Source organism: Natator depressus, chromosome 19 (genome assembly GCF_965152275.1).
Source record: "Natator depressus isolate rNatDep1 chromosome 19, rNatDep2.hap1, whole genome shotgun sequence".
In the NCBI taxonomy this organism is placed as follows: Eukaryota; Metazoa; Chordata; order Testudines; family Cheloniidae; genus Natator; species Natator depressus.
The window spans coordinates 2768155-2835684 of NC_134252.1; the positions used below are offsets into that span (position 1 = coordinate 2768155).

Sequence of the window (67530 nt, forward strand, 5' to 3'; positions counted from 1 at the left end):
GCCAGGGCCAGGCATGCTGACCTTGGTATGCTGAGGGGGTCTGAAAATAGACCCCCAGGGTGTCATCGACATATTAGAAGGGAACAACAGCTGAGCAGCCAGCTAGAGGGAGGAGGGGAGTTCTGGGGGCGGGGTTAGGAAGTAGATTTAATGCTTTGAGGAATCTGTTCCTCCAAGGGAGCAGCGAGATCCTGGGTCCCCAGGGCTGGAGCCAGGCTGGCTGTCTTCACAGGCCGGGGTGGAAAGTATCCAGCAGCCCATCACAGAAACCTTCCCCAGCAGTGCAACCCTCCACTCCTGTGATGGGGGATGAGCAGGCTCCCAGCCCAGGAGTCAACATTGGGCACTAATGACTGCTCCTCGGCATCTCAGCGATTAACACAACCCTCAGAAATCCTTTTCCCTGCTTGCATGTTACAGGCCTGGCAGCTAGCGACACAGGGCAGAGGCCAAAGGGGAGACCTTACCACAAATGGCTAAGAAAGGATCTGCCTTGCACTACTGTTATTAACTCATAACTGTGCTGTGGTAGCTTCTGGCCACTGGGCACTGCCTGGCCAGACCCCAAAGAGACCGTCCTTGCCCTTACACTGACAGCATTGCAGCAGGCAGCATAGGCATCTGGCTAGCCCAATGCCGACTGCTCTGCCAGTCCCAATCCCCCAAAGCACACCAAGCCAGGAGCGAGAGCAGGATGTCTACAATACATCCCCAACCATTGGGCTCACTGTGCTAGGACCAGCTTTCCCGATAATCAGAGACCTTCCATATAACAAACAGACCTTGCAGGTAAGAGGAAGTTCTGGATAGCAGAGGGATCCTAAGCCCGGCTGGGCTTTGCACACAGACACACTACGCTGTGGGTGGGCCCATAGCTACAGGGTATTTGTAATAAACTCTCAGTCATAAAGAACTAACAAACTCCAATCTCTCCCCACGTGGGCTGCAGGGGTAGAGGCAGGCGGTTGCTTATGGCATGGGGAGAAGTGCAAGCAACTTGTTCTTTATGGAAGGTTTGGGTTTTGTGAAAAATTCAATATCAAAAACCCACTCACCTCCCTTCTCCTCGATTTAAATCCTATGTTTACATTTTAAAGGGAAATTTGAAATATTAAATGCAGGTTTAGAGGCTTTCAGGTGGATGGAAAATTTCGGGAACATTTTTCAATAAAAATGTTACAATTTAAAAAAAAAAAGTTCACAAAACCAAACAATTTGGTGAGTTGCGAATTCTGCAAATGGAAGCAGCTGCACAGTTCCCACAGGGGCTGGAAAATGGGCTCCGGGTGTGTGTCTCAGCTCCTGCTGGATGGAGCTCCAGGGTCCTGCTCTGCTCCTTTCTGGCACCTCCTGCGCTCAGTGGAGCTGCACCAGGGCTAGGGCTGTCTCCGGTAGCTAATCCTGGGGCCCCTGTCAGTGCTCCGGAGTGGAGCTGCACCAGGGAGCGCATTTTGGCAGCTGACTAGGAGAGAAGACAGGGCCTGCTGGGATCTCACGCCCCATCAGCGAGAATAAAGAGCACAAAGGTTGCTGCCATCTCCTGGACGGCAGCGGTGATGTAGCAGGAGAGCTCAGACCCTGCAGCACCATCTCTCACAGCTAGAAGATGAAAGAGCAAGGGGTGACAGGCTGGGAAAGGCCAGGCTGACCCTTGGTTCCCTGCACTGGGCTCAGCGTGGCAGGGGGAGGCTGTGTGCATTTGGCTCCAGCTTCGGGTCCGAGGCGCTGGCGTCACTGGCTGGAGATGGTAAGAGAATCCCGAGCCCTCCCTTCTGCCCACGCTGTCGCCTCCCAGCCCAGAGCAGGAGGCAGAGACAGCGAGGGGCCGGGGCCGACCGGCGGGCTCCGAGCGCACACAGAGACGCGGAGGCGGGGCGGCTCTTCCGTTTTATTGTTCAGATGCATAACACTGTCACAATGGCACCGAGCGAGGCGGGCGCGGCCCCGGCGGCCCCCTCCCACACACACAGCACCGACACCCGCGCCCGTGGCGGCCCAGGAGAATAGCACATCGTACGGGGGTAGTGGTCAGAGTGGCACCAAGCAGCTGGCTGGGCCCGGCTACGGGAGGTTAAATGAGCTCAAACCCTAGACCCCTGAACACAGCCGGCCAGTGCCAGCCTCCTGCGCCCTCCAAGCTTGCGGGATGGGCCCTGCCTTCTGCACAGAGAGAGCTGGGCCTGGCGCTCATCCCTGATGTCACACGGAGCTTTATTTACATTATTCACATACACTGTCCCCAGCAAGTTAAATAACTACATTATTACACCACACGTCGGGGGGGGGGCGGGGGGGGCGGCACGGTGGGAACCGCTAGGAGGGGCAGGGGTGTCAGTCTGATAAGGTGCATGTTAAAAACGAACAAAAAGAGAAATCAAGAGTCCCTGGGGCTGGCGGGAGGAGGGCACGTCCCGGCCCCCTGCCCTGCCCGGTTCATCCTCTTCATGGGGCGGTAGGTGGGAGTGACGTGGTTTTTCGTCTGATAACAGCTATAGTTCTGTGAGAAAGTCCGGAATTGGCACTTCTCCTTGCCCCCGCTCCGAGGCAGCCACGGCGCAGGCCACCAGGGGGCGCTCTGCCCAGGGAGACACATCTGCCCCTCACAGCACTTCTGCGGGGAGAGGGCGAGAGAAAGGGGGAGGCAGATTAGGCCAGCGTGGCTCACGGACACTGCCTGCCAGCCCGGCCAGCGGGCAGAGCCGTGCCTGCCCCGGGGCTCCGCGCACAGCATCCGGCGGCCGTGGCCGCACTGGCAGGGGGTGACCCCGCAGGACGGCCCAGGACACAAGGGGCCACGGTGGCAGGAGGAGGGGACGGCCCCTGTACTGCCCAGGTTTTCTACAGGCTGATGCTGTCGCTCTGCCAGGATCTGCTCCAGGGCCAAGCTGAGCCTCTTCCCCCAAACCCTGCTTGGGCCACCCCCAACCCCACCCTGCTGGGGCTCTATCCCTCCCCACTGAGCCCCACACCCCCCTCCCCCGCTGGGCCCAGGCAGAGGATCCATGAAGGGTGGGCATGAGCTCCGGCAAGAGCGGGCTGGCTGGGGCCGGGTGGGTGAGCAGGGGAAGCTCCTACCTGTGACCTGGGGGGGCTTGACGACGGCCGCCTTGAGGAAGGGCTCCTTGTCCCCGAAGGGGATGATGGGGTCGACACTGCCGCTGTGCGGAGAGAGCTCCAGCACGCCCTGGCCCACCTCCTTGCTGGGAAAGCCGTTCTCGTGCTTGCCAGGCTGCACACCGTTCACCAGGGGCGCTGCGTCCTTGCTGGGGGGGCTGTGAGGGGAAATGGGGGGGCTGCAGTGAGCCCAGAAGGAGGGTGCACAGAGCCCAGCCCCCAAGCCCCTCACTCCAACCCTCACAGGCTGCAGAGCTGCAGCCCCCCCTGGCCCCAGGGCTGGGGGTTCCTAGCAGCCCCCTGCATGGTCCCAGTTCCCCCCGGCCCCGGAGCAGGGCGCTCCCAGCCGCCCCCGGCGTGATCCCAGCTCCCCCTGCCCTCCCCGGTGCCTCCCCCCAGGGCAGATACCTTTGCTGCGGCCCCTCAGGGACAGGGTCCATCCGCACACCCTGGCTCTCTGTGCTGGGTGTCTCTGACTCAGGGAGCTCCTCTTCCTTCGCCAGTGGCCCTGTTCGCTTCCCACAGCCTGGGGACCGGAGCAGAGATGGGTCAGTCCCACCCGGACTGGACCCCAGGAGGGGTGGGATGCTCAGGCCCGGCAGGGTAGGGTTGTGGGAGAGTGTGGGGTGGGCATCCCACACAGACCTGGCCAGGGAGACCTGGTGTGTGTCATTTGTGGGTCTGGGCTGCGTGTCTCACAGGGCCAGTGGGGCGGGCTGGGCCATGGGAGGGCCCTGTATGATTGGCCTCGTGTGTACGGGTCTGGGGCGTGGAGGGGTGGGATGCCTGGGCTCAGAGGGGTGGTGTAGTGGGGTGTGCTGCCCAGGCCCGGACGAGGGAGGTGGGACTCGGGGCCCAGAGGGGCGGGGTGGGATGGAGGGGGGTGTGCCCCAGAGGGGCAGGGGTATGCGGCCCGGAGGGGCAGGGACGGAGCAAAGGGGGGTGTGGCCTGGAAGGGCAGGGTGGGGGGTGGGCTGGGGCAGGGGCTCTCCCATGCAAGCCTGGCGGGGGAGCAGCTTTGCAGGGCCCCAGGCTCGGCGTTTACCTGGGCTGGTGTCAGCCTCCCGTTTGGCTTCTTTCCCATTCACCATTTTCTTCTCTTCCTTCTTCTGCAGAGGGAGAGGAGCGCGCTGAGCTGTGTCCCAAGGCCCAGCGGAGGGGCCGGGAGAGGCCTGGGCTGGCAGCCACTGGGACCCCTGCCGCCGGGACCCCATGATGAGGGGGAGCGGGCATAGCCAGGGGAGAGACCCCAACTCCTCCAGGCCCATCCCAGAGGCTGCTGGGATGTGGGGCAGCCTGCTAGCCCCCATGGGGGCAGTGACCTCCACAGCCCTGGCACCTGCCCACTCACCACTTCCTGCACCCACCCGAGGCAGCCCTAGCCCAGGAGGGTTGGGCACAGAGGTCAGGCATGCGGCATCCCAGGGTCTCACCAAAGAACCAGGAGGGGCTGGGCCCAGAACCTCCCCCCCGGCCCATCACCGCGTGGCATGGCCACCACCAGGGCCTCCAGATGGGCAGCCCCACGTGCAGCAGGGCGCTTGCTGGCACGCTGCACCCACAGGTACCCACCTTGGCATCGGCCGCGTCTGACTTGCGCGTCCTCTTCATGATTTCTTCCAGCCGCTGCGGAGAGAGAAGGTGGGTCAGTCCCAGAGCCCTCACCTGGCACCCCCCACTCTGCCCAGCTGGGCTCGGGGCTCCGCAGGACAATGGGTCCAACCTTGCTTGGCTGACCCAATGTGGGCTTCAGGGGCAGCTGCCCCCACTGCACCAGACACCCCTGGGGAAAGCGCTGGCAGCTGCCCCCCTCACACCTGGTCTCTGGGGCACAGGGGCTCTGACCCGGCAGCTCACCGAGCGCTTCCCCAGAGTCCCAGCTGCCATCGGTGCAGCACCCGGGCACCACCCTCTGCACTGTGCTGCTCCCCGTCCCCAGGGCTCTGCCTTGCCCTACCACCCCTGCACCACTGCTCCCCTTTCCCCCTCCCCAACTCCGCCTGGACCAGGTCAGCCTCCTGGGCTCCACCCCTGCACCCTGACACTGCCCCACCCCGCCCCACTTCCTCACCCCACCCCCACCTTCCCCTGCTCTCCGCCCCGACCCTGCCCCACTCTCCCCGCCCCACTTCCCCACCGCACCCCCACCTTCCCCTGCTCTCTGCCCCCACCCTGCCCCACTTCCCCTGCTCTCTGCCCCACCCGGCCCCACTTCCCCTGCAATGCACCCCGCCACCCTCCTGTGCACCCCACCCCACCCCACCCCACCGCTCCTCCCCGCTCACCTTCTTCCTTTCCAGCCGCTCCTGCTCCTCCCTCTGGAAATGCTTCTCCCGTTCCAGCCGCTGCCTCTCAGCCTCCTCACGAGCCCGCGCCTCCGCCTCCTCTCTCTGCAGGACAGGGGGGAGCCAGCCCCCAGGGTCAGCACACAGGCAAGGGCTCTGCCCCGCCAGGAGGGGCCGTTTCCCACCGCTGGGCCTCGCCAGCCATCACCCCGGGGAGGCGGAGCAAGTGTCCAGCAGGGGTCCCCTGCACCCCACCCTGTGTGCATAGCCCAGGCACAGCTCTGGCCCTGCCGGGGACGGCACAGGGTAACACAGCCGGGAGCCAGGCCCAGGCTGGGACAGCGAGGGGTGCGGGTTGGGAGTGAGGGGCACCGGCAGTGCTGTGGGGGGAGTGCAGGCAGGAACGGCGGGGAGGCCAGGGCTGGAGGCTTGTGGGGGCAGCTGGGGCACAGCCCCCCGCCGGGGAAGGGCCAGGTGTCGCCAGCTGCCGCGTGGGAATTCCAGGCCACTGGTGCTTCTCTCCACCACTAGGTGGCAGGGCAGGTACGTGGCTCCCTCCCACATGGGGGGGGGGTCTGTGCCCAGGGCCCGGACCTTGTGTCACCCCCGCCCTGCCCACCCCATGGTGCCGCCCTGTGCCCATCCTGCCCCTCCCCGTCCCTCCCCTCGCCCCCCATCCTCCTCCGCGCCCCACGTGCCCACCCCCCACCCCACTCTGCCACCTGCACCTGCTTCTGCAGCCGCTCCATCTCCTCCTGCTCGGCTCGGGCCCGCTCCTCGGCCTGGCGCTCCTCCTGGCGGCGCCGCTCCTCCTGCTGCTGCCTCTGCGCCTCCTCCAGCCGGCGGGCCTCGGCCTCCCGCCGGGCCTGCTCCTCGGCCTCCCGCCGGGCCTGCTCCTCCCTCTGGCGCCTACGGCACACGGCACCTCAGTCCCCCTGCCCCCCGACCGCCGCGAGCTGCCCGGCCTGCAAGACGGCGGAGGCTTCCCAAGGCAGCTGGATGGGGCACAGGGCAGGGCTGCTCCAGGGTCTGCCCCTGCGGACAGTCAGCGCCCCCAAGTGCCAAGCTCCAAAGGCCCCTCTTAGGCCCACTGCGGGGTATCGGGGCCCCTGGCAGTGGGGTGAGCACTGCCTCCCCATCCCTGGGCACGGCGGGGGATCCCAGCAGGCACAGAGGAGCCCCCCACCCTGCGAAGCTGAGCCACTGACCTCTCCCGCTCCTCCTGCTCCCGGCGCTCCTGCTCCTCACGCTCACGCTGCTCGCGGGCTTGCCGGCGTTTCTCTGTCAGGAGCCGGGCTGCCTCTTCCCGGTCTGTGGTGCCCGCCATGGGTTTGCCCGAAGGCGTGGCAGGAGCTGGCGTGGGGCTGGGGGTGCCGGAGGGGGCAGCAGTACCTGCAGAACGCACAGTGTCACAAACAAATTCATCACACCCACTTCCTCCCCAGGGACAGAACCCAGGAGTCCTGCGCCCACGCCCCCTGCTCTACACCACTAGACCCCACGCCCCTCACAGAGCGGGAATAGAACCCAGGAGTCCTGGCTCTCACTCCCTCCCTCCCCAGGGCCAGCGATAGAACCCAGGAGTCCTAGCTCCCAGCACCCTCCTCCAACCCACTACTCCCGCCATTCCCAAGCAGGGAGGTGTGAAGCTGTTTGATGCAGGAAGAACCGCGCTCACACCCGAGCGCTGCAAGCAGATGCCCGCTGGCTCGGGGCCCCGGGCTCTGGTGGGGGTGGTGCTGCCATTTCCCACCTGACCCTGCGAGGGGCCGGCGGGGGTTCTGGGAGATGTGGCTGGATCAGGGTGCGTGTTCTCAGACCTGGGGGCTGCTCCGCGGGCCCAGGAGTCTTGGGGGTGTCAGGCGGGGCTGGGGAGGCCTCTCCCCTCTCCTCTTCCTCCTCCTTCCTCTCACGCGCCTTCAGCTGGCTCTCGCGCTCCTTGCGCTCCTCCTTGGCCCTGGGCCGCCCCTTGCGGGAGGAGTGGGCGCTGCGGGGCAGTGGTGGCTTGTGGGGAGAGCCGAGGCCTGGGCTGGGGGAAGCCGGCCGGTGGCTGGGGGTGGCAGGCGATGAGGGCCGGTTCTTTGGCCCCGGGCTGTAAACGAAGAGGAACAAAGCATGAAGGTGAACCGCGGATGCCCCCACCCTGAGCCTGCCCACTGCGCTGTGGCCCTGCAGTTGGCACCACCACAGCTCGAAGCAGTGGCCCAGGGCCCTGCAGAGCCCCCCCAGTCTGGGCCCAGGCAGGCCGCATCCCAGCATCGCTGGCAGGGCCCCGTGGCTCTCGGCTAGTCGGCTGTGGAGTGCCTAACAGTGCCCAGGCCGAGGCAGCTCCTGACCTGCTGTCCACGGCGGGCCGGGGGAATCTGGGCTGGCTGCTGGGCAGGGGCTGGTGCTTCTTGAGGCCCCGCTCACGAGACAGGGCGCTCCGCTCCTTGGCGTTCTCCCGCTCCTTGTCCTTCTTCTCCTTCTTCTTCTGTGCGGGGGAGGAGAGAAATCAGAGCCCAGGAGCAGGGAGAATGATAACGAGGGGCTGGCGACCTGCCAGCTCCTTGCGAGGTGGGGCCGAGGCTGGGGGCACACGAATCTCTCACAGTCCCCTGGCTGTCACCCCCTGGCACAGAAGGGAAACCGAGGCACAGAGATCTGCCCAGGGTCTGGGAGAGCTCAGGACTGGGCTGTCTCTATGGGGCACAGCCCGAATGCCAGCTCTGAGACCCCCAAGGGCAAGGCCTGCTCTGCAGGGGACACTAAGGGCTGGCCAGTCCCTCGAGGGCTGGTCGGGTCTGGCTGGTGGGTGGCAGGCAGCAGCAGCGATGTGATCTGTTCCTGCTGGGTTTGCTGTCTGGCCAGCGCCCGTCATGGGCTGGCTGCAGCGGGGTCCTGCCCGACAAACCACCCCGTCCCCCAGACACCAGGGGGCAGAGCCCGGGGCCCAGGCGCTGGAGAGGTGCCTGGTTCCCGCGCTTAGGGAGAGCTGTGTTCGGGGACAGGGCAGCACTCACGGGCGAGGACTCGGCTCTCCGGCGCGGCGTCACGTCCGGGCTGCTGGCCACCGCCCTGCGGCACTCCCAGCAGCGGCGCTGCACGCGGTGGTTGTTGCAGGGGCTGAGGGGGCTGGTGGAGGCGGAGCGGGGGCACACCGGCACCGCTGGGGGCAGAGAGCACACACGATCAGGCTGGCCGCCCTGGCAGGGGCAGGGATCATCAGCCAACAGGCTGCAGGGCTGTTCCTCCAGAGGAGTGGGGGGACCCCGGCACGTGGAGGTCTCCAGAGGAACAGAGGCCTGGGGACAGACCGGGCTGAGACCACTAGCCCCCTGCCACACAGCGTTAGCGCCCAGGGCACCCTGGTGTGGTGACTGGGGGCGGGGAGCCGGACCCCTGGGGGGTAATCCCCAGCCATGCAAAGCCGAGAGGCACAAACCCAACAGAGCAGAGACCCTGCCAGGCCCAGCCCCAGGGGCCAGCGAGTGAGCGACCGGCCCCGGCCCATGGTCTCCAGAGTGGATTTCAAGGGCTGGGTCACCAGAAAGGGGCTGTCGGGTGCAGACGTGCCCAGGACAGTGCAAGGTGGGGTGGGAGGGGGGCAGTAGGAGAGAAGAGGCAGGTTACCATAAGGCCACACTGTCCCCCCAGCAGGGAACCAGGGCACAGGCGCCCAGAGACCCAGCATCCTCCAGAGACACCCAGCTGCCCTCCGCTGTCAGTGTGCCCTTCCCCGGGGTCCAGGTACTGCTCTTCAGGGCCCAGGATCCCAGCAGAAGCCACTTCCCGCCCCCAAAATGCGCTGTCTGCTCCCCCATCCCACCCCCAAGCTTGGAGAACCGAGGCCGGCCGGCTGCATCTCTGACCGCAGCTTGTCACGGACTGAGTCACCAGGTGCCTCCTTGGACGAGGTCTCGTGCTGACCAGCCCCTGCCCAGCCCTATGGCTTTGGCTTTTCCTTGCTCCACGCGCCCCCGGCTGCCCCGCGGGGCGCAGCTTACCCTGCTCCTTGCCAGTGCCGGCCAGCGTCACGGCGCTTCTGCTGCGGGCCAGGAAGGAGAGGGTGGGCGTCATGAGCCGGTCCACGATGCTGCTCTCCCAGGGGCTCAGCTGCAAGCTCCGGTCTGGCAAAGGAATAAGAGTTTCGGGGAGGGGGACCTTAGCACCTCTCCGGGCCCAGGTGCGCCCCCACCCTCAGGCCCTGGGTCCATGCTGGCACCAGCTGGCTAAACACCCACCCCTCCCCCACCATCTCCATTCCCAGGCCTCCTTGCTGCCAGCCCGTTCAACGCCTCAGTGACACCCCAAGCCCTCCGCCTACCCAAGCCCACGGAGAGCGTCCCGAGTGACGGCGGGCCTGGGTTAGGGCCCCGGTGCCCCCGGACGCCTGCCAGCGCCTCCCTCCTCCCGCCCCCGGTAGCAGTCCCACCTGCAAGACCTTTGGAGAGGCTCAGCTGGCCAGAGCCCTTCCCAGCAGCCCCCTCCCTAGGGCTGCTCTCCCCCACCCCAGCCTGTGGGCCCTGCTTGAGCCACTCTCCCGGTGGGCATCCCACAGAGCCCACACGGCACGGGAAGGGACGGGAGCCCGGCAGGCCTGCAGTTCCTGATCCACCGGAGTGCAGGGGGAATCGCCCTGCAGGGGCCAGGGCAACGTGCCGCCAGCTTGGGCAAGGAGCCTCCAGGCCCTGCCTGTCCGCTGCAGAGCCGCCCTCTCGTGCAGCCCGGTCTCAGCAGAGGGCCAAGACCTGAGCCAAGCATGAAGCTCTCTCTCCTGCTGCTCTGGGGCCCCTCCAGGGCAGGACTGGGATAGCTCACTCTGCTGCTGCCCAGGTTGCCCCCAGCCAGCACCTTCCCCAGGCTGGCACTCGCCTCAGGGAAGCCCCAGTGAAATCGGGGCCAGATGGGCAGACCGATGTACACAGTAAGAGGAGACCAGCCGGCAACGGTGCAGCAGGATGACAACAGGATAGGCACTGCCCATGCCAGCTCCCCAGAGCTGGGCAGGGCACTCATCCCCAAGGCCTCTGCACACCATGGTGGCCGGCTCTGGGCCTAGACCCGTGGTTTGCATCACTCCGGCTGTGGGGGAAGGGGGCACTGGCTTTGGCATCTCCATGGACCCTGGGCCCAGCTCAGCCCCCGGACGGCGAACACCTGCTCAGCCATGCGGGCCGACGCTCCGAGTGCGACAACTCCACAGGGCTGGCACCGCAGCTCCAGGACCATGTGCTGCCCTTGGCAGTCTCCCCCCACCCATCCCCATTTTGGGCCCTGCTGGGATCCATCTGTCCCTTCACTGCAACCCCCACCCCGAAAACAGCCTCAGCCACGAGCCAGCACCCCTCCTGGGAATCCCTCTCATGGGGGGGGGAGCAAAGACCCTCCAGGCCAGGGCGGGTGAACTGGGGACACGAGTGACAAAGGGGGGCACCAGAGAAGGACCGCCAACACCGAGTTCTCCGCCCCTTCCCCTGGCACCACGCCTGGCTAACACAGCCCCATGGCTCCTGGGGGTCAGGCCCTGGGCTCAGACCATCACACTCCTGGAGACAGCAAGTCCTGAACTCAGGGGTCAGCTGTACCTCTGTCCCACTGAGCCCCGAGACCCAGACCCCTGCCCCCATGTGCCCTGGGGTTTAGCAGGCTGCCGCACCTGCTGCTTGGGCCCTGACCCACAGGCCTGGAGGGCAGCTCAGCCCCTGGCACAGAGCTCTGCAGCCTGCCCGCTCACAGCTGACCCCCTGGCAGAGCCAGCTCCCCTCAGCCCCCGTGGGGCAGCTGAGCCAGGTTCAGACAGCCCTGCCCCTGCCAGTCACCACCCCATCAGCTGCTCGGGTTATTTATACCTCCGCGGCACGGGAGGGCTGCAAACTCCCATCACTAGGCAACTGGCAAACAGAACAGCAGCTCGGGGGTTATAAATAGTCCTCTGGCTCGGGGAGCCGCGGTGCGGGGCTGGGAACAGGGCTCCGGCTCCTCGGGCAAGCTCCTTGCAGAGCCAGGCAGCCCGTGCAGGCAGCAGCCATGGGCCTGGCACTGCCAGCCTTCTTCGCGGCGAGCCGCCCTGCCTAGGAGCCCGTCTGGAGGGGCACGGCGCATACAGACTCCTGCTCCGCCCGCCAGGCCCCCATGGCCCATGCTGCCAGGGCGGGGCGGAGCCGGACCAAGAGCTAGCCCCTCCCCCCCCGAGCACTGCGGTGGGGACGGGCCAGCCGTAGGCCAGCAGTCCGGAGGGCGCCATCCCTCAGCAACCCCCCCACCCTGCCCCATAGCCGATGGAGCCCAAGCTGCTGGCAGCCCAACCGTGACCCCATGCTCTGAGCACAGCAGAGCCATCCCCACCCCCTCCCCCCGGATCACACATGCAACCCCAGGTGCCCCACATGCCGGTCACACTAACAGAGCATCACAAGCACCCGGCCTGCTCACCCCCCCCACACGAGGGGCAGCAAGGACCCCAGTGCGTCTGGCACCAGCCCCTCTGGTGCTGAATTCACCGGCCCTGTGCAGCTTTCCCCCGGCTCCCTTGAGTGAGAGCTGCCGAGGGTGGGGGGCGATGCCCGAACATGGCCTCAGCTCCCACTGAACATGGGGGGTTCCCCAGAGAACTGGCTGGTTCCCCACTGGAGACCTGGGTCACAGAGCCCTCAGTCACAGGCAGAGTGCCACGCTGACAGGCCTGGGAGGATGCTTCGCCCAGCAAGCGAGGAGACGCCTGCGTGCTCCTGGCTCTTCCTGCAAGAAAAAACAGCAAACGGCTTCTCCCCTCTCCACGGGCGGCACATTGCGAGGGCAGGGATTGGGGGGGATGGGCACTGCCTGGCACTCAAAGGGGCATCTCCCTAGTGCTGGGCTGGAGCTGGGGTCAGCTCCCTCAGCTGCTTCTCCCCACTGGCCCCATGCACTGGTGGGAAAGGCAAAGGTCTCTTACTTCTACTGGGAGAGTTCCAGAGAGTGGCGGAGGATTTGGAGAGCCGCTTGTTGATTATAGAGTCCACGTGTTTGGGGAGGTTAACAGCGGACACTGAGCACCGGCTCGCACCTAAAGGAGGGAAAAGACACAAGGGCATTAAGGTCACGGCGGCTGGAAGCCGGGGGAACCTTGCATGCAGGCATGCAGCATCATGCGCCCCTCGAGTGGCAGGACGGAGCTCCCCTCGGCGGGGATGTGGGCATTGGGGCGGAGGCCGGGGCTCCGGGAGGAGGTCTGCTCCCAGCACAGGACTGCAGGGGTGGAGGGGCAGCGTCAGAGCAGCCCAGCGCAGGCAGGAGACAGAGCCCTGGGAGCAGCACGCAGGAGGCACAAGGACAGCTGCTGGGATCCACTGAGAGCTGGCACCTGTTGGAACATCCACCGGAGGTGCTGGACCCTCTGCCCAGGGGAAGCACCGGCTGGAGGGAGCGCTGAACAGCATCAGTGCCCCGTGGCACTCTGGCTTGGCCCAGCCCGTGAGTGGTTCTGCTCATCAGACAGGGATCTCCTCCGCCAGGACCTGGCTGGGTGCTTTGGGACGACGCACCTGGGCCCCGTACAGCTGGGCCTCTTGAGAAGCCGGGTCTGTGTCTGGCCCTGGAGGCTGCCAGAAGCAGGGGCGGTGCCAGGGTGGGCTCAGAAGTTGCTGGTTGGGGACTCCAGCTTGGGGTCAAAGGGCAGTTCGCCTCTACTGAATCCCAGCCCCATTGCACAGCGTAGCTGGCGCCAGCAGAGTTTGGTTGGAGAGGAGGCTGGGGGGCGTGCGAGAGGGGGTGGGCCACAGGCACTAGACAGGCTCCCCCCAAACATACACACTGAACCCAGCCCTCCAACTCCACCAGTGGCCACTCGATCCTGTCCTGCTCCAGTCCCGGCCCTCTCTGAGCACGGCTCATTGCATTGCATGGCGCGGTGGGAGTTTGCATCAGAGTGCCAGAGGCTGGGGACTAACCTCCATCTCAGACATGGGCCAGGGCAGGCTCAGCCCACCCGAGGCGCTGCCCCAGTGTGGAACTGCCCCCTCCCATATAATTCATTGCAGCTTTCCCTGGTTGGGGTCAGCCCTCCCGGGGCGGTGCAGGGGAGGGGGAGCAGCTCGGCTACTGCCAGGAGTCCCAGCCAGGGACCGGCCATGGGACGGCTGGGAGGAGAGTCCCTGGGAAGGTTTCGTCCCACAGTGCTCCAGGCAGCCCCACGCCTTGGAGGTGGGAGCTGGGGCTTCCTCTGCACTGAGCCAGCAGCTGCTGAGCGGCACAGGCTGGCAGCCAGAGCGGAGACCTGAGGCAGGGACGTGGCACTCAGGCCGGGGCTCCAGGGCTGTCTGTGGGGCAGGTCTGGGCGCCCTTGGCCCAGATGCCAGGCGAGGCCGACAGAGCAGACCTCCTGCGCATCCCGACGCCCCACTGAGAGCAGGGAGCCTGGCAGCATGTGAGAGACCCCTGCAGCAGGATGGGGTGTCAGACAGGGCCTGGGGGAGCGGGGGAATCTCCTGGTCAGTTCATTGCTTGGGAAAGAACCATTAAAAAAAATAATAAAAAATTAAGAGCAAAAAGGGGCTTTCCCCCCAGACTGCCTAGGGTTGGAATCTGCAAAAGCAGCTGCTGATGGGCGGAGCTGGCCCGAGACGCCAAGGGGGCTGCCCCATTGCGAGCTGCACAGCCTCTTGGACAATCAGATCCGGGGCATCCCATGCTGGGCTCCCCGGAACCAGAGGGCAGCGAGTCGGAGCGACAGGCGTCCCCAGCTGGCTGGGTTGCTCCAGACTGTTCAAGCACCAGTCAGAATTTGGGGCAGGGCCGGAGCTGGGCCCAGCTCTCCCAGGTCGGGACCCTGCCTGTGAACCCAGCTCCATCGACGGCTCCCAGTAGAAACAAACTAAACTCAGCCATTCCCTCCAAGTTCCCCCACAAACGGGACTTGGACTCAGCCAGCAGGCACCCCCACCTCTCTCATGCCACTGCCTCTCCAGTGCCTCGGCCTGCGCCCCTTACAGCCAGCCTCTAGCTGCTCTGGCTGCAAAGAGAACCCCAGAAACGTGGCCCGCGTGTAAATGAGGCAGAGACATTTACTTGAGTCTGCAGAGAGCCTGCACCCACAGCTCGGCAAGGAGAACCGCCCCATTCGCTCAGCGGCCCAGCCGGGATCACTTCAATGCCAGCACTGTTCACTATTTCACACCTCACGTGTGGAAGAGCAGAGAGGGTTGTGGGGGCGCGTCCCTGATCTGCACAACTCACGGGGAGCAACGCTGCATTTTGGTGCCACGGGTGGGCAGCTTGGGGAGCTGCCTCCATAGGTTTCTTTCCCCTCAGTCAAAGTGGAGCTGAGCCCAGCAGAGCCCTGGGCGTGGTGAAGCCGCACGCAGAGGCGGCTGAGCCAAGGAGCTGTTCCCACCGACCCGGAGAGGGGACCTCACAGGGCGGAGCTTGTTTGTGGGCAGAGCTTCCCCCATTCGGGCCCTGCTCAGACCTGTTCGTTGGGGGGGGGGGGGCGGCGCGAACCCTGGGCAGTGCCAGTCCCAGCTGAGTGCCCAGGAACAGGGGGAGTGGCAGTAAAGGGGACAAATGACTCCGAGTCCTGTCCCACCTGCCCGCGAGGGGCTCCCCGGAAGGCGGAGCGAACGCGATGCATGGCATTCTGTGCAGCGCCGAGCCGGCTGCAGCCCCAGCTCAGCACATGCAGACCAGCCGTCGACTGGACCGCGCCACGGGGACGGGGTAACGGCGGCACGGGCCCCCAGAACGTCGTGCCATTCCCACACATGCTCACATTCCCAGCGAGACAGAGGGCGACACGGCACCAACACAGATCTGTAGTCACAACAACCGGCCGACGTCACTCCCCTTCCTGCAGGCTGCCCAGGAACGACCAGGCGAGGGCACGGCTTTGGAGACGGGGAGCGAGCAGGCACCAACACCCCTGCCCGCGGATAGGACACCAGCCACTGAACTCCGCTGGGCAATGCGAACACGGAGAGCCCACACACAGGGCGAGGGCACCGAGAGCGACAACCCGGCGCAGAGGGAGGGGCCCTGACGGGCGCAGGGTACCATGCTGGTGCCGCTTAGCAGAAGGCAGCTGCTCAGGGGCAAGGAGGTTCTGATGGATCCCCCCGGCCCTGCCCCTACCTGGACACTGCAAACCTGCCCAGCCCCTCCCTCGGCCATTCCCAGCAGCAGCCTGGAGGCAGGCTGCGGTGGGTGAACCCTGGCACAGCCGACTGAAGAGCCTGGCCCGCTGCAGAGAGCCCGGTGCCCCACGTGGCCTAGGATTCCACATCCCCCCCTTTCATCTTCGCACGCCAGCGGGGAGCCCAGGCAGCTTGTGCCCAGCCGGGCGTGTGCCTGAGCCCCCGACTCACCATCCTTGTGCCGGGAGGAGCTCTGGTGCAGCACGCCAGCCCATGACCACCTCTGCTGCCGGATCTCGGCCCAGGTCTTCTTGGCTGACCTCTGGATGGCGGCTTCGTAGCGCTCCTGCGACAAGGAGAGGAGGGGGTGAGAGGCTGGGGGAGCAGGCGCAGAGCAGCCTGCAGCTGCATCCCAGCATCGGGGTCCCGCCTGAGGGGTCAGGGTTAGGGGCTGGGGTCAGGGGCTGGCTCTGAAACAAGTACCGGGGAAGGAGAAGGAGCCGTGACGTGGGCTCCACAGTGAGCCAGGACAAGCACCTGCTGCCAGCCGCCCCCAGCACTGCCAGGGCCTGTGGAGGGAGGTGCAGGACACGGGTCTGTGGGTGCAGGGAGAGCTGGGGGGCAATTGCATGCTGGGGGTGTGCAGGGGCACAGGGGAGGCGGGGTGGGGCATGCAGTGGGGGTTACAGATGCACAGGGGACTCTTCTAAGGGCTGGAGAGTTTGGGGTGGTTTTTCCATCCTGTTTTGTGCCTGGAGATCTCGTACCCAGGGGTGTTTTATGCCAACCAGAGGCTGCCCCTGCCCTGCCCATCCCCGTGCCCACCTTGTTCTTCTCCAGCTTCTGCCTCTGGCGCTCCTCCAGGATGGCCCGACGCTTCTCTGCCTTCAGCCTCTGCTCCTCCAGCCGCTTCCTGCGCTCTTCCAGCTGCCTCTCCCGCAGCACCTTGGCCTTCTCCTCCTTCTCCAGCCACAGCGCTCGCTTGCTAGCTGCCAAGAGAGAGCGTGGCTGTGAGGGGACGGAGCCCGCAACACCCAGCCCCTGGCGCCACAGGGCCAGGCGGGCCGGGTTCCTGCCCAGGGCCATGGCTTGGGTGGCTGGGCTCAGGCTGCAGCACCCCACCCCGGCCCTTCCAGTTAAAAGTCATGACAGTGCAGGGCCTCTAGAAACGGCCCTTTCCGTCTTGGGCCTCTCTGCTCCTGGGGCCAGGCAGTGCCAAGCATGATGGGGACCCCATCTCAGCTGGCCCCCTTTCACTGCCCCAGGCAGATACAGCGAAGGAGGGCAGGGGAGGGCACCCGGGCCCAGCTCCCATGCCCAGGAGGCAGCCCCCAGCACAGTGTTGCTGGCCACAGGCATGATGGGCTTTTCCCCCTTCCTCCGGACACCGGCCAGGCAGCAGCGGGTGGAGCAGTGGCCACTCTGGCTCGGCAGGGGATGGGGCACTGCCTGAGGAAGGATGGGAAGGCCTGGGACAGCACCTCTGACCGTCCGCTCGCTTAGATCCCTCCCAGGGAGTGCTGGAGCAGAAGCTCTGGAGGGGCCCAGAGCTGGGCAGGGTGGGGCTGTGCAGCTGCTGGGGTCAGGTGGCCGGAGGAGCTGGGCTCTGCCAAGCTCCCTGCAGGCGGAAGCCCACGGCAGGAGTCAGAGCCACAGGTGTCGGGGGAGGATTTGGGGCAGAGGCACCCGCAGCAACGGCTGGGCGTGGAGGGGAGGAGCCTGGGGCCAGGACAAAAGGGAGTGGAGAAGCCGGCCTGAAAAGCACATTCAGGGAAACAATGGGGGAATGAGGGTGGAAATAGTTGGAAGACAAGGAGGCTGCTGTGTGGGGACGCAGAGGGGGCCCTGCAGCGCGACTGCTGGGAGCTGCGAGAGCACGAGGCCCCAGCTCGCTCAGGGCTCCTGGGGCAGCAGGGGCGCCATGTTTCGCCGGGATCCCACCGCCCGGGGCTAATCCTGCGACTCCCGGTTAATCAGACTCCCAATGAACGCGCAAAGCTCCTCTAACTGGGCTTGTCTTTATCCCGCTTTCCCCTTTGAGAACCAAATCCCAGGCCACGTCCCTGGTGCCCACGGCGCCCTCTCCATGCTGCCGTGTGCCCATCACCCACCGGAGACAAACGGGTCCCCAGAGCCCAGGGCACTCGCACACACGGCCCTCTCCCCCAGCTCCCTTCTGCAAGGGGCCTGGCCTGGGGCTCACGCCAGCCTCACTGGCTCCTCACCCAGGTACTTGGCCCGCTCTTCCCTCCGCTCCTTCGCCTGCCTCTGCCTTGCTTCAGCTTTCTGGGCACCTGGGAGGAGAAGAGAGAAAATCTGCTCAGCACAGGGCTCTGAAGCCCCACCCTGGCCCCAGCCAGCCGGCCAGGGGAGGCTCGGGACATCTGCTGGGCAGAGGGGAAGGCGCCTGACGTGTGATCCATGAGGGTTGTGCCTGCTGCCTCTTTGCCCTGGACACATGGCCTCAGCCAAGAGCTGCCCAGGGAACCGGACCGTGGCCTGAGAGCACGGGCAGGTGCTCCGTGCCGTGACCGGCGCAGCCCCCACGCTGGCCAGGATGCTCCCGCTAATCCCTGCAGAGGGGCGCTCTGGGGCCGCACACCCGCCCCGGGCCCCAGCTGCCCTGGGCAGTCCCTGCAAAGCCTGGTTCAGCCCCCAGAGCCGGCTGCAGGGATCAATGCACCAGCTCCTGTGAGTGACCCCCATGATGGGGAGATCCCAGGCGCCATGTGGGCCGGCCACGGGCACTCGGGTCATCCCAGCCCCGCTGTTCTGGGCCTGTCCGCCAAGCGGGAATCATCCCCTCGGGCCAGGGCTATGGGGGCAGAAGAGGAGGTACCCAAGGCCCTGTGCAGCACTGCCCCAGAGACGCACGCACCTTGCTTGGGTCTGGGGCTGGTGGCCGCTGCGGCAGGTGACGGAGAAGCGGCGGTGGCAGGGGACGGCCCATCGCTCTTGGGGGGTAGCGTTTCTCCTGTGGGGGCGGCTGCAGCTGGGGAAAGCCGGGCATTTCCTGGAGGGCTCTTTGCTCCTGAAGGGGTCTCTTCCACAGGGGCTGGAGCAACTACTGGGGCTGGCTGGTCTCCGGGGCTGGCTGGCTGGCTGGCTGGGGCTGGCTTTGGGGGTAGAGCTTCTCCTGGAGGTCGGGGGGCAGCAGCAGGGGCAGGCTGGTCTCGCTGGAGGGGCAAGGCTTCTCCTAGAGGTGCGGGGGCAGGGGCTGGCTGGTCTCCCCAGGGCGGCAAGGCTTCTCCTGGAGGTGGGGGGGCAGCGGCAGGGGCTGGCTGGTCTCCCGGGGGGGGCGGGGCTTCTCCCAGAGGGGTCACTGCAACAGGGGTGGGTGTGGCAGGGGGGGAGGGCTGGTCGCTCTGGGGTGGGATGCACTCTCCCATAGGGGTCGCTGCGGGAGGGGCAGGCCAGTCACTCCTGGGGGGCAGTGTTTCTCCTGTAGACGGGGAGGGGGCTGCAGCAGGAGCTGGCTGGTCACTCTTGGGGGGGACGCTCTGCCCTGGAGGGGTTGCTGCTTTAGCTGAAACACAGAAGCAGAAGAGAACAAGGTCAATCCTTCCCCAGAGCCCAGGCCAGCCCCACGCATGGGCCCCAGGGAAGATCTCCACCATGTTGGGGCAGGAATTGGGGGAGGTCGGCGTGCCAGAGCCCCGCTCTGCCACCCCACCCCACCCCACCCCAGCGCCCTGGCCCATGGCCTCACTCAGCAGCAACCCCTGCCAGCCGCGTTCCAGGGCCAGGGGCGATCAATGGCCGGGCAGGGCCGTCCTGGCATCGTCCTGGCTCCCCGGGGCCGCCAGCGGTGCCCATCTGCACTGGGCCATAGCGGCACAGGGGAGCCAGTTGGCGCCGCCCTCCCCAATGGGCGCAGACTCTTCTAGCCTCGAAACAGGAACCAAGGACGGGATGTGAGAAGTGACACTGAACACTGCTCACTCCAGCCCCAGGGCCTGTGACTCACGGCCTGGCGCCCGCTCCCAGCTCCCCGAGTACCCCTCTCCCCCCAGTCCCTCAGCAGCCCCCTCCAGCTCTGCCAGGCATGGGGCAGCCCCTGGGGACCCCCATGCGTCTCATACAAGGGCTACCCAATGCTGCTCTCTCAGGCCTGGGCAGTGGGGTCAGCCCCAGAGGAGGAGGCTGGGCTTGGAACCGCCCTGGCGGGCAGCTTGGCCAGGGCACATTTCAGGGCACTGCTGGGCCCAGATCCCACAGGCCCTGCCTTGCCCCCTTCCGAACACAGCCGTGCCTCCCATGGAGGGCAGGGCCCCACGGCAGTTAGCAGTTGCCCACGCGCCCCACAACCCCCACAGTCACACAGCCCCATGCTACAAGTGCCAGGCACAGCGCGTCCCTCCGGCCAGCTCACACAATGCACAGAGCGCCCATCGGCCAGGGCCTGGCACTGCCCGGCACCGGCCATCAGCCAGCAGGGCACAAAGCCACCCTGTTTCCTGTGGGAGCAGCTGCCTGCCCTACTCCCAGGTGGGGGCCGAGGGTCCTGGATCCTTGGCTCAGAGCTAAGCCTGCCCCAAAACAGGACCACTCACAAGGGAAGGGTTCCCGGGGTGGGGAAGGGGAGGGCCTGGGGCTGGACAGACTGCACGGCAGGAGCCAGGACCCCCCCCCCCGGCTGGCTGTGGGTACAGCACCCCATCCCTTCCCAGCGCTGGAGTGGGAGCTGCCTTTCCCAGCCCAGGACAGTGTCCTCCCAGCTCCCACCACGTCATCGCTCCAGCCCAGCTCTGGTCCCAGCAGCCGAGACAGAGCCTGCGGCAAGTGCTCTGCACACAACAATTGACTAATGCTGCAAGAATGTCCATGTGAGGCCGAGGCATCTCCAGCAACCAAAGGCAGCCTCCCCCGTGCGGGGCCACCCAGCGCCTCCCGCACCCCACCCGCTCCCACAGGAAGTGACAGACTGGGCCTGACCGGACGGACGGGTAGGACTCTCCCAGCCCAGCAGGAGCGAGACAAAGCAGGGGAACACCCCCCGTCCCCGCCCTCCCGTCCCCACACACACACACACACAGCTGGGTTGGAGGGAGTCAGCAGAGAGCGGGGCAGGCTCCTGCCCATGGCTACAGGAGGGCGCGTTGGGAGGGCACCCCACATCATAAAGCCGTGCAGGCCGTCCGGCAGAGCTGGCAAGCTCAGCGCCAGTTCAGATACAGGCTAGCGGGGGCGGCAGTTCAGGATCGAGGGGCACCAACGTTCCTTTGGGAGCGTGGTACCAAAAGGTCACCCGGAGTGAAGGTGCCACGACTTGTTTGCCACCTGGGGCTCAGGACACTTGCCCCTTCGCTGGCGGCGCCCAGGTCCCTGCCCGCTGACGAGAGGCGCCGGCCCCCTCCGGCCTGCGTGCGGGTTGGAGAGCGCGTCCCCTTGGGAGCGGTTTATCCCAGCCCTGGCGTCGGGTCTGCCCGTGTCCATCACAGGAGCCAGGCAGAGATTCGCAATGCCAGCAAGTGGGGACGGAGCAGGGCCTGGATCCAGGGCTGTTGCATTAGTAAAAAGAAAAGGAGGACTTGTGGCACCTTAGAGACTAACCAATTTATTTGAGCATGAGCTTTCGTGAGCTACAGCTCACTTCATCGGATGCATACTGTGGAAAGTACAGAAGACGTTTTTATACACACAAACCATGAAAAAATGGGTGATTATCACTACAAAAGGTTTTCTCTCTCCCCACCCCACTCTCCTGCTGGTAACAGCTTATGTAAAGTGATCACTCTCCTCGCAATGTGTATGATAATCAAGGTGGGCCATTTCCAGCACAAATCCAGGTTTTCTCCCCACCCCCCCCCAACACACACACAAACCCACCCTCCTGTTGGTAATAGCTTATCTAAAGTGATGACTCTCCTTACAATGTGTTGCATTACTGTGTCACTATGGAGCGTCCACAGAGGAGTCCGACGGACGGACACACACATAGGAAGGGCACGGGCAGCTAAGCCAATGCCTGTCCCCACAGACAAGCCGTCGCCTCAGCCTGCCCACTGGGCCCAGGCTGCCCCCATTACGCCAAGGGGTCACAGACGCATCATAAGGCGGCACGGCCAATGGGAAAAGTGCCCCCAGCCATAGGGCCCTGGGGGAGCAGGCCCACCAGATGCCAATCACGGGGCTGGACCACGTGGGCGCTCTCCCCACACCGGTGCCATGGCGGCATGGCAGCAACATGGCCGGTGGCTGCACCAAGGCCCCATCAGCGCTAGCCCAGGAGAGGGCAGCCCCTGGGCAGTTTGGGAGGGGCCAGGATCCCACAGCAGATGCAGGGGGGCCTGCAGTGCCGTGGGGTCCCTGGTGGGACACCGCCACGGTCCAGGCTGGGGAGAGTGTGATGGCACTTCCCTCCCAGAGCCCTGGCCACTCCTGGGATGGCGAAGGGCCCAGAACCCTCCAGGGAACCCTCCATGGCTGGTCCCTTCCCCACACTCCCACCCCTAACGAGGACCAAGAGCTAACCCGTCCATGCTCTGCTCTGTGGCTAGGGTGGCTCGTGCCTGCTCCATGCACCTGGGCACCAGTCGATCCCCGTGACCCCCTCTCCCAAGCGCCGTGGCCTCGCTTCCCCAAGCGGGATCTCACCTCTGAGCGCCTCAATTCAGAACTCAGCTGGGGCAAAACTGCCAGCACTGGCCACCCCCGCAGCGGGGAGGAGACAGACAGACGGACGGACGGACATGGAGGGGCACTGGCTGCACCAGCACAGGAAACGATCGAACCCACAAAGGGCCTTCACTGTGGTCAAAAAGTCAGCGTGCAGCTGGGCATGAACAGCTGCCTCTGTGTGCCAGGCAGAGGGGCACTGGCAGAGCCATGGGCCGGGGGCAGCCTAGGGCTGGGACAGCAGCAGGGGCTGTGGGTCGGGACTGAGGGGCACCGGCAGAGGTGGGGCGGAAGGGAAGTAGGGAGTTGGCCCTAACCCTGATTTGCTCTGTCTCGCTGGCATTGCCTCCAACACACCCAAAGAGCCCTCCCCAAACAGGTAAGTCCCTGACACACAGAAACCCATTTCCCCAGTGGCAGGAGCTGGCCCTGGTCCCTGCGCCCACAGACACAGCGTCCCCCGCCTCTGCGAGGAATTGCTCACGCACGCACCTCTGCTGCCAGGCTGCTCCCACCCATCAGTCTGCTGCGGCGCAGGCACGTTACATGCCAGATCAAAGGGGCGTTTTGTTTACAAGGCAGCGGGTGTCAGCGCTGGCATCACCGGGGCCGCACAGGCAGCGTGAGCCGGGCAGCTCGGCCCCAGGACTCACGGCCCCTGTGCAGCTGCACCAGGACAGCTTTGGCCCAGTTGGGCCAGATTCTCACAGAGCTCAGCACCCGTCCTCGGGGCTGGGTTCCTGGAGAGCTCTGCTCACAGTCAGGCTTGGAAACAAGGGCTGAATTCTCGTGCCCAGCAGCTCCCAACTGGGACACCAACAGCCAGAACTTCCAGAGAACCCAGCACCGAGTGTGAGCTCAACAGGGCATCCAGCCCCATGGACCCAGCTCCCAAACTGTGATGCCAAGGCCGGGGGTCAGTAACACCCCCCCTCCCGCCGCCTTCTGCTGCACTGTGTTCGCCAGCCGCTGCTCAGAGCCATAATCACCGCTCTCCATCCGTTAGGTTTAAATGTGACACGTTCTAACCCCAATGTCCCGGTCGGGGGCTGCCCGCACCGATAGCTCCTCTACCTCTAACTGCGAGGGCCCTGCCTGGGCAGCCTGGCTCGGCTATGGAGGGGTTTGGGAGCCGGGCTGGCTGCGCTGGCAGTTGGATCCCAGCCCACGCTTTCACAGCTCACGAGATTTACTGCACTGATTCCCTCCATGCCCCTGCTCAGAGAACCGAGCGCTCAGCTGCGCCTGCCCGTTCACGGAGCAGCACGAGAGAAAAGCCAGAGCATGCTGCAAGGGCAACACGCGCCGGGCACGCACCAGAGGGACGAATGCCACTTCCAGCCCATTCGCCAGCCCCAGGAGCAGGGCCGAGGTTGGGTCAGAACCAGGAGAGGGTGGGAACTGTAACACAGCGTGTTTGGAGATGTCTTGGGAAGGGCGTGTGCCCGATGGGGGAGAAGCGGGCGCACGGACGTGTGTCAGTCCATCCATAGGAGTTTGCCTTCGTAACACCACGGACAGAAAACTCCCCATTCAGACACAGGCCTGCCAGGTTTGAGGGACTCATGCTCACACAGAGACTGACCAGGAGAACCCGCGTGCCCGTCAGTGCAGCCCTAGCTCAGCAGCAGTGACTCAGCTGGCCTGGGCCTCCGAAAGCAGCCGATTCCCTGGCCAGGCTGTTGCAAAGCCACTGAATAATCGCCTGGACTAAAACAAGCAGGGAGCAGCCTGGGAAGCACTGGGCCAGCTAAGTAACCGCTGCAGCAGCCACCAGGGAGGGGCAGGAGAGACGCCCAGCTCCCTGGCAGGGAGAGGTCACTCCTGGGCAGTCCAATCTCATCCTTGGCACATTTCCTCTTTTCCTGACCTCGCCCGCCTGCATCCAAAGGCCCAGCCAGCGCCAAGCCCTTCTTTGCCCCCCTGCGGAGATCCCCTGGCCACTGGGCGCAGCGGGAGGGGCACATGTGCAATGCAGTGTGGGCACACTGGACGTGCAGTGCAGCTGTGCCATCCTTGCACACTCACAGAGCACCAGCAGGGTACATGGAGACGCCGCTGCCCCATGGCGTCTCCTGGCCTCAGCCTGGGCTACGGGGCCAGTATGGATGAGTGGCCGCGGACGTTGGAAGCTTGCATGGGAATAGTTCAAAGCCCCTCAGCAGGAAGTGCCAGTTATAAGCAAGCAGTTGACAACTGATTAGCATCTATTAACGCTTTATAAATGTGACCTTAATACACAGCGTGACCCAGACCCCTGCCTCTGGCCAGACCCTGCTACCAGCATCCCTGGTGGGAAGGGCTGCTGGAGCCCTGTCTACACGAGGGCACCTGCCCGGGGAGAGTCTTTCCTAAGCTTGTGGGTCACCCAGTCAGCTGTGGCTCCGTGTTCCCAGCACGGCCATGGAGACCCAGCCCCTGAACACACCGCATCTGAGCTGGGATTCCATGAATTCCGCTGACCGTGCTCCAGATGGGAAGGGGATCAGGCCAGCAGAAACCAGGCACTGGGGGCTCAAAGGCCTGAGAGCAGCTCTGCCTGCAGCCCAACACTGTCCCCACCCCGAGCCCGCCCCAGGAACAGGCTGTCATGGAGTCCCCAGGCGATGCTCTGGAACTGCTCCCTACGAAGCCAGGCAGGACTCTGGGGAAGTCTCCTTTCTGGGAGCAGACTGTCTTCAGGACACACAGCTCACACAGCTTCCACCTTCCTGGGTCTGACCTCGGAGCATTCAGCATCCTCTGCCCCTCCATGTGCTTCCCACAGCCAGTCTGCCCAGGCGGGGTCCTGGGGAAGCCAGAGGGTCCTGCCCCCCGACTTTGCAGTCAGACGTGACTCTCAGCCAGCCAGTAAAACAGAAGGTTTATTAGACGACAGGAACATGGTCTAACACAGAGCTTGTAGGTGCAGAGAACAGGACCCCTCAGCTGGGTCCATTTTGGGGGGGCAGTGAGCCAGACAACCATGTCTGCCCTTCACTCCATGTCCCCAGCCAGCCCCAAACTGAAACTCCCTCCAGCCCCTCCTCCTCTGGGCTTTGTCCCTTTCCTGGGCCAGGAGGGCACCTGATCCCTTTGTTCTCCAACCCTTTAGCTCTCACCTTGAGGGGGGAAGGGCCCAGGCCATCAGTTGCCAGGAAACAGGGTGTCGGCCATCCTCTGTGTCCAGACCCCTGCACACACCTGCCCTCTAGGGCTCTGCAACGATCATACACCCTTATCCCACCACCTAGAGACTTAAGAACTGCCTAGGGGAAACTGAGGCACCCCCACAATATTCAGAGGAAACATTAAGAACAGTCCCACTTCGTTACACAGGCTCCAAGCCCCAAGGAGCATGCCAGGGGCTGGCACAGTCTGGCTGTGGGAGCCAACTGGGGGCATCATTCGGCTGCTGCATGTGGAGCTGGCGCCCTGCTCCGTTTGGGGGAGAGGGGCTGCGTTCGGCTCCCTTGGCGCTGGCTGTGTCTCTTCAGGGAGCCATCAGCCCCAATCTCCTCCAAGAGACCGTGGGAGCAGCAGCTCCGGCCAGGAGACCCCAACGGGTCCCTGGTGCCTGGGTCCCACAAGCCGCTGGTGGCAGGGAAGGGCGACGCTGCCATGATTGCTGAGTGTTCGCGTGGGGAACGCCTGCCAGAGCTGCAGGGTGCAGCCAGCCCATTCAGACACACACATGCACAGGGCACGCGCATGGGGAGTCGTCGCTTTGCCCGGGGAAGTGAGGGCCTCTTGGGGGGTTCAGACCTTGCACTCCAGACTGAACAGACCCTGATATCATGGTTTGTAAATAACAGTCTGATCCAGCACTATCTAGCGCTTAGAGCAGGGCCCTGGGAGCCAGGACTCCTGGGTTCTGTGTTCCCAGCTCTGGGAGGAGAGTGGTGTTTGGTGAAGGAGGTGGGGGGGTGAGAGAGTCAGGACTCCTGAGTTCTATTCCAGACTCTGCATGCCTCAGTTTCCCTATCTATAGAACACACGGGACTATTAGGAGGCCCAGCCACTGCTCTCAGATCAGTCTATGTATGGAAACCTCCCGGCTGGGACGTGCCCCCTGCACCAGCAGTGGGGAGGCTGAAGTGCAGCCAGCCCTAGGGCAGTCAGTGCGTGCCAAGCTGCACGGGAGGTGAGATGTGGCTGCAGAGCTGGCCCCTCCCCAGCAGGGTGACGTAATGCACCCCGAGAGCCGAGGGTTGGGTAATGTTTGCGAAGCACTCTGCAACCTGGGGCTGGACAGGGCCACCGAGACAGAGACATGAGCTGCATAAAGGGCCCTGGCACCACTCCTGCCACAGCCAGGACAGGGGAGAAAAACAAACGCACAAGGACCAGCCCTGGCTGGCTCCTGATGGCACCACGGAGCAGCCACAGGGCCAGGGGCTGGCAGGCCAGGACATCCCCGCTGCCGTCTCGGCACTTTGGCCACAAAGGCAGCAAGCTGCCGGTCGGTATTTCTAAGCACAGACCCAGCATGCGGCTGGCAAGGGGCCATTTGCTCTAGCGCAGGGGCTGCCTAGGGAGAGTGACCCCGGGGATCCCAGAGACACCCCGTGCCACCGGCAGAGGCATGCTCACCCAGGGCCTTCAAGAGCAGCACTGGCACTGGGAGGCGATGGCATCACTTTCCAGTAGCAACCCAGCCCACAGCTGGAAGGGCTTATTCCAGGGGAGAACGTGGAAAAACCACCAGTGATGGGCACCCCACCCCCAGTGTCCCCTACCACATCATGCAGGCCCCCCCCAGCACATTCTGCACCCTGCCTTGCAGCTCCTGCAGGGAGGCATCCTGGCAGGCGAGCCCAGCTCCCGGTCACTGCCAGGGCTGGGGAGACAACGGGAGGAGGGAGAGCTGCAGCCCAGAAGCTGGAGGTGGCAGCCTCATGGGTTCTTGGCTGTCTGGGCTGGACCAGCTCCGCCCTGCTGTGTGGTAAGAACCGCCCCGGCCCTCTGCCCACAGCACTGGGTGCGTCTGCACAGGACTCTGCCCAGTGCAACCCTGCAATCAACGGAACCAGCTCTGCCCGCAGCCCCCGTGCCCCCTGTCACTGCACAGCAATGCCCCCGGTACTGGGGGGCAGGCAGGAGGGGGACCAGCGGGGTCCCCCATCCTGGGGCTGGCAATGCCCTGCACAGGAGGGGTCAGCGAGCTGCTATGTTGCAACGCCGGCGGGTCCTGCACATGGCACAGACCAGCTTGGCTGCTCCAACGGGTTAGACATGCGTGCGCATTTCCACCGGCAGCGGCAGCTCCGGTCTTCCCTGTCTTAATGCCCCAAGCCCTCCCTGGGTGCCATCTCCAGGGATCCGGCCTCCGCTCTGCCCGCCTCGGACCTAGCACTGAACCAGCCACCCCAGCACTGGCCTAGTGCACACAGGCCGGGGAGGGAGCCCAAGGGGGCTTGGCATGAGCCAGAGACAGCCCCTTCGCAAACCTGTCCTGTCCCATTCCCCCCCACACACACTGCACCCCTTCTCTGCCGCCCCAGGGCAGAGCTGCTGGCAGGTTTGGCTGCACATGGAGCCAGATCCGGCGAGGAGACTCTGGCCATCTACGGTATCACTCCCACCCCCCAGGGTCACAGCTCCCCGGGCACCCACACCCAGACGGCCCTCCATGGCCAAGCCAGACAAAGACTCTCTGAGAGGCAGCCGTGTCCCGCCCCACCCGGGGCCTGCAGCCACCAGATGAGCAAAAGCTTCAAGCCCAGGATGACGCCTCAGAACAGATGGCAATACTTTCCCAGATCCCCAAACGTGCCCACGGCCAGGCCGGGGGATGGGCGACCCTGCCCAACGCCAAGAGCAATCAGGGTCCCGCTGCGGGCCCTGACCCCCGTCTGGATCGCCCTGCACACGATTTCCCTTCAGGCCTCTCGGACCTGCAGCCGAACCGCTGTGGGCTGCAGAATTAGTGGGCTCGGCAGGGTCAGGCTTGGCCAGTGGGCAGATGGGAACCCTCCTAGGAAAGCCCAGCCGGTGCTTCGGGAAGCAGGCTGGGGGACGCAGTCAGGGCGCTCTCCCCTCGCAGCCAGCGCTGATCCCAATGCACCAGGGCTGCATGAGGCCATGTCATGCTGCAGTATCAGCAGTGTGTGAGATAAGAGGTAGGATGGGGACCAGGCTGCTGGCAGCCATTAGGGACCCCCGGTTCCCGCACTTGCAGCTCAGCCTCTTGGAAGAGCCCACCGAGAACATGATGCCAGAGAAACGGGCCTGGAGGCGGGTTCCTGGCCCCCAACGGCTGCAGGCTGCAGGTCTGGGCCCTTGACGCTGCAGAGAGCTCCCCTCCCTGGGCATGGAGTCAGCAAGGCTAACGCACATCCAGTTAGCACCAGGCAGGCAGGGAACACCACCCCCTTACTGGGGCAGTACGACGGAGCTGGGGCCGCCGGCCCGAGCCTCCAGGGCCCATCTAGGCCAGTTTACCAGCCAGGCCAAGATCCTTCCTGCAGCCTGTGGCTAGGTGACCAGAGAAGCCAGAATTTCTTCGGCTGGGGCAGCGCCTGTGTCGGCCCCTGCGCTGACCCAGCTGAGGTGCAGCCTCACCCTGCCCTGCCCCGGCCTGTCGCCAGCTGTCGCTGTCTCGTCCCAGCAGCTGCCCCGAAATCCGATGCTGTTTGTCTGCCAGGACAGCGGTCAGGGTGGGTGTCCTGCAAGCGGGGAGGGAATTCCAGAGGGGATGAACTCCCCCCACGCATGCGCAGAGCCAGGCTCCCCCCCTCCGAATCCCCAGACACAGGTGTTTCCCATTCGCCTGGTGCAGACTGGCGATTCCAGGGCACGCCAGGCAACTCAACGCTTGCTGTGGTGAGCCCTTGGGCCCAGAGTGCCCCAGCTCCCATGGCTGGCATGCAGGGGGGTGATGTCGCTGAATGGCAGGGCCTGCTCACTCCCATCTCGGTGGTGTTGGGGGTGGGGGGGGCAGCAGGAGGGATGCTCAGTACAGGAAAAGTGTCAAAGCCATTGCAGCCAGGCAGGACACACACACCCCTGCAGCCAGCTCACAATCCTGCCATCACCACGGCACACAAGCACTGGGGGCATCTCTGCTGGCAAGGCCCTGTCTACACTAGGCGAGAAACCATTGCAACAAGCCAACCGGAGGGACACTTTGCTCTCTCCGGGCATGTGCCACAGGTCTGCGTGCTCGCGTTGCCCCAGGCGTCTGATGGGCGCTGGCCGGGGTGCCCTCCTGCAGGGCCTCCGCCAGAGAGATGGAGCTGGGCACAGGCCCCAGGGCTAAGCAATATTCAGGCCCTCCTTGGCTGCCGGTGCTCTCCATGCCGCCTCGCTCTGGGCCCCATGGCAGGCACGAACATGCGTAGCTGCGCAGGGCACTGGGGCTTAGCCTGGTAACATGGGGCAGCTGCTCCGAGAGGCTGGGAAGCACAGCGCTAACAGACTGGATGCTCACTGGGACCCCTCAGGGCCGGGCTGTCCTGGGGCTCAAGGAGGGGCCTTGGATCCCTCCTGAGGACGGAGGGGCGAGGCACCCCTGGCCTGGCTGCTGGGATAAGTGCTCTGCCCCAGCAGGGCCTCTGCTGGAGGGGACAGAGGCGCTTGGCTCTGTAGGAAGAGGCACTTTCCCAGGGCCCTGCTGGGAGCTGCCAGACACACAGAGGATCAGAGCATCCCCCATCATCACAGTCCTGGGGCCCTGCCCCTTCCCAGGCCTTTGGGCTGACGTCACTAGCAGGCTGCAGCATGCCAGGCTGGGGTCCCTGTGCCCTCACCCAGCCCCGCTTTGCGCCAGCGTCCCTTCTAGCGTCAGCAGCTTATGCAGGGGAAGATCCAGGCTTCACACACGCCTGGGCCCAGCAAAAGCTCTGAGCTAACGCCCTTACCTAGCCCAGGAAGGGCGGGGCACAGCGGTGACGCCAGGCCTGGCAATGAGCCAGGAGCTGCATCTCACCGGCCTGCTTCCCTTCATCCCCGAGCAAGGCTGATCCCGAAGAGAGGGCAGCCGAGTCGCAGCCCCTGCCTCCCTCTGCGCTTGGGAGGGGGAGAGACACCAGGACACCAGCTTCGGCCTTGACTCCCTCCAGAGCCACAGCACAGAGCCCAGCCCACACCCCACTGCCCATGCCACTGAGCCCACTGCCTCTCACGTGGGCCAACGCTGCCTCCCTGGTTCCTGGTGCTCCCAGCTCTGCCGGTGCCCACCTCTGAGACTGGAGGCACCTTGGGGCTTTGTTGTCTCTGTATCACACCGAGTGCAGCGAGCTCCTGCTCCATGGGTGCTGCTCCTGGGTGCTGCCGGAGTGCAGATGAAGAGCTATCTCCGGTCTTGGCACTGCCTGGCCAACCCCAGCAGCCAGTCACGAGCCTGTGGAAAGCCCGGCCTATGGCACGGCCAGAGCAGGGAAGAGGAAGAGCCAGAAGTCTCCGCTGGATGCTGCGGCAGCCCAGAGTCAGGCGGGGCAGAGGCTGAGCAAAACCGAAGTGGAGCTAACTCCCAAGCATTCGTGGGTCCCCAGTCTCCGTCTCAAAGGGCTGCTCTCAGCTCTGTGAGCCCCCTTGGCTGCTTGTGCAGCGCTGACACAGCGGCGCCCTGGGGACACGAGTGCAAAAGCAGGCACCGTGCGGGTACCTGCGGTCTCCCAAGCAACAACACAGGACAGGCGACATCCCCTGGGCTGCGCACACACACACGGGCATGGGCTGATGGCACTGGCACAGCTTTCCTGGGAGGGTCTTTCTTGTGCAATCTGGTGCTGACTCAGCTCTCCGCACTGCAACCCCTAACCGTGCTCAGCTCATCAACAGCTCACGGGGAGCCTCTCACAGCCAGCGGGGCGGGGTGTCAAGTCTCTGCATGTGCACGGCTGGGATGGGACGGCGCCAGCAGGTTCCCAGTTACAGGGCAGCAGGTGAGCAGCCCAGCATTGAGCCAAGCAAAGGAAGTTAAAACGCGGCTTTCCAGAGCCCATCTGGGCAGCGTGCAGTCCACAGCCAGCCGGACGTGGGCTTTGGCAGCTCCCCACCCAGGGCCAGACAGCGGCACAGAGGGATCCCCATCCCAGAGCAGGCTGCCATGGGGGGGTAGATAGAGAGGTCTCCCATCGGCTGTCAACGCTTATTTCCAGCTGAATCCTGCCATGCTGGATACTGCTGCCAAGGGCCTGGGAGTGTGGCACGAAGAGGAGCCAATAGGGAATTCAGCTGAATGCTCGGGTCAGTGCAGCTGGTCACTGGAAGATGCGCAAGCGGCTGGGGCTGGCTCATCACTGCAGGGTTCTTGTTGCTCGCGGACAACAGGCTGCAGGGTTTGGCTGTTTGAGATAGAATTTGTTTGGGGGGATAAAACAAAGAAGCCCAACGCCAAGATCCCGGGGCCCGAAGCAGTCACCACGCTGGGTGCCGCAGAGCCGCTGTCCCTTGAACAGAGGGATTCTGCTGCACTGGGCGGAGGCCAAGTAACTGGGCCGCCTCGGGCATGAGGCCATCGGTGTGTCGCTCACTCCCGGGTGAGCACGGTAGCTTCTGCCCAGACCACTCACACAGCTCGCAGAGGGCCAACTCCTACCCCAGCTCAGCACACCAGGGCATGGCAAGTGCCTCTGAATCCAGCCGCTGCCCCTCTGCCCCATAGCCCAGGCCCTGGCAGACAGACCTGGGCTCTTCCATCATTGGGGAGCACGCGGGGCTCGAGAAGGGCACCCCGCTGCCTGCCCTGGGAGGGGGTCCCCTCCCCATCCGGGGGCCACCTCCTCTACCCCCACTCAGGCCAATGTGCCTCAATGACTCAAAGAAAGCCCTCTAGCAGGTAAGGGATGGTGCAATCTCCATGGCTCATTCAGTCCTTGGCCTCCTCACTGCAACGACCAACTAGGGTCCATTGCCCGAGGGCGCCCACAGAAACCTGGATCACGTTACACAGGCCGAACCCTCATCAGGTGAGAACGTCATCAGGTGGGAACAACTGCTGGTCACTACTAACCCGACACCAGATTGGAACCAGCACCCTAGAGGGGAAAAGCCCCCATCCCATTCCCTGCCTCTGAGTCAGCCAGCCCCTGCCCTGGGGCAGGATCAGAGCCAGCACCCCTAGAGGGGGAAGCCCCCGGTCCCCATTCTGCAGCTTCCTGCCCTCCCACGGGATGATCAGGAGCAGTGGAGCGTGTCTCAGACATGCTGCAAAGCCACACGCCCAATTGCTCACACACACGCAGCTTCCGGGGGATTAGCATGAACAACTGTATCCGTCACACCTGGATGACAGCATCTGAGAGTGTAACTAAGCAGCCCGCGCCTGGCACAGCTCCTGGCCGGTACATCTGCTCCTCTGCTCACAGTGTCGCTCGCACGCCCACCCCACAACAGCGCAGAGCCGCAGGCCTGCTTGCCCTACAGCAGGATGCCATGGCCGACCCAGAGAGCACCCACGACAAGTCTGAGGGCAAAGAGCTGAATGGAACCTCTGCCCTTCCGTGCCAGCCCAGCACAGACAGATGCCACACAAAGGAGCACTCGTGACACAGAGACTGCGACCCTCCCCCTTCATTGGCGTGGGCTGGCAGCCAGGTCCCACAGCACCTGGGCTCGGTGCCCAGGGGAAGCCAACGCTCCCCAGGACTGTCTTCCAGAACTCCGAAATGAAACCGGGCTGCTCCCGTTTGGGTCTGGCTCCCAGCTGCCCTGGGGTCCGAAGGGGGGTGTAGCAGGCTCAGGCCCAGAGGCCAGCAGGGGAGCTGCCGCTGGGTTTATGAATATTCACAGACTGCGCCACCAGTACCTTCCCCAGCATTCATTCATCCTCCCCGTGAAACCAGAGCTGGGGCCGGGGGGTTAACCCTTCCCCTGCACTGGCTGCACCAGAGTCATCAGGGCCCACAGCCCGTAGCCCACGGGTCAGAGCGGGAGAACCCAAAAGCAAAACAGACTGGAACCAAAGCCTGAAGCTTCCCAACTCTCCCCAGACTCTGGCAGGGGGTTGTCCAGATGTCCTCTCCAGGTCAGCCTGCATTTTAAGGGGCTCTCTGCTTCCCATGGTGCCCATCACATTTCCGCTTGCTCCTTATTTGGGGGATCTGGGAGGGCTGTTCTACCCAGCTCACAGAGGCCTGCTGAGCTGTCACCAAGCTTAGAGGAGAGACTGACACTGCCCCAAAGACCTTCCTAACCCTAATCTGATCCGTGATGCGGCCTCCCTTGTCCCCCACATGGATAACCTGCTGCATCCCCATAGCTTGTGGAGTGCCGGAGCAATCCTCCAGGAGCAAGGGAGGCCTGCTCGTGGTGCAGGAGCTGATAATACTTCACTGCAGTAGTGACCCCGGCCCCCAGCGTCCTCTGCCCCAAAGCACTGCGCAGGGGCAAGGCAGAGCAGCCATGCGGCAGGGCAGCGTCCAGGATGTGGAGTGAGGAGTGACAGGGGAACTCAGGGAGGCAGGATCTCAGGGCGGTGCTGGGATGGAGCCTCGGGTTGTTTACAGTTCATTTAAAATAAACAAAGGAAAACCGGCCAGAGAACCTGAGCTGCTTTCAAGCCCCATGCCTCCCAATCATGAATTTCCCATGCAGCTATATCTGCACTGGACCGGCCCTGAGTCAGCGCTAGACCCCCAGGGCACGCTCTGCGACCAGACACCCATCGGGCCAGCTCGATAGGAAGTGCCCGAGGACGACCTGAGCAGTAGCAGCTTACAGCATGGGCCGAATTGCTAGCAGACCTTGGTGAGTCAGGTGCTCAGCTCTTGAGAAAACCTGCCCATCAGTGCCACCTGGCTGCTGCTGGGCACTTCTGAAAGCCTGGCCCTTGTCCCAGTGCCTAAGTAGGAGCTCAGCTCCTTCCAGAAATCAGGCCTATCAACCTAATTTGCAGAGGTGCTGAGCATCTGCCACTTGCATTGACTCTAACTGGAGCAGGGGTGCACAGCACCTCTGCGAATGAGACCACTGGCATTAACCCTGAAGCATGAGCCCTAGATCGCTAGCAGGACCCAGCCCACAGAGCCTGCTGTTCTCCCAGCGATGAGGCTGGCCATTTCCCTAGCGCTGGGCTCTGGTGCAGGGCAGCTCCACCCCAAGTCGGCACCGCTCAGAGTGCTCTCTGGAGTGAAAGCTGCACTAAGTCTTTTGGACAATGCACTCCAGGGCTGTCACACTGCAGTTCTGCATGTTGCATTGCTCAGAAAAGCAATCAGGGTGGCCTCGGCCACCCCACCCCACCTTCCATCCTCTCCCTGAGCTGGCTTCCTCCAGAATCCCTGCTTTGGCTGGTGACCCAAGTTCTCTGTATTTGGGGTCTCCAGCGCCAGTGGGAAGAGGAAAGAGACCATCGGGCACAGGCCTGTGCCCGCTCTGCCCTTATCCTTGTCTGGCCACACCCACCTGCTTGCATTTAGCTATCATCTCCCTGCTGATGGCTCCACAGAGCCGCCCTTCCTCGCCCAGTCCTAGATCTGTGCCACCAGCACCCTGGTTGGCTTGCTAGGGGACGCATTGCACCCATTGTTCCTCTGCAAAGCCCTGTCCAGGTCTCTGCCAAGCCCTGTCCAGGTCAATTGGAAGATGCCTGGTCCTCCCCTGCACGACAGCCAGCTCAAGACCACCCAAAGGAGTGTAAACACCTCGGGCAGGTGAAATCCCAGTCCCATTGAAGCCAGTGGCAAAATGAGTTGAGCTGGGGACAGATTTCATCCCGTATTTCCTCGTCCCCCTGGGCTCATGGCCGTTTCATGCAGCCGGAGCAATGGGCAGAGACAGGGCGATTCCACTCTCCAAGCAGTTTGGACTGACCAAAATTAATAGAAAGGGGGAAATGTTTAAACCAACCCCTTTCCACCAGAAATACAAACTCGTTGCTATTCGTGCCAGGCTTCAGAGAGACCCCTTCTGCAAAGTCGGGCCAAACGCAACTTGATAATATCCTTTTGAAAAGCTAAAGAGATAACCTGTCCCCAGGACTGTGGCATGCCGCATGCTGTAAAGCTGTTATCACATCTTCCAGAGGGTTAGCACCTGGCTCTCCCTCCCACCCCCTATTCCCATTGTCTTCCTGCTAGGAGACTAACAACAAACTAGCTTCAGAACATATTGGTGGGACACACTAAAATCCCTGGGGTGTCTGGCGGCAGGGCACTATTCCCAGCCAACTTGCCACCACTGCCCGGCCAGAGCAGCCTGGATATTTTAGGCACATGCACACGCCGCCAGGCACAGGACATCACCACCACGAGGGACAGAACTGTTCTGCTCAGCTATAAACAACGGAAAGCCAGGCCTATCGGAGGAGCCGAGAGCCAGGCACAGACAATACGTCTGCAGTTTTCTCATTAAACACAGTTTTTATCAAAGGCTGCAGGGCCCCAGGACTGCAGCTCGGCATTTAGGGCCGGTTCGCCTGCCTGCGACCAGCAGCCGCGAGCTCTGAAGGGCCCTGGTTCCTCTGTTTCCGCTGCCAACACTGTCCTCCCCTCCCCCAAACAGCCACCACAGGCCCATGCAGACTCAGGCCTCCATGAATCACAGCAGCTGTCCCTCCCACTCCTGCAACAGGGCATCGGGGACGGAGGGGGGAGGGGGCAGCCGGGCCTTCCCTCTTCCTCCATCAGTGGAAAGACAGGCCTGCCACAAAGCCATGCTTAGTCACAGGGCTGCCCTGCCTCCGCCCAGAGATACCAACACAGACAGGGCCAAAGAGCATTTGGCTGGGTCCCTTGGAGAGACTCGGAGCCAAAACAAATCCTGGCTCCAGCAGACTCAGCTCCAGCCAGCCGCTGCCCTCCCTCCGGCTGCCCAGGAGCAAGAGAATTCAGCAGCGTTGGGCAAAGCTGCAGATTCAGGCCTGGCTGCTCCTGTGACCCACCAGGGAGACAGCAAACCCCTGGCCGGGGTAGAGCAGCACTGCACCAGGGAATGCCATAAACCTGCCCAGAAATGCAGCAGGAGGCAGCCACACATTGATGTTGCATCCTCAGCATCTGTCCCCCGATGTCCTCCCACCCCGCAGCCACCATGAAAGGCCTTTTGCCTTCCCACCCGTAACACCAGCCTCCTGCCTTCCTCACTTAGGTCTAGGAGGCGGCTATGCTGCGCAGGTAACCATGTTGGGGGGACCCGGTTATGAGCTAACACACCACTGCGCCCTGTGGTGTAGACAAGACCTGACAGTGTTTTAACCACGTCTCCAGCCAATCCCAGGGTCTGGATAAGCAGGGCTGCTGTCACACAGTTCAGGGACACAGTGAGCTCCCAGATCTCCACAGCAAGACGGAGCAGTGTCAGAGGACAGACGTGTTGTACCCAGGTTGCCCGACACTGCGAATGGCCTGGGAAAGCTGCAGAGATGGGTACTGTGGCACTCAGCAGAGACCAAACAGCTAATCACACGGATGCCAACCAAGCTCTGAGTGGGGCTGGCGCAGCTCTGCCCTCAGCCACAGCAGGGGTATGAGGAGCGGTGACAGACAGGGCAGGGTGGGCACAGAATCCCCTGCAGGTGCCTGCTTTGGTTCTGGATTTCATGACCCAGCAGATGTGCCCCCTGCACCCTTTGTGCCAGGGGGCTGAAGCTGCTGGCATTGGGGAGGGGCCACCTGTGCAGGGTGGAAGAAACCTAGCGATGAGGGAGAACAAAATTAACGCCCCCTTCACCCCAACTCTGCTCCTGAAGGAAGGGGGGCCAGCAGGCAAGAGGATGAGACCTGGGGGAGAGATTCAGTTGACCCGTGTCAGTGCCACCCCTCCTCAGGCCTGGTCCTTGCCCCTACCATGCGTCAGGGCTGGGGACCCATGCCGGTGATGCCCCAGGGCAAAGGGAGAGGATAAGCAGGCTGGTCCTGGGGGAACACTGATCTCACCCACAGCAGCCCCAATGCCCCCTGCAGCTCAGTGGGGGACCAGACACATCCAGAAGCACCAAGATCTGCCCTCTCTGCACTGCACGACAGAGGCTGCTGCTGTCTGGAAAGGTCTTGTCAAGGGCAACGTCTATCTTGCAGTCACTTGAGTGAATCTAATTAGCTCCTAAGGGCTGCAGGCTTGGCTCTCTGTGGGCCTACTGAGACTATGTTAGCTCCTTTCCTCCTGCTCCCTAAAACTCCAGGGAGGGGGCACTGCCTTCCCCTGGACCCTCCATTTCAACTGGGTCTATCTGCCTGCCCAGCTGGATGGCGAGGAGACCTCTCCGGAGAGCGTGGGGCCTGCCAAACTGCCCTGAGCTCTGCAGAACTGGGACGCCCACAGGAGCTGGTCGTTCAGCGGGACCCGTACCCCCGGGGGCACAATTCTCCCCTCACCCCACTCAGACTTGTCTGTGTCCCCAGAGTGACTCCTGATTTACGCTGGGATGGGCAAGCGCAGAATCAGGTCCTCTCTGGCATCATCTGCTACTCAGATGCCAATTCTCCTGGTGTAAATCACAGCCCCACACAGAGGTCAGTGGATCTGGCCTGTTCATTCCAATGGGAGCGGCACCCATCCACACCAGCTGGGGGGCCCAGACTGCAGGAGTCACTCCTGATTTGCAGAGCCCTGTGACTCTGTGCCCCAGCCCAGTTCAGTCACGTCTGGGCTGCAAACACTGCAGGGCGAGGCTGAGCTCCTGGGCCTGGCCTAAATTAGGACATCTCTGGGACCTGGCTCCAAGACAGCAGCCCTCTGCTCCTGCTGGGGAAGACTCCAAACCGCCCCCTGGAAACCCCCCGCCTAGGACTGAATTCAGGGGTTTCTACCCAGCTGGAGGAGGGGCCGTGCCCCCCCACAAACTCCCTCCTCCCGGGAAGGGGTCTGAGCGCCCCCCTCGCCAGGCCAGAGCCCCCTCCAAGATCACCCCTCTCCCCGCAGCCGTGTGGCGCCCCCAGCACAGAAAGCCCCTGGACAGGCAGGTTTGGGCGGCGGGGAGCGGGGCCCAGCCCCAGCGTGGCGCAGAGACCGGAAGGCCACCCCCGGTTATTCACACTCCGTTAGCTCTGCAGCCCGGCTGGGGGTCCCCGTCCGGCCCCGCTAGCCCGGGCGAGGGACTGTACCCAAGGCCAGCCGCCGTTTGCCCAGTACCCTCCCAGCCACCCCTCCAGCAGAGGCGCTGGGCGAGATGCTCCAGCCCAGCCCGAGTCCCTGGGCCCGGCGCTGGGGAAGAATCCGGGAGTTCAGAGCCGATGATCTCATGGCTCCTGGAGCTCAGGGAGACTGCAGGCTGGGGGACCCCCCCCTCCCGCGGGGACCTCCCCCATCTCCAGCCTGGCGCCCAGGCACCGCCACGAGCTTCCCCTGCGAGCGGGACCGGGACCAGCCCTAGCCCCGCGCCGCGGCCGCTGGCAGGGGAGGCCGGGCAGCAGGGCCGGGAGCGGCCCCTCCCCAGCCCCCTGCGGGGCTCGGGCTCTAGGGGGTGGGGGGGCAGAGCCCCTGGCATGTCCCGACAGCAGGGGGCGGGGGGGGGGCATTTAACCGCAGAGCCCCACGCTGGAGAGGGGCGTGCGGGCGGCAGGAGAGGCCGGGGCGCGCCGCTCCCTGCCGAGGGGCGCACAATGGAGCGGGGGAGAGCCCTGGCGCTTCGCGGAGACCGGCCCCGACTTGATGCTGCTTTCGCCTGCCGGGCTGCAAACAGCCCCCCCCCCCCGGGGAGGAGGCTGGAGACCAACCATTGGGGGGAGGGGACACAGGATCTCATGACCCCCCACCCCAGTGCTGCCCAAAGGGCCCCACGCAGCTATTTACCTTGGGCTTGGTGCCGCATCGCCTCGGCCTCCCGCGCCGCCGGCCGCCTCTCCATGCCGTGCCGGGGAGGGCGCTGCTCGCTCTGTTGTGGTCCCCCCCCCGCCCCGGTGTTTTAAAACCAGCCACACAGCAGCGGGATCGGCGACGAGTCAGTCACTTCTCTGCCCCTTTTCCGCCTGGCCCCGCCGCAGGCTCATCCCGCCCCGGATCCAACCCAGCCCCTTCCAGGGGGGCGGTATCAGCTCCGGCTCATTCCCGGGCCCCCCGCGGAAACACCACGCGCCGCCCCGGGGTGCAGGACCCCGGCGCCGGCGGTGAAATGGACGCGGGGCCCCGGGCCTCTCCAGCCCTGGCCCGGGGGGTGCAGCCCGGCTGGGAGCTGGGGGGGGGCTGCAGGACTGGGCCCGAGACGCCCCCAGGCAAAGGACCCCGCGCCCCCCGCCAGCAGCTGATGGGGCAGCAGCGAGCCCCGGGGCTATTGTACCGCCGCCAGCCCGGTCCCTGCCCGGACTCCGGGGGAGGCCCCTACCATGCCTGCCCACCCAGCCGGGAGGGGGGTCTCTGCCTCGCCCCGGGAGAGGCCGGGGGGCCGGGGGACGCCTGCTCTGGGACGCGGGGTGGCCAGGAATCCTCTGCCCTGCGCCGAGGGCCGGCGCGCCCCGGCCTGCGCGCTGGGTGCCCGGCGGGGGAGAGCCGAGGGGCCCGGGCAGCTCAGGCTTCCCCCTGCCTCTTGGTCGTGTCCAGCGGCGCGCTGAGACTATCTAGGGAAAGTTGGATTCTTTGGCGAGCCGCGGCTGGTGACTCACTTAGGAAAGAAAGAAGGGGCAGGAGCAGCTGGGCGCCAGCTGGGAGCAGGGAGGGGGCTCCCGTCCCGGGGGTACCTGGCCGAGGGATGCTGGGAGCAGGGGGGTCCCTCAGTCCTGGGGGTACCCGGCCCGGGGATGCTGGGAGCAGGGGGGTCCCTCAGTCCTGGGGGTACCTGGACGGGGGATGCTGGGAGCAGGGGGGCTCCAGTCCTGGGGGTACCCGGCCGGGGGATGCTGGGAGCAGGGGGGTCCCTCAGTCCTGGGGGTACCTGGCCGGGGGATGCTGGGAGCAGGAGGGTCCCTCAGTCCTGGGGGTACCCGGCCCGGGGATGCTGGGAGCAGGGGGGTCCCTCAGTCCTGGGGGTACCCGGCCGGGGGATGCTGGGAGCAGGGGGGCTCCAGTCCTGGGGGTACCTGGCCGGGGGATGCTGGGAGCAGGGGGGTCCCTCAGTCCTGGGGCTAATGCTGGGGTGAAGTAGTTTGCCTGCCTAGTCTGTGCATTCCCCTCCACGCCTGCCCTGGCTGTCTTCACTCCCCGCCTGCTGCCGGCTGTCCCACTGTCCCTGTCACCAGCTGCAGCGGGGCTCCGGGGCTCATGACACACAGCACCTGCCAGGCCAGTTTGTTGCATTGGGTGGAGTTTGAATCATCCCGCAGAGACACTGGTTTCCCAACCAGGAGTCACCATCCCCATTTTAATCCTTGCCTCTCCCTTGCTAAATCCTCTCCCCTCCCTGCTCCCCTTTCCCCAGCCCGCAGGCGGTTCTGCTACCAGCCACTCACTGAGGGTCCTATTGTGACAGCACTGACCTCACCCTGCTTTTCCCTTCTATGAGGGGAAGGGAGATGGGACCTTTCCTTCCCACCTCAATGTGCTCGTACACTGCTGCCAGCGCCTTCCCTCCCCCAGGAGCCCAGGGTGCTCCGCAGCCACCCACTGTTCTAAACTCAGCCCTTTTGTCTGCCAAAATCCTTTGGCCTGAGAAGGGTGATGGGGATCAGGGCCTGTATCTTTCACCCACCACTGCAATGCAGCCACCTCTGAGGCAGCCCCCAGTGGCTAGCAGCAGGGAGCTCAGGTTTGTGTCTCCCCAAAGGCTGGGGTGCCTACCCGTGCAGCACACCCTGGTGTTGGGTGTTGCTACCAGCTCAGCCTGCTTCTTGCTGGGGCCACCAGGGGCTTTTGCATGGCGAGCTGTGGTGCTGTCACAAAGGCCCAGAGAAGAGGGGTCAAGGTAGGTGCAACATGTTGCTGAGGTGACCAGGCTGGTCAGTGAGGGGAGCAGGGAGTAAACCCACAACCCGACTGCACCAATAATCATCCTGTCCACCCCAAAGGGGGAAGGGACTGCTCCAGGTAGCAACTGGATGCTGGACGTTTGTCCATGCTAGGTCTCCTGCTTCCAACCACAACCTAGTCACAATTGTGGCTTCCCATACTGAGTGGAGGCCACAAAGCTCTAAGAGGGGCTGATGGACACAGCTGGCTCAGGGGATCATCACAGGAGGTAAGGAGCCTACATCACTGACCCAAGTACACACCCGGTCAGCAGCAGCCTGAAGTTGCTACCATGTGATGGCTGTTTGGCGGGGGACCCTGCATGCAATGAGCTTCATGGGTCTCAGTCCCCTTACTAGTGGGACAGGACTAAAACCTCCCCCACAATGTCACCCACCCCCCTTGTTGGGGCTGGTGGTTGGGTCCTGAAGACACGCAGGGCCTAAACGAGAGCTTGTGCTCAGCTCTTTTAATTAGTTTGCAGCTAACACGATGCTGCATGCTAGTCTAGATGCTCCCGGACACATTTCTGGTCATGGTCATTAACTCAAGTTAAAACAGGAGCAGAGTCTCTCCTGCAGCTCTGCCTGGGCCTGCACCGGAGAGGAGAGGGTTCAATCCAGCACGAGCACCTCTCAAACAGGTAGAGGGAGCATCGCCAGGCTCTCCAGCTGGCCCCCTCACACCCAGTCTAGCACTTGCTGGGCAAGTGCTGTGGAGCCCAGAGTCTCCTTCCAGTTCAATGGCTCTGCTCTGCCCTGCCCTGCCATGCCACCAGTACAGGTCCCTTAGGATGTATGGGGGGGGGGGGGGTGGAGCAGGGTCATTGAGGGAGGTGGGACTTTAATGAAGCATCTCCTGCATGTCATTTGCTGCAGCCCAGGGGTCAGATACTTGTTGGGTGTAAATCACTGACATTAAGGGGGTGACAGATTTGCACCAGCTGAGGCTCCGGCTCAGTAAGCCTGACTCAGTGGGCACCATCCTGCACACCCTGTCTCACACAGCTTGTCTCTGACTCGGGCAGGGCTGTTTGCTCCGGGAAGGGATGCTCATGCGAGCAGAGGTTTTGCTGGCCCCACGCACACTGCTCTGGGTGGACACTCCCAACGGCGCTGTATAACAGTTGGCTAGAGAAGAAGCCACCTCCGCTACTTTCTGCCGGCAGAACCTCATTACCCTCACTGGAATCCAGCCAGGAATGTGCAGAATAAAGTGAAAGATTAAAAAAAACAAACCCACCTACTAGCCCCTTAAATCTGTGTTTTGAAGCCGCCAGCGGCTCAGTGGGATTAGCCTATTGATTGTGTTGCAGGGGTAGGGCGGTGCTCAATAGGCCGCTTGCCTGGCCCAGGGAATCGTTAGATTCAATACATTGTTCCGCTAAACTGCCTGTGACTCTTTGAGGTTAGATTATCAACTGGCAGCATTGTGGGGGGATTAGCAGCATCTCGCTGGGGACTGCAAATTCCGGTGTTATTTGCATGTTTAAGGAAGGGCTCTGGTGCGAGCACTCATATGTGCGGGCAGGAATCCGGCAGCAGGGAGGAGCTGGGAGAAGATGGGGAAAGCAGCCCAAGGGGGCCTGGGCAAGGCGGATGGTGTGACCGGCACGGGGATGCAGGGACATGGCCTGCTGCTGCTTGGGGTGGGGCGGTCAGTGCTCAGTAGCTGGTGGCTGCACCTGTTTGTGTGACAGACCCTGCTCTGGGGTTCAGGGCTTCGCTACCCGAAGGGGTCTGCAAACACAGAGGCCTCAACCACCATTATCACATGCTCACCGCCATGGTCAGAAGCTGCAATGGGGAATAGACTGGAGGGAACAGTCCCTTCCGGGAGAGGGAGCTGATGGGGCTTCCTGGTCTCTAGCCTCTGGGATCAGCCCATTGCCCAGCAAAGTGCATCCTTCCTTTAGCCAACTAGCTGCCCATCAGCTAGGAGTAATAAGGAACTTTGCCTCTAATTCAATCTTCTGTCCTCACCCTACCATCACCCAGAAGAGTGGGGCCTTTAAATGCACCCCATAGCAGGGCACTGTCTGGATCTAAATCACATTCTCTCTATCACTAGCTCTCAGAGCCAGGCTGGCTGTTTCAACCCACCGCCAGATGGGTTTCCCAAACCCTCCCCTCTCTGGGAATGCCAGGAGTGACTCAGGGGCCGGGGGGCCTGGTGGCCCCAATGAGCTGGCTCACCCGGGGCCAGTTTGGCAAGAGCAGGAAGTGGAGGGCCGCGCCCGGAGTGCTGGGAATGGAACACCTGGCAGCCGCCCGTTCAGAGGATCGGCCCCCCAGATCCCAGTGGGTAACACTCCATCTTGGCTCCATGTAGACCAGAGCATGCTGAGATCCAGCCCTCTTTGCCATGTCAAGGAGGGAGAGGAGGCCACGAAGCTGAGTGCCAGGAGAAGGTGGCATAAAGTGCTTCCTGATGCACCAGAGCCTGACCCACGGGTGCAGCCAGCCCACGCAGCAGGACAGGCTGGCGCGGGACAGAGCCCATCCAGCCTGTGCTCACCAGGAGTCCTTCCTGGGCTCAGCTCCTTGATACATTGCGCTGGCAAGGCTGGTCTCGCCCGTCAGGGCGATAAAGACACTGGCTCTGAGGAGTAGCTTGAAGAGGGAGAGTGGCAGGGAGGCAGCAGTGGGTCGTGGGGAGGATTCCTAGGCTGAGCTCCTAGCCCAGGGCCAGCTCCGCTCTGCCTGAGCCCAGCACTTGGCATCCCCCGTTCCCAGCCCTGGGACTTTTCGCCCAGCTCAGCACAATGCCAAGGTTTCCCCGAACCCCATCTGGCCTCGCTCTCCTGGATGACTCTGTCCCGGGGAATGCTGTACGACGGAAGGAGAGCAAAGGGAGCCACGCGACCTGACCCTGGAGAGGGGCAGCTGTGTGCCAGGAGTGTGCGGAGCTCAGGCACAGAGCCTGGGGGGAGCTGGGCAGCTCCCAGCCAGCCTGTGCCCCCCGCAGAGCCCCTGGGGCAGCAGGAGACAGATGCTAAGGGGCTCACACAGGCCCCTGCTGGTGGGTTGGGGGGGTGCTCCCAGCATCAGGAGCAGGACGTACAAGGGGGCAGGACCCTCCCTCACCACGTGCTGGCATCACGCTCAGAATAAACCTGCAGACACGTGGAGCGGGAGGGGGAAATCGGCCCCAAATATCCAGGGGGCAATTGCCCAGCGGCCCTGCTACCAACCGGTCCCCTACCCACGAGTCAAAGCTCCAACGCCCTGCTGGCTGGGGCACGTAGGGGCACGGCGGACTCGGGAGGGCAAACAGCAGCCACTCGGGATGGGGACTCTGCCTTCCAATGCCCAGTGGTGGCTCCCAGGGTCAGAGAAGCTCCAGGCCGAGCAGGGCAGGATTGTTCCCTGCGCCCAGCCTGGCTCGAAAGGAGGAACCACCCCCCCACATACCAAGGAAGGCTGGATAGCTACCGCCTGTGCCCAGCCAGCCCTGGCTGCAGCCGCTGGCTCTGCCTGACTGCGTGGCCCAGCAAGCCACTGTGTTGTCACTCCCCTTCCGGGGGTCTCCGGCAGCCCCACGCCCTTTCATTGCCATGACAAATGCCGTCAGACAAGGGACCCCCAGCAGAGCCCAGGCAGGGCTGCTCAGCAGAGACCCCGCGGGCGGCCACAGACGAGGCGGCCAGGCAGCTCTCAAAGGCATTTTTGCTTGGTGAGGCAATGGCACCTGTGGAGGGGTCATTCAGGGACACAATGGGAGCAAGCAGACCCCTCTCTGCACCTCCGGAGTAACCCCCCAACTGCCCCTGCCCCTGCGGTGGGGCTTTGCATTCCCCCAGCCACAATCAGAGGGACAGGGATCGGGTGGTGCTCTGGGATTCTCCAGCGGCCCTCAGCCTGGGGGTTGCCAGCCTTGGGGCAGGGGTCCTTCCTTCCCCCTTCTCTGATGCCAGGCTGACTTGGATACACTGAGCTTCTGGGCCAGTGGGGGTTGCTGGGAGGAATGGGGGGGAGGGGGATTCGACGCGCGATGGCTCTGCTCTCACATGGGGTCTGCTAGGAATCAAAGCAGATAGTGGGGGAGGATGTAAAGCAGCTGCTCCCTGCTAGGAATGGGCTCAGCTCCCGCCCCAGGGGCAGGCTCCTTGCTGGATGCAGGCTCAGCCGCGCCCAGGGCTGTCGCTGCCCCCATCAGAGTGGGGCAGGAGACCTGGCATCTCACAGTGCTGCTCACACCCGCTCTGTGTCCCCGGGCCCCGAGGACAGGATCATCTGCCCGACCTACTGCTGACCCAGGGCCTCACTCTTCCACACCCTCCTCCCCCAGGCCTGGTCCAGCTCCTCTCTCTGGATTTAGGGCCCCAGCCAGCCCCACTTCCCTTAGCATCCCCATAATGCACTCCCCCCACCCAGAGACTCCTTCCGTATGCCAGGGGATAAGGAGCCTGGGCAACGGCGGAGTGTGTTATGGAAGGGTCATGGGGGTGCTTCCCTGTCATGGCTCCAGCTGAGCACCCCCTCTTAGCCACTCACCGGCCTGCTAGGAGAGGAGCCAGAGTCTGGATCCTGGGTGTTTTAAGCCTCTGCAGTCTGAGCAGAGTCCAAGCACTGTTCCTATGAGAGGGCCTCGGGGCACACTCCTGGGGTGCAGATCTTCTGTCCAGCACCCCGTCCTGAGAGCTGTGGCCATGCAGTCCACTGCCGGGCCCCTGGAGCCAGTGCTCATCCCTCAGACTCCTCCCAGAGCTGATACACACCCTCTATACCAGAGCCCCACCCAGGAGCCTGCTGCCCGGCATGCTCTCCAGCTGGGCATGTGGTCGGCATCAATGCCTCACACGCACTTTGCACCAGACTCTGAACCACTACTGCTCTTTACTTAGTAGTACCAGAAATACACAGAGCTATGCAAACATCATAAACCCTACCTGCATTTCCCTGCCTCAGTTTCCTCCCCGCTCCAGAGCATTCTTTGGGCTGGGGTCAGGATCCTCTGGCCAGTCAGAGTCCTCCTGCTGCAATGCGTGGCTTGGGTTGCGAAACAAGGAGCCTTCTCCCGCCAGCTCGCCTCCTCTGACCTTGGCTAGCCTGCGCCCATCCCCTCTCCTGCCCCACTCTTCCTGGGGGGCTGTTAGTCTGCCCCGACTGCCTTCCTCAGCCTGCCAACTCTGGCCTTCTCAGGGAGAGGGAGCTTCCTTCCTCCTAGGTCCTCTCTCTTCAGCTGAGCACCCCAGCTCCTTATCAGCTTAGCTCCCCCTCCTCAGGCCAGGAGGCAGTTAGTTCCTCAGCCCCCCCAGGTGTGGGGCATGACTAATTGGAGTTCTTTTCCTTGCCCAGCAGGTAATGGGGGTTAAGCCCCATCACTTCCTTTTATAACCTTTCAGTCCCTTGGTCCAGTGACTCCTGGATCCAAGTCAACAGGTGGTCACCAGACCCTCCCAGGAGGCTTCCTTGCCCGGTGCCTTCTCCCCTGGCAGACCAGTTCCCCTGGATGGGAGCCAGTCTCCTGCCTGGCATGTGTGTATTAGAACACAGGAGCATCCCACATTAACGACCCTCTACCCGTCCCCTTGGAATTTCAGTCCAACATGGAGGTAACAACGAAGGCAGCTAGCTCCCTCCCCTTCCCAGTGGTGTTGGCAGCGCAGGGTGAGTTGTGAATCTCACAGAGAATTCATACACGCAGCTATCCCCCCATTGTCACCTTTCCCTTTCCCCAGAGACAATGTGAGACCAGCCGGGTCCCCTTCCCTGTGCATGAGGCAGCCTGGGGTCCTCTGCCTTGGCAGTCCGTGTGTGATCTGCCACCGGACCCGCACTCCTGACTTCCTCGCCAGACAGTATTTCAGAACCCACTAAATCCTCCCCACAACAGTGGCTGTCCCTGTTATTTCTGGCCCTGTTCCTGGCCGGGTGGTGATGTGACACAAAGAACCACATTCCCCAAGCTGCCCCTCTCCTGCACCGCCCTCTGCCCCACTGGCCTGTGGGTCTCTGGAGCATCAGTCCCCAGGGAAGTGGGATTCTGGTTACTCTGGGAACCGTCATTCTGAAAACGCCCAAGTGGAAAACTACAGTGTAGCAAGAGTGAAGAGGAGCAAGTACACAGAGCCCTCCGCAGCCCAGGACGGTCAATACGCTTGTATAATAACCTCAGTGTGTATTGACCGCTCCTCGGCAGATTGAGTCACTGGTTTTTTGCTGGTTCCTGTGGATACTGGAAGCAACCAGCCTCCCAATCCTTATGGAAAAATCTATGAGTTAATTATGATTGTGTCTGCACGTGCTAAGCTGGCCCGATAGAGAGCCCCTAGCCCTCAAGGCAGAGACAGCGTGTTCCTCATTCTCCTCTGCACTGCGGGCAGAGCCCAATCACAAGGCAGCTTGACCTTGAGACCTGAGAGGTGGTTGCCTCTGGGTGGGAGGCGGGGGTATGTGCAGGGGTTATAGGCAAAGTCCCCCCTGCGTTTCCCAGTGGGATCTGACTGGGAAGATGGGGATATGATCCCAGAGGCAGCTTTGCACGTGGATCGCTGCTCCCACTCCGGGCCCCTGGAATGCTGCAGTCTGCTGGAGATGCGGTGGGTGCACAGGTGCTCAGCACCTATTGTTAATTAGTGGTTGCTAGGTGCCCCGTGCCTCCAGGTGCCAGCCAGCCAGTGAGAGCGTGTGCTGATGGGGTGACCCGTGAGTCTCTGCTGTGAATTGGCCCAGTGCCGTGCCAGCAAGGCCCCTGCAGGAGCACTGCAAGGGCCGAGCTCTGCCACGGGACAGGCACTAAACTGGGATGGATTCGGGGAACAGATCAGACGCAAGGTGGCTCGAGCTGCCAGCCCAGGCTGCGGGTACTCATGTCGTTGAGTTGTGGCTTTGGGTCGAGCCTGGTGGTCCTTGCTCACGCAATCTGTGTGTGCCAGCAGGAGCAGAGGACGCACTCAGGGAGAGCCTCTGCGGTCGGTGCTTTATTCAGATGGAGCTCTGCTCTTTCCTGGTCGCCTCCTGCCGATGCACTCCTGAGACCCCGGAGCTGGCCATGCCAGAGCCTGGGACACAGCTCAGGTCCCTAAAGGGGGGCTGGAGGGAGTGCAGGGGCAAAGGGCCTCTTCCCCTCCCTAGCCCTCAGCAATCAGGGTGAGTGGCTCCCAGCCTCACCACAGATGCCCCAGGGACAACCCCACTGCCCCCACACACAGGAGTCTGCCTCTGTGGCTGTGCTGTCTCATCAGAAGCGTTGAAGCAAAGTCTCGAGCCGCCTGATGAACTGGGCACATTGGCTGGTCCCTGGCCTTGCGCTCTAAGCCAAAGACAAACAGGGAGGAGGTCAGGGCAAATAGCAGGCGGTGCTGAGATCATCGAGCAAAGTACTCGCTAGGGCTCTCCCGCTTTGGCCTGCCAGTGCCTAGGGGCTGCTGGTCCCTCTCCTCTTGCAGCCAGCACCCAGCTGAGCCCCTGACATGCAAACAGCTCCATCCCGGAGCCACCCAGAGCCGCTGACAAATATCTAGTTCTGTCCTGGCTTTATGGCACAGCAAAGCTACCTCTTCTTGAAACTGGGGGCTCCTTGCTCACAGGCTCAGGCTGGCTGGTTCGCTACCCAGGGCACGGTACCTCTCCCCCATACACAGAGTTCTGTCCTCCTAGACTCCAATTCCCCCACGGCCTGTGGTTCCCTCCTTCCAGCTCATGGTACGTTACTGCAACTGGAGGCTGTGATTTCAGTTGAACATGCACTGGGCACAGACCTGAGGAGTGCAGCCCATCATCACAGCTATCACTGTCCCTTTCATCCCTGAGCTGGGGGATAGATAGATAGATAGAGTGGATGGGGATGGATAGATAGATAGAGGGGGTGGATGGGGATGGATAGATAGATGGGGGGTGTATGGGGATGGATAGATGGTGTGGGGGATAGACAGACAGGGGGATGGGGATAGATAGATGGTGTGGGGGGATAGATAGATAGATGGGGGGTGGATGGGGATGGATAGATAGCTAGAGGGGTGGATGGGGATAGATAGACAGATAGAGGGATGTATGGGGATGGATAGATGGTGTGGGGGGATAGATAGATAGACAGGGGGGTGGATGGGGATGGATAGATAGAGGGGTGGATGGGGATAGATAACAGTGGCTGGGTGGCTGCTGCTGTGGGTTCTGCTCTGCCGTAGCCTCAGTCAGGGCCGTGGCGAGCACCCAGCTGCAGTTGTGGGTGGCTGGGAGGCCGAGTCACTCCTGGCGTGTGAGTTTCACCGTGAGTGTGGGGGACAAAGGGACCAGTTGACGGGCTGGCCGCTAGTACCCAGCCCCGGCATGGCCACACAACCAGCTCTGTGATGACGCGGGCGGCACCTGTGATTAGCATCTCGGTGTGATCTCATCATGGCCTGTGCAGGAAGCCAGGGTGCCAGCCTTGCTGGGCAAAGCTTACAGCAACGGCATTAGCTCCGCCAGCTTCTCCCTCAGCTCTCGGAGCTGGGCGCTCTCCCACATCCAGCGGGCGGGCGAGCCGGCCCAGTGTCCAGCGGCCCTGCCCTGAGAAGGGCACCTGCTCCCTCTGGGCCATTGCCAGCTGAATGTTCCCCAGTGCTCCTGGGCTTCTCTAGGGCTGGGGGAGGGGATCATGTCTGTCAGGGCCTGGAGTTGGGCTGGAGGGATCCCAGAGCAGGCCCTGGCTACTCCTTGGCCCCGATCCAGCCTGGCGCACTCCCTACTCCTTGTCACCAGACCTCGCAATCGTTGCTGGCCTCCAGCCTGACACCCCTTGTCCACCGCCCGGGGGAGCGGCTCCCTGCACAGCAGGGACAGTGCATCTCTTGGGACCTGCGGCAGGGCCAGTGCCCTCAGTCTCGGTGACTCTGCCCTGCCTTTGCCCACCTGGGGTCCATGGCTCAGCATCTCTGCCCAGCGTGAATTCCCAGCACATTCAGCTCAGGCAGGGTACCCAGAGCCGGTGTTACTGGCCCAGTGCTGCGGGGGCGGTGGGGCGGTGGGGGGCGGGTTGGTGGTACCTGAGTATTGCCCTGCAGCTGGCGTGGCAGGAGCCTGGCTCAGAACTCTGCTTTGCCCTATGGCTCTACCTGCTTCTCGGGCCCACGGTGCCCGTCAAGCTCCCAGGGCACCCTTGTCCTTGGAAGGCTGGGAAAGGACCCCAACAGGTAGGCAGCTTGTATGACTCTCTAGAGCCAAAGGCAGCAGCTGGAAATGCCAAGGTTTATTTTCAGTTTGCTGGTGGAACAGATGCTGGCGGGAGTGACACACAGACGCACAAACTCACCCAGAGACAGACCCTCCAATACACTTGTGCACCCATGTGCATACACGTTCATGCACCCACATTTGTGGGTGCATCCACACACCCAGTGCTAGTCACACAAACAGCTGGTCACAGCCACGCACACACCCCGTTTCCCGTCACTCTGGAGGAGGGGCAGCTCTGTGGCCAGCTGCACTCAGATGCCCTGGCAGCGCGGTTGGCTGACTGGTTTCTCTGGGGCGAGGGCCAGTTTGGGCTGCAGGGCCAGACCGCCCCAGTCCTCAACCCACACTCCCCCATGCCCCTCCTGCAACACCCCTGAGCCCTCTGTCCAAGCGTCACTCCCCGCCCCAACCGGCTGGGCAGCATTTGCTGCGTGCAATTAAGCAACTTCCATGGCACACCCCAGAGGCAGCTGCACTTCTGTGGGGGAGATGAAGGATCCCTCGGCAGCCTTTGACAGCGCCCAGAGAGAGCTGGGCAGCACCCCGGGCCGCTCAGATGGAAAGTGCCATAGAAGGGCCAGCTCCATCCCAGGAGCAGCATCTGCCTCCACCACGTGGCCCCCAGTGCCGCTGATCCCTGGGTGGCACTGTACAGCCCTGTGGGGACCCGGCCCCAGGAGTCTGGGGACAGCTGGGCAAGGAGCCGCATCCTCACCCCAGCCCTGAGCCGTAAGAAAAGCTACAGGGGCTAAGAGATCAGCCACATGCCTGCACGCACTGGGGTCTGTAGCCCTTACCCTTGGGAATGTCCCTGTGGCAGGGGGCAGAGGCCAGTGTTGTGTGAGATGGGGCAGGCCTGACCTGTCCCCACATGCAGCCTGGCACAGAGGGGATGGGGGCATCCATGGAGCTGGCCACTGCCTGGTCCCAGCTGCTCCTGCCAGGAAGGGCGCTGCACCACCTGGGATGCAGAGCACAGAGCTGCGACCCTCTTGGTGCCCCCCTGGAATTGTCCCACTAGCCCTGCCAGCAGCATTGGCTCTGGGCACAGAGCCCACCCTGGGCAGGCCCAACCCTTTGGCAAGGGCTGCGCCGGGTCCCCTTCGTTTCCCCGCTGCGTGGAAGGCGGAGCTGGGTCCATGCTCGCTTGAGCCCCACGGCTCCCCAAGCAGAGATAGGGAGGGCCCTGCTCCATCCTTCCCCTGCAGACAGGACTGAGGCCGGCGCGAGCCGGGTTCTGACTCCCTGTGACTCAGCCCAGACCCTGCTCACAGCAGCTGCCGCTCAGACGCTGCCTCAGTAAGGTGCAGAGCTGCAGAGGGAGCAGGCGCGGAGACAGCGGGGCTGGGGAATGCCCACACCGGGTGCCAGAGCTATGAATTGTCCCCCCCATGCCAGAGGCCAAACTGCTCCCCCATGGCATGCCCCAAATGGTCTCCCCTGACTCAGTGCCCACCCCAGAACTGCCTAGGCCCAGCATGCCACCCCCCCACCCCCGGCTATCACAGAGAAATCAAAGGAGGGTGGGGCTAGGGAGGGCCGTGTGTGCGCGGCGTGTGCCTGGGTGCACGTGTGTATCGCAGGGATGGGCGTGCCAGTCTTGGTGACCACACAGCCAGCCCCATCCATCCCTGCCGTGCCCTGAGCCCCTGGGGGCAGCCCTACCCTGGTGTGGCACTCCCAGCCCCCGTGCCCCCTGGCTCGGGGGAGGTGCACGTGGCCCGTGACTGAGTTCCGGCCTGGCCCCTTTCCCCTTCCTGCTGGGGCTTGCTGACCTCAGGCAGCTGCGGGACTCCCCGTCCCTTCCTGCCCATTTTGTGTGTGAGGGGGGGGCAAGCTGCCAGGCGGAAGGAGGGGAGCCAGCAGGGTTTGTCATCCCCCTCCCCCACACATCCACCCCCCCTGCCCTCTGCCCCCACATCCTCCATCCTCCCCCTGCACTGTCCACCTCCCCCCAGCACAGTCCCCGTGTCCTTCCCGCTCCCACGTGTCCCCTGGCGCCGGACTGAGCCTGGTAACTCATTTCACACAGGGCGCTGCGGCCAGCTCTTGGTTCCCCCTGCCCTGGGCTGGCCTGCACGGCTCACCCAGGCAGGAACAGCTCCTTGCCCGGTCCCTGAGCCAGCCAGCCCCTGTGCTGGTGGGACCAGGTAGCCTGTCAGTGCCCCTCTATGCAGCCAGACAGGCGGGGGCTGCCCAGGGGAACCACTCCTGCCCCACCCACCCCTAGCACAGCATGGCATGGGCACAACGGCGCAGACGGCTCTGTTTAACCCCGTTGGACCAGAGGCAAGTGCTGTCTGGAAACCAAGCTGCCCCTGGCAGATGCACGGGTCTCAGAGCGGGATGGGGCTCAGCAGGAAAAGCCCTGGCTGCTGGAAGGGGCCCGGGGGAGGCAGCAGGCGCCGGCTTGGCCCCTGCAGCCTGCTGGAGGGGAGGGGATGTGGGCTGGGATCATCCCCTCCTGAGCCAGGCTGGGCAGGAGGGAGCTGGGCTCCAGGTCCCTCCCCTGGCTGACCCATAGCCGTTGGGCCAGGAGGTGACAGGGCTGCGCGCTCGGCCAAGCTCCTGCCCCAGGGCAGTGCCCACAGCAGGGTCACTCGCTGGGCACATCGGTGAGTCACTCTCTTTGCCCGGGCTGCCCTGTCCGTGGGGGAGTCTGGGGGTCACTGATGCTGCAACAGAGCTCGGCAATCCGGGCAGGGCCCACGGGGATGGGCGCTGGAGACAGACCGGCCCAGATGGAGCAATGCCCCTGGCAGGTGCCAGCCCAGGGCTGGCTTCTCGCCCTGCTCAGCCCCGAGTTCAAAGCCCCTCCCTGCACTTGGCCAGAGCCTGGCTGGGCTGTAAGGAAGGGGGGCGCCACCTAGTGGAGACAGGGCTGCACGACAGCTGGGAGGAGGGTGCCTGGTGGCAGGGCAGTTTGGCGTGCCCCACCCCGGTGCCAGGAGCTTTGTGCTGCTCCCGTGGCCTGGGCACAGTGGGGAAGACGCGGCCCCCTTGGGGGTGCTGTCTGGGGGAGGGGGCCTGTCTGAGAAGCAAGGAGGGCTGCTCCTGGGCACCCCTCTGGTCTGGGGGGAGGTTCCTACAAAGCAGGGGTTCAACCAGCACCCAGGTGCCCCCCTCCTTGGGCTCAGTTCTCGCCGCAATGTGGCCACATGGCCCATGCAATCCTGCCACGACCCCCTCCAACCCTTGCCACGGCTCCAGCGCCCCCTGCTGGCCTGCAGTGCATGGCTGCGGGTGGGGAACAGCGCTGCCAAGCCCTGGCACGGGCAGGCGGAGAAAGATGGGGGAGCCTAGTCCCTCAGCACCCCCATTTCCAGCTGCAGCTTCCATAGGGGTCAACGCTGGGCAAAGTTTATTGTGCATCAAGTGAATGAGCTCCCATTGTCCCCAGTACAGCCAGCCAAGTGCTGGCCCAGCCCCCCCAGTACGGCCAGCCAGCTGCCGGTGCGGCCCCCCTAGTACAGCCAGCCAGGTGCCAGGCCGGCCCTCTCAACCCTGATACAGACAGCCATGTGCCCCCACTTCTTGGTACAGCCAGCCAGGTGCTAGCCCAGATCCCAATCCCAACGCATACGGCCACATGCTAGCCCCCTGCAGATCCCAGTACATGGAGCACCCGGAGCCCTGGTGCAGCAGCTGCCATTCCAGTCCCTGTCCCTAGCAATGGCTCAGGGGTCGGGAGGTGCCAGTCACAGTGAACTCCGCCCGCAGGACCTCGGAGCTGGCATGTGTCTCCTGGCCCGGCTGCTGTCCGCCCACAAAGAGCGTGAAGGCGCCCGGCTCCAGCAGCCACTGCTCGGCCCAGACGGCACGCTGCACGTAGGTCACCAGGAACAGCAGCTTCGCCGCCCGCCCTGCGGCAACGGGCACCCGGCGGAATCCGACCAGCTGCCAGCGGGGCACCGGCACGGAGGGCTGTGCCCAACGCAGGTACAGCTGCACCACCTGCAGGGAGGGGAGAGGCGGGCTAGGAACAGCAACGGGGAGCCAAGCACCCAGGGCAAGGCCAGCAGGGAGACGAGTCCTGCCAGGTGCTGCTTTTCCATGGGCAGCGTCCCCGCTCAGAGACAACCTGAGACACTGGCTGAGGCAGAACCACGGCTCTGCCTCACCCCAAAGTCACAGGAGTCAGCAGGACGCCACCCCCTGATGCCCCCGGCCCCCCAGGGGAGGAGCCACCAGCACTAAGTGCTGGCCTGGCACGGGGCCCATATGACAATCCCATTCCCCCAAGCCATGCCCTGCCTCACAGGCCCCTCCCTCTACACCCCCTTTGCCCACCCCTCACTGATCCGGGGCAGGGAGAGCTCTCACCTCTTCGCCATCCCTCTGCCCAGTGTTCTCCACCACCACGGAGACGCTGAGGTTGGCGCAGAGGGGCAGCGCCGTGGAGCTCAAGACCAGGTCCCGGTAGAGGAAGGTGGTGTAGGACAGTCCATAGCCGAAGGGGTAGAGCGGGGCCTCTGGCCCATAGTACCGGTATGTGCGCCCCTCCATGGTGTAATTCTCCATGGCTGGCACCTGCAGAGAATTACAAGGGATGGAAGACAGCAGCCACAGGCCACGGTGCCATGAAGGCCTGGGAGGGGGCAGGATGGGGCCACGGTGCCATGCTGGCCCTGGGAATAGGTGGGGGTCCAGGGCCCCACCGGCTATGGGCACATGGAGGGATGGGCACAGACTGCAGGGCCATGCCAGCCCTGGGAGGGGGAGGCAGGGCTCACAGCCCTGTCCTGTGGGGCTGGGGCTGTGCAGGCAGCTGGGTTCTGGGCCCAGAGCAGCCGGTCCCAAGGGAAGTGCCGTGGGGCTGGGAGAAAGGTCATGTGTTTCCTGGATTGAGCGTCACCACACCAGGGCAGCTGGTGTCCCCCCAGGGCACCCAGCAGATTTCCGAGCCCCCCAGCACCGGGTGCCCTTGGTCCTTACCTGGTCCATGCCAGCTGGCCAGGTGGCTGGGAGCCTGCCCGCCGGGCTGGCCCCCTCCTCCCCCAGCAGCACCTTGCGGATGGCGACGCCTGCAGCCTGCGCTGGGAAGAAGCACGCCAGGATGGCGCCCACTCCGTGGTGGGCCTGGGCCCAGCCCACGTCCAGCGGCCCCGCGTTGAACAGCAGCAGGATGACGGGGCGCCCGGCAGCTGGAAGGGACAGGCCAGGTCAGTCCAGAGCCCCACCCCTTGGCATGGCAGCTTGGGGGACTGCAACACACCGGGGCCCAACACGAGCTCAGGGAGGCCCGTGGGGCAGAGGCGGGCCCGTGGGGCAGCGCATGCTGGGGTCTCATCCCTAGACCAGGCCGACTGAGGTCTGCAATGCTCCGAATACCCCAACTATCTGTCCAGCTGGGCTCTTCCGTGGGAGCCCATCACTGTGGTCTCTGGGTTGGGCACGCGGGGCACTGAGCTCAGTCCCGCCAGGGCGACCCACGTGCAGGGCAATGGGGAGATGGGCTCCCCCCGAGGGTGGGCTGGGCCTCACGGGGTGCTGTGCCCACACAGCCTGCCCCCTGTCAGCTCCTCACGGGTGCCCAGATTCCCACCTCCGGCAGGCCCCAGCATGCGAGTGCGCACTAAACCACCTCACCCCAGGCCACGGCATCCTGCAGCAGCTCCTGCTGGTGCCCGGGCAGGGACAGGTCCCGTCGGTCGTTCGCCTCTGTCTCCAGGTCAGTCCCTGAGCAGGAAGAGCCAGTGCCAGTCAGTTGTGATGCCCCTGCCCTGGGCTGCCAGGGGCTGGGTCGCGCCCTCTGTGCAGAGCATGTGCCTCATCTCCACCCCCCACCCGGCGGGGACATGACGTGGGGGGAGCCAAGGGCGCCAGGAGGCCGGCAGGGCTCCAGGCGGAGGAATTGTGGGGGTTGCCATGCTGAGGAGAAGCCCTTTGGCAGCCCGCCGGGGGTCCTGGTTCCTACCCGCCCTGGGCACTCGCGGGCTCTCTTGGTGGGAGGCCCATCACACAACCAGCAGGCCTGAGCCCCGAGTCCACAGACCCAGCACTGCCCCCGCGCCAGGCTCTGGGGAGGGGTGGGGGGCAGGAAGGCAAATGCCAGCGTGGCTGAGACTAGAGGGGGTCTGAGCCCACCCCCTCACACCCAGACTGGGGCCACCACCCACCGCCTGGGGACCCGGCTGCCCCCCCCCACCTGCCCTCTTGCCCCCCGTACCTGTGCCCAAGCACACCACGACGACGTCGGCTGCCCGGACCGCTCCCTCCACCTCGCCCGGCGAGTAGCGCTGGCACTTGGGCTCGCTGCAGCCTGCGGCGAAGGTGATGTTGGCCGGCAGGGTCTCCAGGCCCCTCCTGCACCGGGATGGGACCAGCCTGCCATCAGCTAAGTCACGGATACAGGGGCCGTGGCACTCGGGCACCCCCCTCCAGATGGAGAATCCGCCTCCCCGGCAGGGCCGAGTGGGACCAATGGGCAATTCTGCACCAGGTGTCGGGCGGAGATGGGGGAGTACCACCGATGCCCCTTTGCCCTGGGAGCTGCCCGGCTCGGACCAGGAACCGAGTGGTGCCATGAGCCCAGCCCGCAGAGCAGAGAAATGCCACAACACCCTCCCCACCCAGCTGACGGCTGGAGCAAGGGGGGGGCTGCTCTTGCCCTACCTGGGGGTGTAGATGTACTGGGGGTCCGGGATGGGCGCGTAGTCCCCAAACAGCACCCTGGGGTTGTCGGCAAAGGGACCAACCACCTGCAGTGGAGGGGAAACAGCCGAGGGTGGGACAGGAGCTGCCCGCTCCACCCTGCCAGCCCCAGGGCCCAGGCGCTGCACAGAAGCCGGGGGGGCCACGGGAGGAGGCATTCGGAAGCGATGGAATGAGCCGGGTGGGTCAAGTGCTGGCCTAATGCAGCCCCTGGCAGCTTTGAGCCTCACTATGGGGGAAGGCCTGCTGTGCTGCCCCCCCCGGCCCCCCCCACGCAGTGCCTGCCATCCCTGGGCCCCATCCAACAGCACCCCCCCCAAGCTCACCTGGGCAGTGCCCCCGCTTACTGTGCAGCATCCGTCCAGGCCCCACTGAGCAGCACCCGGCGCCCCCGCCCCCTCATGCAGCGCCCACTGTCCCCCATCGAGCAGCGCCTGCCCCAGGCCCCCCTGTGCAGTGCCCCACCCCCCACCGTGCAGTGTCCACCCGGGCCCCCCCATGCCTCGCTCCCTCTTGTTCTCATCAGCCAGGCCCCAGTGCCCACCGGGACCTGCCGTCTGCACAGACCACCCTTTGGTACTGAAGGGTGGGGGGCTGCAGCTTGCTCCGGGGGGGGGGGATGGCTGTGGGGTCCCTTGCAGGCTGTCAACATGGCAGGGTGCCCCTGGTGTCACACAGTCCCCAGCTGAGGTGTCCGGTGTGGGGCAGGGAGCCCCAGCGCGGCCGCGGTTCTCTGGGGCAGATCTGGGGCAGGGCACGCAGTGACTGAAGATGCCAGGGGCTGTGTGCTCTGCTGGGCGGTCAGCACCTCCGGGGCACGCGAGCCAGGAAGTCCCAGCCGCGGCGGCCCCAGTAGATTCCCCCGCCCCGAGCGGGACACTCACCGCGATGCGCTTGCCGGCCAGGGCCTGGGCGCTGAGGGGCAGCGTCCCCCTCTCGTTCTTCAGCAGCACAAAGCTCTTGATGGCAGCCTCCACGGCGAGGGTCCTGTGGGTGGGGCTCTGCACGGCGCTCAGGTCGAGGGCGCTGTAGGGGTTCATGGCAGGGGGGTCGAACTCCCCCAGCCGCAGCCGTGTGTAGAAGAGTGGCCGGACCCGGGCCCTCACCGTCTGCAAAGAGCAGCGAGAGCCCATAACACCAGCTAGGGGGCAGCCAGAGCTCAGATCTGGGGGGGGGCGGGCGCTGCAGCCCCACATCCCAGTCCCACCCGCTCAGGGGGTGGCTCAAGCTCAGATTTGGGGGAGACAGGCTCTCACCCCACATCCACTCTCCCACCAGTGCCAGGCACACCCGGCGCCCTCCCAGCCCCAAGCAGGATGAGCCAGCCCAAGTAAGCCCAGACCCGGGGCCCCTAGTGCTGAGCTTGCCTGCCCCATGCCCTGCTCCGGTATTGTCACCCCACAAGGGCGGGGGGTGTCCCATCCACCCGTCCGCGCTGCCCCCAGAGGTTCTCACCTCCAGCGTGATGTTGCCCTTGGCCACAGCCTCACTGATGCTCATGAAGACATTCTCCGTCAGGCTGAAGGACAGCTCCAGGTTGCAGCCAGCGTTCACTGAGGCTGCAGCATGGCGGAGAGATGGGAAACAGCGCGTTACTGCTGGGCTCAGCCTCTGCCCCCTCCCCCCGAGGGCCCCCAACCCAACCGAGTAGCCTCTGCGCCTGCCAGTCTGGGGGCAATGAGCTCAGCTCTTGAACTGCGGCTCCAGCACCCTTGTTAACTAGGCCTCACGGAAGGGGAGCAGCAGGGTTTATACAGAGGGGAAACTGAGGCATGTGCGTGTGTGTGACTTGCCCAGGGTCTCATAGCAGGTCAGTGGCAGAGCTGGGAATAGAACCCAGGAGTCCTGACCATCAAAGCAGTGCCCAACCTTCTCCCCACACCCCCCGACACCCCATCACCGACTGTGCCCCTGCCCTCCGATGCCAGCTCTGCTCTAGAAGTATCAGCAGGAGCTGGGCCCTGCCCTGCTCCCAGCCCAGGCGGCTCTCGGCCAAGCAGGGCCAGCCTCCTGGGCCGTGGGCTCTGTGCGCCCAGGCTCACCGATGGCCGTCTCCAGGAAGCTGTGTGTGTAGCGATGGGCCAGCATGATCAACTCCACGGCCCCCTCGTCGCTCACCACGTAGCCCTGGAAGCCCCACTCTGTCCGCAGGATGTCTGTCAGAAGCTTCTTGTTGGCGCAGGCGGGCACGCCGTTGATCCTGTCGGGTTGGGTCTGGCGGTTATTGCAATGCCGAATGCAGCCACCTCTGGGGCGGGGCATGGCAGCTGTTTAACAGTGCCTGGCAGTTTCAGACAGGAAGTGAAGGAGAACACTGCACTCGGTTGGAATTATAGGGGGATTTACTTCAGCAGAATGTAACTGCCCACCTGGGAACCCCAGGCCACAGGGCTCCCGCCAGAAGCGCCATGAGATCACTAGCAATGACCGATGGAGAGGACAGAGGTTTGACGTCTCTTCTAGAGGACAGCGCCCCCAAGCAGCATGCAGGGGCATTGGCTCAACAGAGACGCGGGTGGAATAGCGCCCCTTCCTGAGCCACCTGGGGACTCCACCCGAGTCCCAAACAGAGCCAACCCCGTTCAGCTCGAAAGCTGTACAGCTCCCGTGGGGTTCGGCCTGCTGACCTGCACCCCCAGGGCAGAGCGGGGTGTGTGTGAGAAGAGCCCTCGTCTGCCCCGGGATAAGCTGATGATGAGCACGGGCAAGGAGCAGCCTGCAGCGCAGAGACCCCTGCCCCGTGCCCAGCCGCGTGCCCCATCCCAGTGCCTGTTCGGCCGCGGGCCCGCCTCGCCCGGTACCTGTTGTAGCTACACATGATGCTGTAGGAGCCAGCGTGCACGCAGGCCTGGAACTGGGGCAGGAAGGTCATTCTCCAGTCCCGCTCTTGCACCTGCAGGACGCAGAGCGCTCGGGTCAGTGCCGTGAGCCTGGCGCAGACCCCACCCCCACCCCGTGGCCCCCACCATCAGCCCCGGCGGAGCTCACCGGGACCCAGGATTCTCTGGCAGAGAGCACAGAGAGACCACAGAATTGTACAGGGATGCCCTAGGCCAGTTATATGCACCCAAGGGTGGCAAGTGAGGTCTCTCCCACTGGTCGTAAATGTGCGTATGGGTCATATTTCAGGCGTCCCATATCTACACTGAAAAGTATGTTCTGAAGACAAGGCAGACAACCGGGAGGTGACACTCCTCAGCCAGGTTCCTTGCAGACAGGGGGTGACAGAGGCTCATCTATCGGTCTGGTCAGATGCGCATTGTGCATCATAGGTTTTACAATGGATGCCTATGTGCCCACCAAGCCAGGCACCAGGGATAAGATTGTTTTTCCTCATGGAGATTTCACAGTCAGCCAGGCGTGGGAGCTGCTTATGACTAAGATCAAAGGATTAGTCTGGTATATCAGGTACTGCAAGGAAACACACAGTAACTTTCACCGAACAGGCAAGCTGACAGCCTGACTGGTCTCCTGAACGAAGATCAGAGCCAAGCCTGGAAGGACAGCGGGTGAGCACTGCTCTATCAGGCAGAAAGGTAGCTGGTTCAACAAGCCTGGGTTCTTCACGCCTTCAGAGCTTCCCGGGCCAGAAGGGAGCACTGCGATCAAGTCTGGCCCCTGTACTGCACGTCACAGACCTGCCACACAATAGTTCCCGGAGCAGATCTTCAGACAAACCTCCCATGTGGATGTGAAACTGACGAGGGACGGAGACTGCCCCACACCCCAGGTGTGCTCTAGCGTGTGTGTGACGAGTATATTTGACATGGGACCACTTGTTTCCATCACTCAACTTGCTCACTCCAATCTCTGGGCTTTGTTAAATAAACGTTCTCTTGTTTTCACTGCCAAGGGCTCTCAGCGCTGGGTGTTAAGGGGGGCGGTGAGCAGAGGTGGAACTGGCCTGCTCCTTTGGGGGCTGCAAACCTGTGAATATTGTGCGTGTCCAGGGGCTGGAGTGGGCCTATTGCTGGCCTGTAATGAGACGGCGGGGTCTGTGGGGCAGCGTTTGTGGGCGGTGGAGCTGACCCCCCCAGCAGACACGGACCAGACTCTCGTGCAAAGGGCAGGTGGCAGCGAAGTCCCTCACGGCTCCGAGTATCGCCAGGGAGCGTCACACCCACCTTGGCATCAAAGCTGAGTCTGGAGACGGGCACGTTCTCGGGCCCCCCGTGCACGCTGAAGTGCTTGCAGCCGGCGCTGGCCTTGACGTAACGGGGGTGGTCGCCCTGCAGCCCCTGCACGAATGCCACAGCCAGCTCTGCGCTCAGGAACGGGTCTTCGCCGTACGTCTCCTGAGGACAGACAGACACACGGGTTGCTGCTGCCCCCGCCGCTGTCGGGGCGCTGGCTGTGGGGATAGGACCCCTGCTCTCCTGGGCCCCATCACTCATTGCTCTGCGACAGCTGCCAATTCCCCACCTGCCCTTCCAAAGAGTCCCGGAGCTGCCGCAGCCTGGGGACTTTGGGAAATGAGACCGGGGGGAGGAGCGGGGCTCAGTCCAGTCCCTCGTGGGCCCACGTCTCAGACACATTAGTGCAAGGGGAGCTAAGGGCAGCCTCAAAACAGAGGCCAAGGGGCCCTAAGCCACAGGGGGAGAAAGGGGGCGTGCAGGGTCTGCCAGAGGGACCCCAGCACATCCGGATTCAGGCAGGGAGACAGTGCAAGGTGTGTTGGGAGGGGATTCCAGGGCACACACCGCTTTGTCAGTGCCCCTCAGTCCCACTTGCAGCCCCCGGCTAGCCCAGCCCTGGGCTCCCCCTCCCTACGGCTCTGCTGGTGCCCCTCAGTCCCACCAGCCGCCCCTGGGCTCCCCGTCCCGACAGCTCTGCCGGTGCCCCTCAGTCCCACCCACAGCTCCCCGCTAGCCCAGCCCCGGGCTCCCCCTGCCCCACCCCACTCCCGGTCCGGCTGTTACCTGGTTCCTGCCCCACAGCGGGTGTCTCATGATGTTCAGCACCGGGCTGAAGCAGCTGAGGCCCGTGTGGTCGCCGTAGCTGCCCGTGGACATGAAGAAGTTGTGCTTGGCTCTCACTTCCGTGGCAGTGGCGTTGGCCACGCGGTGGATGAGCTCGGGGCTGTGGGGGAGCGGGGAGCAGCTGAAGCATCGGGGGATGAGCCAGGGCTGTGCCCAGAGATGGCACAGGTCCCCTCAGTGCCACAGCAGCTGCCCCTACCCTGGGCAGAGCTAGGGCAGACACATGCCCAGGCACAGAGCCTGCGCTGGACTAGGCCCCAGCACGGCCCCGGGGGGACACCCGGACATGACAGCATGAAGGCCCCCGGTTCAGGCCCCCCCGGCTCCAGACAGTACCTGAAGGAGGCCGCCAAGCCCAGCGCTTGGGGGAAGGCCGTGGCCCAGCCAGGGGCTTCCCCATCCCCCCTCAGGCACTCGGTGTTCCAGTTGTAGGGCTTGATCCCCAGCCGCTCAATGGGGGGTGCTGGCCCGTTGTACTTAGCGCCACCTCTCGCCATCTGTGGGGCAGACACCAGAGGTGAAGGGGGGCACTGAGGGACATATGAGGCCGGGCACTCTGCCAAGGGGCTGCCCTCATTCGCCCGGCCTGGCCCTGCAGAGAGGTGGGGCAGCTGGCGCACTCGGCTCTTCCATGCCAGATCTCACTCTCCGTCCCAGCAGGAGACCTGGACAGGGCTGGCGAGGCCCCATCTGGAGGGATCTGTGGGATGGGAGATTCCAAGGGCACCCAGCTTGACCGCCCCTCCCTCCGATTCAGAAACCCCACCCCACTGGTCTCACTCCCAGCTTCCTCCCCTCGGATCGAGGGTCTTTATAGGGTGCCATGCCAGGCCCAGACTCCCGCAGTGAGATGCCAAGGCCCCAAGGATGCTGCCCCCGCCTCACCCCCCCACGGGGAGGACAGAGGCTGTCGCTGCCCCACAGAGGGGGATGCAGCTGTCAGTGGGGTTGCTGTGCTGGCTGCAGAGACCCTCTCCGTACCTGCAGCACCAGCTCCCCCAGGGTGAGCCGCCCGATGAGGTCGTCCAGCCGCTGCTCCCAGGGCAGGGTGGGGTCCCGGAATGGGTAGTCCCGGGCCAGGCCCAGCCCTGCCCAGAGCAGCAGGGCCGCAGCACCGGGCCAGCACATGGCGCTCAGCATCCAGCACAGGGCACCGGCTGAGGAGAGAACACACCCATCGATAGCACCGGACAGCACCAGCCCAGGGGCCCTGGCACAGCTGGGGCGAGGGCTGGACTCGCAGCTGGTCCCGGCGAGGCTGAGCGCCTCCGGACCAAGTTCCCCACTCGGAGGGATCCCCATAAATCCTGCAGCCACAGGCCACTGTCTGGGGCTTCCCACAGGCTGAGCTCTCCATGTCGTTTACCAGCCCCGCAGGCAGAGAATTACTGGTCACGATCCGCGCGGCATGTGCCCGCCTGGGGAGCGTCCCAGGTCGGTGCTGCGAGAACAACCCCAGATCCATGGCACCAGATATGCCACAGCTCCCTGCCATGCCGCAACCGGAGCCCCCAGGCCCCGCCAATTAACCACACTTGGCAGGAACGGGGACCCCCCCGACCCCAGCCAGGGACCGGGGAACCCCTGCTAGAAGCAGCCCCTGGGACCTGGGGAAGGCCTGGCAGCCCCGATCCTGCCCCCCAGTGCGCGTCTGGCCCCCCGCAGCAGCCCGTCCCTGCACGGGGTCCGGCGAACCGCCCCTCGCCCCGGGCGCACGGGGCCAGAGCCGGGCGCTCCCCGCCCCGGGCCCCGCCAGCGGCCCCCGCGTGCGCCCGGCTCGCCGCCCGCGGGGTCAGTCACCGGCCGCGCGGGGCTCGCTGCGGGCTGCGATGGCGGCTGCGGAGCGAGGATCCCCAGCGTGCCCGGAAGCCCGGGGGAGGGAGGCGGTGCCGGGGAGGAGCGTGAGGCGCAGCTCGCTCCCGGCTGGGGCGGAAGGGAGCCGGGGCAGCCCCGCACCGGGGCGACGAGCCTGGCGGTGGCCCCGCAATGCTGGTGCCTTCCCTGCGCCAGGCTGAGCCCCCAGCCCCGCCCTTCCCAGGGCACCACATGCCGCCTTTCAGCCAGGCCAGGACTCGGACTGGCTCTGGAGCCAGGAAGGGGCTTCTGTGACCCCCGAGCAGAGCCCACCCCTGCCCCCAGCTCTTCGGGATCAGGCCCCAGGGCTGTGCCCTGGGTGAGCAGGCCGGTCTGAGAGGAGACCCCGGGGCCTGGCCGCTGTTCCCTCTGAGCTGTGCCTAGTCTGATTCTAAACCCTGCGCACACAAACGTTTGCACAGAAGCACAAAAATTTGCACGGAAGAATTTTTTTGTGCACACGGCCTGTCAAAAATCAGAGGGAACCTTGGGCCTGACCCCCTGCTTTGGAGTCAGAGCTGAGCCAGGCTGGGTCCAGCTGCTGTCGCAGGCACCCCGTGGCACAGACCTTGCTGAGCGGGCCTGCGTCAGTGCTTACTGAGCCCTGGCGCCCTTCACAAGCAGGCTGGGCTGGGTGCAGTGCCCGCAATCTGTGCTGCCGGGGGGCCTACGCTGCGGAGCGCCAGGAGCCCAGGCCAGCTGCTTCCCTTGGGTCCCCGCTACGCTGGATCCTGCTCTCCGGGGGCAGGCAGACGAGAGCAGGACATGCGCCAGCAGCCGGGGGGAGGCTGAGATCGGGGGCTGGAGGGAAGAGTTGTAAGGAATCCTGGCAGCACTTCTCACTTGGATTGGAAACCCCAGCTGGACGGGGGACCCCTGGCCTGGTTCTGGTCTCACGCCCGTTTCTCGCTGGAGTGAGTGCACGGAGTCCAGCCGGGTCATCCTGCCTGGCGTCGGGGGAGATGAGCACCAGGCATCGTGCCTTGGGCATCTCGATAGCGTGTATCCGGCCGGATTGGCATGGCTTCCCTGCACCGCGAGGCCAGCAGAGGGCAGGGCTCGCTTACATATCGGCTCCAGCAGCCCCTGGCAGCAGCTGGGTTGGGCACAGCTGGTGTGACGGGTGGAGGGGGGAGCATGCCTGGGTACTTAGCCTCCAGGTGGCACCATGGGGAGTGGGTTTCCCTTGCTCACTCGCCCCCTTGGCCTATCATGTCCCCCTGCGCCGGGCTTGCGGGCTGTTTGTTATCAGAGCCCATGGAAGCTGAGGTGCGTCCAGTGAACTCCCCAGCACCCTACAGCCCATATCCAACAATTTGCCCTCTTCCCCTATCCAACATCAGCTGGTTGCGGGGCACTGATTGGTGGCCAGATGTTACTACTACGGCAGTGCTCACAGCTGCTGGGGAGCTGGGCTGGGGAGGCGGGGAACTGTCTGATGTGTAGACAGGATGGTAACAGCAGACGCTGCCTCTGGAGCAGCATCCTCTCTGGCTCAGGCTGTGCCGTGAATCCCCTGGAGCTGGTGTTGGACAGCACCACCAGCCGTAAGAACCCTTTGTTTCAGTTTCCCATTCCCTCAGCCGCTCTTGCACACCACAACCCCTTGCCGCCCAGCCACCGGGGGAGAAGAAGCCCGTTACAATTTAATTAATAACAGTAGTGATGAAATTGCTGCACACGGTGGGATTCTAGGCAAAGGCCGCTGTCCTAACACGGCACACTGTGAGGTCAGAAATGCCCAGCATGAGCCGCAGCTGTAAGTGTCGATGTGGGGCTCTTTTAGGAATTTGCCAGTGGGCCAATTAGATTTTAAAGCTGAAATCTAACAAACTAGATTGGCTACAACATTTTTCAAATTGGCTAATGTTGCAATGGAATTTAAACAGGAGAACCTCTTTTGCTGAGTCCAGAGAGCGTTAGCAGGCTAATTTTAATGCTAAGTTCTTTTTGGATCAGCTTTTACCTGGGACAGTAAAGGGGCTGCTTTTCCCACAGGCCAGCAACTGCCCTGTGCACATGGCCTGGCTCCTTCCCCAGGCACTGAGCCGAGAGGCCTCGCTATAGCCCAGATTGGCCATCAGCGCCTGCCCTAGCTCAGCTCTCACCTCTCCCTGCTGAGTATGACAAGGGCCCTGGAGGCTCAGAGGTGCCCTTGAAGAAGACAGCACCAGCCACATGGATAATTAAAAAGCTGCCCTGACAGCAGCTGCCAAGGCAGGGAAACTAACTCCCTGGAGTGGATAAGAGGCCTTTGAAATGCACCCACAAAATCTTCCCACACAACCTTTGCATGCGTGGAAATTCACATTTGCATCTACACTCAGATTCTCATATGCAACTCTACAGTAACATACTCATGTGTGCAGCCCAGCGCTCCTGAGCAACCCTACAGTAACAAACCCATGTGCGCAGCCCAGTGCTCAGGAACACAGTGCTCATTGGGATGGGGAGCAAGGGCCAGGAGGCAGGGGTTGGCTGCTGGCACATGACAATTTTGGGGTTAGCATTTCAGTGCCAGCCAGAGTGGTGCCCCATGCCAACTCTTGAGCATGCCCCTCCTCCCTGGGAAGGTGGGGTCATGGCTGCGCTGGCCGTTTGGGGGGTTTAGACCCAGGGAGGGGGTAGCAGCACCATAACTTTGCCTTTCCAAAGCACTCCCAGGCCCCAGTGCAGCCCTGACTCTTTCACAGCCTGGGGTTCCCTCTTGTGTGCCTGTGGGGGAAGTGGTCTCCTGGCATCACCACTGTAGAGCTACTTTGGAGAGGGTGGATCGTGGCTGGGGGTCATGAACAAACCACAGTGCTAGGATCCAAACCACCTGCCTTCCAGGGGCGCCTGGCTAAGCCCCTCTGCTCACTGGGACTCAGACCCCTGTGCGCTGCGCGTGGCGTACCCGCCCTCCTATCCATGCACACATTTTGTTACAACCCTGAGCCCAGGGCCTCGTTCACTGAGGTGCAGAGGCCTCGACACGACCCAGCCCTGGGCTTTGCCTGAGCCTGGCCCAGTTTCCGGTGCCTGCCTTCGGGGTGGGGCACAGGGTTGGAAATGAGCAGCAGCCGAACGAGGGACCCTCTTCACACTGCAGCACCTCACGGCTTTATGACGTCTCCGTGGGGCTGTAACTGCCCCAGATGCTGGGCCCTGCCGGCAAAGCCTGGCCACGTGCTCAGAGGAGACTCTGTGCTACTGTGACAGAGGGGCAGAAAGAGCTTAGAACACGCCCCTGGGGGGGTCAGGACTCCTGGGTTCTCTTCCCAGCTCCTCTGCTTCCTCCCTGTGTGACCTCGGCACATCCCTTGTCCCCTGGGTGCCCGCCGTTCCCTGGCTGTGAGGTGGGGGTACCAGCGCTCACCTACGGCTGGGAATCTCTGTCCCCTCCAGTTCGTACAGGCCCATTGTGAGATGCTGCAGCCGCACCAGGCAAGGGCACAGAGCTCCTTGGCCAACCCCCGCCAGCCTGCGCCTCACCTCCCAGCCCCAGTGTGCACAGCAGGCCCCGCTCTGGGGTTTCTGAGCCCAGGGGCCGTGGGGATTCAGGGGCTGCATGTGCTCAGAGCAAATCCTCTCCTCTGGGCTGAGACCCCGCCCCTCCCTGCAGCCTGGGGGCGGCTGGGCATTCCCCTCCCTCGCTGCCCACATGCCAAGCAGCACGGACCAGAGGGCAGCACACTGGGGCCAGCTCAGCCCCGATGCACCCAGACTGGGGGAGTAAGTGCTGAAGGATGGACCCAAAGGAAGGCTCAGAGGGCTGCAGCCAGCCTGGTCCGCACAGCACTTTACAGTCGGAGCAGATGGGCCTGCAGCCAGACCCAGTGGCTCCAGGTACAAGCCTTCTACTGGCCCTGCCTCTGCTGGGCTGACCCTCAGCCCTGGATCGGCACCTCCCTGCCTCTGGGGAAGTTCCGCGTCTGCAGTAGATCTGGGGGTTAAGCTGTACAGCGAGTACATGAGAGAAAACCCATCACCCCATTTTATCTGCAGACCCCGCTCCCCACTGGGGATCAGTCCCCCAGCTCACACCCAGGGACTC

General features: G+C 63.9%; 2 protein-coding genes across 4 annotated transcripts; both read right to left on the reverse strand.

The window, feature by feature from the left end:
• Positions 1-2289: 2289 nt before the first annotated feature.
• MAP7D1 (MAP7 domain containing 1) lies at positions 2290-39111 on the reverse strand. 2 transcript variants are annotated; one of them, XM_074934428.1, is made up of 18 exons: positions 38762-39111; positions 18366-19013; positions 17713-17781; positions 16313-16476; positions 15719-15833; positions 12316-12426; positions 9386-9508; positions 8402-8547; positions 7736-7872; positions 7220-7491; positions 6608-6791; positions 6128-6308; positions 5400-5504; positions 4687-4740; positions 4160-4223; positions 3523-3640; positions 3076-3272; positions 2290-2611 (listed from the first exon to the last, which is right to left on the reverse strand). In XM_074934428.1, the coding sequence occupies exons 1-18, from the start codon at positions 38814-38816 to the stop codon at positions 2601-2603; spliced, it is 2754 nt and encodes a 917-aa protein (XP_074790529.1). In that variant the 5' UTR covers positions 38817-39111; the 3' UTR covers positions 2290-2600. The 2 variants fall into 2 exon arrangements, with proteins under 2 accessions (XP_074790529.1, XP_074790530.1); XM_074934429.1 differs by lacking the exons at positions 12316-12426; positions 38762-39111 and having other exon boundaries at positions 4160-4310; positions 18366-18550.
• Positions 39112-53428: 14317 nt separating this feature from the next.
• Positions 53429-63540, reverse strand: LOC141974436 (uncharacterized). 2 transcript variants are annotated; one of them, XM_074934145.1, is made up of 15 exons: positions 63441-63540; positions 62622-62797; positions 61977-62137; positions 61581-61740; positions 60786-60956; positions 59463-59554; positions 58704-58861; positions 58117-58220; positions 57546-57770; positions 56623-56708; positions 56177-56313; positions 55597-55686; positions 54943-55151; positions 54331-54537; positions 53430-53961 (listed from the first exon to the last, which is right to left on the reverse strand). In XM_074934145.1, the coding sequence occupies exons 2-15, from the start codon at positions 62778-62780 to the stop codon at positions 53674-53676; spliced, it is 2247 nt and encodes a 748-aa protein (XP_074790246.1). In that variant the 5' UTR covers positions 62781-62797; positions 63441-63540; the 3' UTR covers positions 53430-53673. The 2 variants fall into 2 exon arrangements, with proteins under 2 accessions (XP_074790245.1, XP_074790246.1); XM_074934144.1 differs by lacking the exon at positions 63441-63540 and having other exon boundaries at positions 53429-53961; positions 62622-63187.
• Between the last annotated feature and the right edge of the window lie 3990 nt (positions 63541-67530).

Coding starts and splice junctions, on each gene's coding strand:
- MAP7D1 (XM_074934428.1), bottom strand. CDS start 38,816: ATGGAGAGGCGGCCGGCGGCGCGGGAGGCCGAGGCGATGCGGCACCAA. Junction 9,509..12,315: donor CTGGAACTCTCCCAGTAGAA/GTAAGAGACCTT, acceptor TTCCTTTGCCAG/ACCGGAGCTTGCAGCTGAGC. Junction 8,548..9,385: donor CGGCACTGGCAAGGAGCAGG/GTAAGCTGCGCC, acceptor CTCTGCCCCCAG/CGGTGCCGGTGTGCCCCCGC.
- LOC141974436 (XM_074934144.1), bottom strand. CDS start 62,942: ATGGGGATCCCTCCGAGTGGGGAACTTGGTCCGGAGGCGCTCAGCCTC. Junction 62,138..62,621: donor TGGGGGAGCTGGTGCTGCAG/GTACGGAGAGGG, acceptor TCTGCCCCACAG/ATGGCGAGAGGTGGCGCTAA. Junction 61,741..61,976: donor GGCTTGGCGGCCTCCTTCAG/GTACTGTCTGGA, acceptor GCTCCCCCACAG/CCCCGAGCTCATCCACCGCG.